The 71,905-nt window shown below is 46.7% G+C and overlaps 1 protein-coding gene and 2 long non-coding RNA genes across 3 annotated transcripts in view; 1 reads left to right on the top strand and 2 right to left on the bottom strand.

The window, feature by feature from the left end:
- Positions 1-38,269: 38,269 nt before the first annotated feature.
- LOC103646714 (U-box domain-containing protein 33) lies at positions 38,270-41,940 on the bottom strand. Its single transcript, XM_020548929.2, has 6 exons — positions 41,659-41,940; positions 41,007-41,101; positions 40,853-40,930; positions 40,651-40,741; positions 39,257-39,571; positions 38,270-39,116 (listed from the first exon to the last, which is right to left on the bottom strand). The coding sequence occupies exons 1-6, from the start codon at positions 41,938-41,940 to the stop codon at positions 38,418-38,420; spliced, it is 1,560 nt and encodes a 519-aa protein (XP_020404518.1). The 3' UTR covers positions 38,270-38,417.
- A 2,068-nt stretch (positions 41,941-44,008) lies between these two features.
- On the top strand, positions 44,009-45,087 carry LOC103646713 (uncharacterized). The gene is made up of 3 exons (XR_562396.3): positions 44,009-44,239; positions 44,320-44,392; positions 44,567-45,087. It is a non-coding gene; the product is annotated as an uncharacterized lncRNA (long non-coding RNA).
- Positions 45,088-71,531: 26,444 nt separating this feature from the next.
- LOC109944525 (uncharacterized) overlaps positions 71,532-71,905 on the bottom strand; it is a 1,199-nt gene continuing 825 nt past the window's right edge. The window contains exon 3 of the long non-coding RNA XR_002267593.1: positions 71,532-71,905. This exon is cut by the window's right edge and continues 11 nt beyond it. This is a non-coding gene — a long non-coding RNA (uncharacterized lncRNA).

Raw genomic sequence — 71,905 nt, 5'->3', positions numbered from 1 at the left:
CTCGCAGCTAATGAGACTGCTTGATCCATTGTACTGCATTGAGTAATAAGTGGAAATGAGGTTACTTACAAAAGATGTTGGTTGACTAAATTTCTTGATACCATGTATGGATAGCTAGGTACTCATCTAGTCTAAATTATTATTCTAGAACTTGAAAATCTAAAACTTGATTTTAGACTCAGCTAGTGCTTTTTGCAAACCAAACCCCTCAGCCAAACAACTTCATGGTCTAGAGGTAGAGGAGTAGACTCCTCACACCGGGTAAGTCTAGATGAGTATTAGTATACTCATCCTTGCTTGTGGCATAATTTTTGCAGGTACTCCTTGGATGATTTGGTTGCTGGTGTGACTTGGCCTTCATTCCCTGCCACCGGGATAGATGGTCGAGAGGGTTACTGCTTCCGCAGAAGAGGACCAGGAGGAGTAGCGTGGCCAGGCTTCGCCATGTTACTCTGTTTTCTCCATTAGTTATTTCCGTTGCACTAAAAACTATTGTTACTTCTTTTGAAACTTCGATAATGTAATCACTACTGATACTTCTTAAATTTGTGGTATTATGCTTTATTGTATTTCTCTGTGCCTCACATTCGTGTGAGCTAGTGGTACTCGATCCTGTTAGTGGCTTTATTGGACTAGATCCGAGGGACTGACGGTTTATTCCGATTTAAGTGTGTCGTTGCCTCTAAGGCGGGACTTGGGCACTTAAGTTGGAATAATTCAGGTGGTTCCGCCACAGCTGGTATTGGAGCGAATACCATTACAGAGAAGTCAATAAGTCATGAATACCAACATTTCAAAAGTAAAACTTGCTTAGAAACCAATGTTGGTTAGATGTCAGGACGATAAGGATAGACCTAGGACGTGAAGCCTTAGGAAATAGATGGGTAGCTAGGTGGCTATTTATATAGGCCATAAAGGCTACTACTACTACTATTAATAAGGATGTTGTAGAAGCATCCGGAAAAAGTAGTTAGGTCTGAGAAGACGACTAGAATGAGCATGCATCATGATTGTCGCATCATTGTCTCTTGTGCACCAACATGCTTCTCTCACGTTTATTCCAATAATAAGAAATTGTGAATAATGTGTTGTATTGCTATGAACTGCAAAAAATGTCTTATCCTGTGTGTCATGATAGTCTTAACTATGTTGTGTTATGTGCTTCTCTTGTCTTGCAATCTAGGAAATGTTTTAGTTGTTCAACCCTTTTTGCCCCCAACCACCTATATATATATATATATATATATATATATATATATATATATATATATATATATATATATATATATATATATATATATATATGTATATATCTAATGTTGTTTGTTTCGCTCATGAAAAGACCCCCCACTTTAAACAACCTAGTGGTTAGCAAGTGTTGGGGGCCTTCATCTTCTGAAGGTCCTCAAAAACACGACTAACATGTTTTCCAGTATAGTATACTGTCACAGGAAGCTTCGGCTTTAAGATGAAGGTGTGCATGGTATGAAAAGCGCGATATGGAAGAACGATGAACCAACTCCGAAGTTGTGGCTAGAGAAGCTTCGGCTTAGCACAAGGACGGTGGTGGAGGATGAAACCGACCTAAAAGGGAAAAGATTGCTTAGTCCTCGACAGCTCACCTTCTGGCTAATAGTAAATATCAGGGACATGAATGTAATTTTGCTCAGGCTATGTCCTATGCCTATATATAGATGAAAAGTAACATCGTCTCTCCTGCTTTTTTACCTTCTGTCGAGCCGAAGGTACAAATGTAGTTCAAATATCATTGATGTTTGTTTACATTTATATAATGAGAATATGAATATTCTAATGATTTGAAATGATTATTCATATTCCCTTCACGTTTCATATGTATTTGTTTATATTCTTTCTTATTGAAATGATGAAGGTATGTCCTTCTTAACCTTTGCCCGAAGATCACTATATCCTAAGAGAGATAATGCTTCGAAGGACAAAGGTCTTTAAGCATTAACACTTGTGTTGCCTTGTTCTTGATTCATAGCATTTGAGAACAAGTGACCAACATTGGCACCCACCTCCGGTGAACTCATCCAACCACCTTCGGCAAGCTTTGATCTTTGTCATGTCACCGAAGAAGATAGCAGGGCCAGGGGCTGCACTGCAGCCACTGGACGTTAATCAGGAGACACTACGCGAAGCTAGGAGCCAGAAGAGGAAGGCTACCAGCCCAACACCTCAGGAGGAGGAGTTGGATCAAGAAATCAGGGACCTCGAAGCTATCCATCAACAGGTTTAAAAGAAGAAGGAAAAAATGCTTCGTCTCGCCGACCTTTAGAGGAAAATTGATGAGGCCGCTGAGGAAATGCGTCACCTCACCCAGGATGATCAAGACCGAAGGCCTCAACACAAAGAGCTTCGTCAAGACAATTCATACAACGATGATGAATGTTATGATGATTTTCATCATGGCAATTTTGCTTTTGATGATGCTTCTCCTTTGGTAGCAGAGTTGCAGGCTACCCCATGGCCCCCATCATACAAGCCACCTCAGCTTCCTATGTATGATGGGCACTCAGACCCAAAGCAGTTCCTAATGAGCTACGAGGCAACCATATCTTCATATGGGGGCAATACTACAGTCATGGCAAAATCCTTCATCATGGCAGTCAAAAGCGTCGCACAAACTTGGTATTCTTCTCTCCGGCCAGGGACAATCACATCATGGCAGAAGCTCAAGGATATGCTAATCACTAGCTTCCAAGGCTTTCAGATGAAGCCAGTCACTGCTCAGGCTTTGTTTCAGTGCATGCAAGACCATGAGGAGTACCTTCAGGCATTTGTCCGAAGGTTCCTGTGTCTAAGAGCACAAGCGCCTACAGTTTCCAATGAAATTGTCACTTAGGCCATGATCAAGGGGCTTCGGCCAGGACCTATGGCTCAATATTTTGCCAAGAAGCCCCCACAAACCTTGGAGAAGCTTCTTCAAAAGATGGATGAGTATATCTGGGTCGACAATGATTTCCGCCAAAGAAGTGAAGAAGCATACATGTTTTCTGAGATGACCAGGGGCTTCGGAGGAAGAATTCACCCCAGGCACGTCAGGTCGATCCACAATTCCAACCCGAGTGATGATAGAGGAAGTCAGCCTCAAAGGCAGCAACACAACTCCCAGTCTTAAGGGCCACAACAAAGCTCCTTCAGGCCACCAGCCTCAAGAGGCAGAGGCGGCAGAGGCTTTAGAGGAAGGTACGGAGATCATCCCAGAAGACTGTTTTGCTTGTTTTGTGGCGAAGATAAAGGCTACACCATAAGAACATGCCAAGTCACAATTCAGAAACAAAAGGAGATTGCCGAAGTTGAGGCACGGCAGAATCAGCCAAAGCAGGTCCTACATACTTCTTCGTTCTATTCTCCCTACATCCCAGAGTACATAGGTAATCAACAGCCTATGGCCTCTGTCGCTTCGGCAAGCCACTCTCAAGCTTCCTAGGCCCAGCTCCCACCACCACCACGGCTACCACCTACTTTGACCCGAAGCGAGCAGCCAGAAGGGCACCACCACACTCAACAACAACACGATTTTCGGGAGGAGTCCGAAGCTCGCACAGTCAATAGTACTATGCCTAAATCCAAGCACATCTACTAAATAATATCCTACCCTTTGTGTATCTTTATCTTTTCTGTCATTCTATTTTTCTTATATGAAAAAGCAAGTCTTGAAGAACTGAATTCTGATTTCATGTAATAATAGTGCTTGTATTATTAAGTGAAATACTTCCTCTTAACAAACTTCTGAAGCCATATGAGACGTTCCTAAGGGAGCGGAGTAAGTTTCGAAGCTACATAAGACGTTCCTAAGGGAGCGCAGAGTAAGTTCCAAAGCTACAAAAGCCATTCCTAAGGGAGCGTAGAGTAAGTTCCGAAGCTCAAAAGTCGTTCCTAAGGGATTGCAGAGCCAAAATACCACCGAAATAGAAGGTGAAGAAGCTCCAAAGTCGTTCCTAAGGGAATGCAGAGCTTAAATACCACTGAAATATAAGGTGAAGAAGCTCCAAAGTCGTTCCTAAGGGGATGCAGAGCTTAAAGACTCCAAAGACGTCCCTAAGGGGATGCAGAGTCTTGAGTGTTTCAGTGTGGGCGTGTGTGTGTTCGACATAAACATCATGTTGCATCATATCATTGCACCATTCCGCATAACATTACATCATACATCATATCGCATCAACAACAAAGATTTGGTACAAAGCAAGTCTTCGGCAATAACTTGAATGAAAATATGCTGAGGCACGAAGAAAACCTTCGGCAAACACGATTTTATCAGAAAGATCTGTTGACAACAGCATCACAATAGATTTGCCATAAAAGGGGCTTCTTTATATACGAAGCATGAAAAGAAGGGAAGGTGTTTTTTCGCCGAAGACTCAAAAATGGTATGAGCGTAAATTTCATGCATCGCAAAGAAATATATTACATTAATTTACATGTCTGTCAATTGTCTCATACACAAATGTTACATTATATCATTACAACAAAAGTCTAATCTTCTTTAAGAATTTTTTCGGTGGCCTCATCAGAAGTCTATCGATGACTTCGTCGACGATGGAATTGGCAACACTCATCACATCCAGTGCCTCTTTCATAACGGGATCGGCCTAGGGGTCGTATGGCTCAGGTAGCGATGAGAGTTCAGCTGTAGTAAACAAACTGTTAGTTAGAAGCCAGAAAATAAACACCGAAGCTAAAATTCAATAATAATACTTATACGCCTTGCACGCTTGGCAACTTCTTCTCGAGCATCATGGGTTTCTTTTTCATTTTTCTTTATAATTTTGTTGGCTATTTCTCGGCCACCGTTCACCCATACATCGGAATAAAACTTTCTGCCCACCAAAGTAGCTTCGGCCGAGGGGTCCTTTGTGTCGCTATGGAGAAGGCGGTTTCGGTCTGGGCTGCAGCTTTAACATGGTCACAACCAGCCTTTTCCAGAATTGCTGCAACCCCTCGAGCGTCGGCGAAGGCACAAATATCACCGCGATCACTAAGGATCTCCTCAAAGGCTTCGACTTCTTCACCTATCCAATCAATGACCCCCTCAGGATCACCTCGAATGAACTTTTCTTCGAAGGAATACGCACCCACCTTGGCAAAGCTGGTTTTCAATTTTCTTACGCAATCCAAGGATTTCTCAAAGCATCTCTCCTTGGATTCATGAAGCTCCTCAACATTCTTTTCCAGTCTAACATTCGACCATTCACTTATTTCTTGCTTTACTTTTGCAAGTTCAAAATTTTCATTAGCTTCAGCAAGTTTCTTCTGAAGATTCTCAACTTCGGCTTTATGGACTTCAGATTGAGCATTGAATTTTGCCTCGTCTTTCTTCACTCTGTCCACTAAGGAAAGCAGAATTTTGTCTTTTTCTGCAGCTTCGTTCCTCAATCTAATAACCTCCGACCGAAGGTTGCTAAGCGCTATCTGACAACTTTCATCTTCAGCATTTTTCTGCGCACTCAAAGCGTTGCTAAGAATTAAGCCCTGCAAAAGAAGGGAGATAAAGGATCAGCACGAGAATAAATGACAAAAGATAATCTATTTAAAAGTCCATAACTTCCGTACTATCGGCGTTTCGAACCCGGGGGGTCCCTGGACCGACGAGTAAATTGTCGCCGCGTGCCCTAGTCCAGATGGGTCGGCGCGAGACGGAGCGCGAAGGGGGGAAGAAGCCGGAGGGAGACAGGCGTAAAAGGGGAAACCCGCGGCCTTCATGTTTGTCCCGCGCCCAGGTCGAGTGCGCTTGCAGTAGGGGGTTACAAGCGTCCACGCGGGAGGGAGCGAGCGGCTTACGCGAGCGCCGTCCCGTCCTTCCCCGCGCGGCCAACCCTCTCTAAGAGGGCCCTAGACCTTCCTTTTATAGGCGTAAGGAGAGGATCTAGGTGTACAATGGGAGGTGTAGCAGTGTGCTAACGTGTCTAGCAGAGAAGAGCTAGTGCCCTAAGTACATGCCATCGTGGCAGCCGGAGAGGTTTTGGCACCCGGTTCGTGTGGTGTCGTGGCCGTCGGAGGAGCGCTGGAGCCTGGCGGAAGGACAGCTATCGGGGCTGTCGAGTCCTTGCTGACGTCTCCTTGCTTCCGTAAGGGGGCTGAGAGCCGCCGTCGTCATGGAGCATGCGGGGCGCCATCATTACTTGTTTTACCGGGGCGAGCCAGATGGGACGCCGGTCTTGTTCCCCGTAGCCTGAGTTAGCTTGGGGTAGGGTAATGATGGCGCCTCCTGTGACGTGGTCGGTCCGAGCCCTGGGGTGGGCGAGGTGGAGGCTCCTCCGAGGTCGAGATCGAGTCTGTCTTCTGAGGCCGAGGTCGAGTCCGAGCCCCTGGGTCGGGCGAGGCGGAGACTGTCGGTTGAGGCCAGGGCTGAGACGGAGCCCTGGGGTCGGGCGATGCGGAGTTCGTCGTCTTCTGGGGCTGAGCCCGATTCCGAGCCCTGGGGTCGGGCGAAGCGGAGTTCGTCGTCTTCCGGGCTGAGCCCGAGTCCGAGCCCTGGGGTCGGGCGATGCAGAGTTCGTCGTCTTCCGGGGCTGAGCCTGAGTCCAAGCCCTAGGGTCGGGCGATGCGGAGTTCGTCGTCTTCCGGGGCTGAGCCCGAGTCCGAGCCCTTCGGGCAGTGCGGAGTTTCCTATGGCGCCTGAGGCCGGACTTGGCTGCTGTCACCCTCACTCTGTCGAGTGGCACAGCAGTCGGAGTGGCGCAGGCGGCGCTGTCCTCTTGTCAGGCCGGTCAGTGGAGCGGCGAAGTGACTGCGGTCATTTCGGCTCTGTCGACTGGAGGGCGCGCGTCAGGATAAGGTGTCATGCCACCTTTGCATTAAATGCTCCTGCGATACGGTCGGTCGGCGTGGCGACCTGGACATGGTTGCTTCTTGGTGAAGACTGGGCCTCGGGCGAGTCGAAGGTGTGTCCGTTGCTGGAGGGGGTCCTCGGGCGAGACGTAAATCCTCCGGGGTCGGCTGCCCTTGCCCGAGGCTGGGCTCGAGCGAGGCGAGATCGTATCCCTTGAGTGGACCGATCCTTGACTTAATCGCACCCATCAGGCCTTTGCAGCTTTGTGCTGATGGGGGTTACCAGCTGAGATTAGGAGTCTTGAGGGTACCCCTAATTATGGTCCCCGACAGTAGCCCCTGAGCCTCGAAGGGAGTGTTAATACTCGCTTGGAGGCTTTTGTCGCACTTTTTTGCAAGGGGTTCGGCCTTTCTCGGTTGCATTTTGTTCCGGTGGGTGCGCGCGAGCACACCCACCGGGTGTAGCCCCGAGGCCTCGGAGGAGTGGTTTGACTCCTTCGAGGTCTTAATGTGTTTCGCAATGCTTCGGCCGATCTGGTTGTTCCCTTATGCGAGCTGGCCGTAGCCCGGGTGCACGGTCGGGTCCCAAGATCTCGGGCTGGTATGTCGACGCTGTCAACGGTTTGGCCGGGGCCGGGTTTGCGAGAGCAGTCCCCGAGCCTCCGCACAGGGCGAGAGGACGGTCAAGGACAGACTTGACTTTTTTACATACGCCCCTGCGTCGCCTTTCCGCAAGGAGGAGGGGGGAAAAGCGCCATGTTGCCCTTGGAGGGCGTCGAACATGGTGTCTCCAGTGAGCTGCTAACGGGTAATCCGAGTGGACGCCCGTGCCCCATTTCTTAGGGGTCGGCTAGAGGCCTGGAGGTGCGCTCCAAAAGTACCTGCGGGTGATTTACCGGACCCGGTCCCCTTTTGACGGGGTCCGAGGGCTCGATGTCTCCCTCTGATGGGATTCTATTACAAGATCGTTCCCGCTGGCCTCGGAAAAGTCCTAGGGTACCTCGGGAGCATAGCTCGAGCCTTGGTTATGTATCGAACGTACCCAGGGTCATCCCTCGCTCTACGTCTGAGGCGGCTGTGAACCCTTCGAGGGCCAGCCTACGAACCCCTGATCAGTAGTGGGCGCGGAGCCCGAGTGGCCTGAGGCGGTCGTTGAACCCTTCCGAGGGGCCGGCCTTTGAACCTCTGACCAGTGGTGGGCGCGGAGCCCGAGCGCTCTGAGGCGGCTATTGAACCCCTCCAAGGGGCCAGCCTTCGAACCTCTGATCAGTAGGGGGCTTGGGGCCCGTTTCCTTCACGGAGAAGGATCCCTTTCGGGGTATCCCCCTTTCCCGGTCCCTGTTGTAAGAGAGAGAAAGAGGAAAAGGAAAAGGATACGAAATCGAATGACGTGGCGCACCTTTTTTGACGCGATCATTATGGCGAAGGCGAAGCGTCGCCCGCTTCTCCTGCCAAAGGTGCCGCCTGTCCTGCCGCAGAGTTAATGCGACGGGACGAGTGGTTCACGGGGCAGCTGTTACGCGCGCGCGAGCCGTTCGAGGAACGGAACATGGGCACGCCGTCTTCACGCCTTGAGAGAGGGTTCCCTTGTTGTCCCTGGATGGGACGTGAGCTTGGCTGACGACGTGGCCGCTGCTTCCGCCCGCCTGCCACCGCCATTACTGTCGGCCCATTTTTGGCCGTATTGACCGTCGCGCCTTTTCCCGCAGCTGACTGACTCGTGACCGATGCGCCTGGCTGGCACTGTTGGGTCATACGCAGGGTTGCCTCGAGTCGCGGTACTGGTTCCGCAGTCGAGGAGGTGTGGTAGTGGCGCGAGTGGCGGTGCAGTTGCTCACACGTAGCAAATGGTGCGCCGGTTGCATGACGTGTGGGCCTGGGCCTCCATGTTGGGCGCGTTGGAGTCGAAGGGGTGCGCCCACTTGGCGCGGTTGCATGCCGCCTGCATGGCTGTCCGCCCTTTCACCCGCTGGTCTAGGCGAAAGTGGAGGAATGCTTATAACCGCTGGGCAGTCGCGCGCACCGCGCGCGGCGGTTTGGCTTCTTCTACCCTGGGCCAGCTTGCATGACGCATGGGACCCAGCATTCGGGTCGTAGGGGGAGGACCTTGGAGCATGTTGGAGAAGACTCAGCCCGCGATGGCTGAGGACGCAAGTGGGGAGAGTTGCCTTTAAAAGGAGGGTGACCCCCTTGAAAAGCGACCATGTCTTCGCGCTCCCTTATGCATCGCGTCTTTCCACCTTTCAAGCCCCCGGATGGGGGACACCCGCAGATCTTCCTCCTTGTCGTTGGAGGAACGCAACTTCACGGAAGTTGGTACCTTTCAGCCATCGTTCGGCTTCAAGGATTTTCATCAGGCAGCCCGGCCGCATCCCCTCGCCGGTGGTCACCCAAGACGGTGACCACCAGCTCCTGGGTGGGGAGAAGCAAGCCGGGCTGCGGCCTCTGCCCCTCCCTCAGCTTCAAGGATGTTCATCATCAGTGCTGGGGAGGGGAGTGCGCCGAGTTAGGGTCGGTCTCCGCGCGGGCAGCGGCCTGCTCCTTCCCTCAGCGATCGGGGGAAGGGCGTTCGCCGTTCGTGGCGCTGGCAGCTGCCGCGTGTCCGGCTCTTCGGTCCGGGCGGCTTCGGCGCCGCTTTCGGTGCCACCTTCCGCCGCGGCAGCCGGAAGAGGTTTCGCCGCCGATGAGATAGTCGGTGCCGCCCGCGGACTGACCTCCAACTCTACGGCCTTCTGCTCGTCCTTGCCTCTTGAGTGAGGGCGTGGGCGAAGGCCTTATGGCAGCAGCATCCGCCAGAAGTCATCGCTGCTTCTGTTCGGCCCCTTGGAGCAGAAGTCGTCGTCATCGCTGTTGAAGCGGGCGGCGGCAAGCCACCCGTCGGCCTTCTGTTGCTCCGCAGGCCCTCCAATCGTGTGGGGTTGTTCGTACCTCCGGAGGTGGAACCGGAGTTCTATTTGTAATGGCACCTTGAGTGCCGGTGTTTTGTTCATTGTGGCTGTCGGGGCCTGAACGTGTATGTATTTTTGGCACGGAGCCGTGTTTTTTCCTCATTTCGAGCACTAAGACTCGCCTGTCGGCTATCTGAACCGCTTTACCAAGTGCGAGTTGCCTCGTGCGAAGGTGACGAGTGAGGAATCCGTATCCCGGAGGCGTAGGAATCCCTCGGCTCAGTCGGCCTTGCCGCCTGAGGCTTCTCTTGCTTAGTTAAAGGAAACCCTCGGCCGCTCTTCGATGAGCCGAAGCCGGAGGCAGCGGTGTCAGCATGGACAGAGGCAGAGTTGGCTCGAAAAGAAGATTTGGTCGGCTGGAGCCTGGCCGGGTCGTCCACTGGCGGGACCAACGTCGGAGTTGAGTCGCCGATGCCACGAGTCGGGCTGATGTCCTCGGGGGACAGCTGGCTGAGGCTTCGGGGTGGCCGGCCGAGCCGTTTGCACGAGCCGGATTCCTGGAGAAGACCCTGGTGGCGATGGCCTGGGCGTGGTGCTGATGTCGTCCTTCGGAGTGGGGATCCTCCGACCGTGTCGCCATCCGAGGCTAGGTCGGACCTCGCCGAAGGTGTAGTTGACGCCGAGGGTCCTGCTGCTCCCTTCAACTGTCAAGGTCCGAGCCTGCAGGATCGGGTTATCTTGTAGTGTGCGTATGTTTTCTGCGGCCGCCGAGGCCCAAACATACTGTCGTCGTGTTGTAAAGCTGCATTTCTTTTCCTCTTGTTTCGAGTATCTGGACTTATTTGTCGGTAACAGAATTGTTTGTCCGAGCGAGAGTTACTTTTCACAGAAGGTGATGAGTGAGGTATTCGTATCCCGGAGGCGTAGGAGTCCCTCGGCTCGGTCGGCCTTGCCGCTTACGTGTACTCTTACTCGTTCGCAGGGTTCTGCCATCGATATAGTCGAGAAGGCCCGAAAAATCGTTTCGGCAGAAGAGTTTTCGAGCGTGAAGACTTGTTCGGTCCGCGGAATCACCTATCCGAGCGTGAGTTACTTATCGCAGAAGGTGATGAGTGAGGTATCCGTATCCCGGAGGCGTAGGAGTCCCTCGGCTCGGTCAGCCTTGGCTGCTTACGTGTACTCCGCCGTTTTTAGGATCCACTTTCAAAGTAGTCGAAAAGCACAAAAGACGTTCTGGCAGAAAAGATCTTTTTTCGAGGAAAATTTCGACGCAGAGGGGGTTCCCCCCTTTTAGCCCCCGAGGGAGGGTCGGGCTTTGCCGAGGCAAGGCTGACCCTTCCTTGATGACTAGACTTCGTGTGTGAACGAGGTGTACGAACAACTTGAAAGCATCTTAAGGATAGAAGCGACGCAGCTGTCGGATGTTCCAAGCGTTGCTGTATACCTCGCCTTGACTGTTGGCCAGCTTGTACGTTCCGGGCTTCAGAACCTTGGCGACGACGAAAGGCCCTTCCCAGGGAGGCGTGAGCTTGTGCCGCCCTTGGGCGTCTTGTCGCAGCCGAAGCACCAGGTCGCCCACCTGGAGGTCTCGGGACCGAACCCCTCGGGCGTGGTAGCGTCGCAGGGACTGCTGGTACCACATCGAGTGTAGTAAGACCATTTCCCGAGCCTCTTCCAGCTGGTCCAGTGAGTCTTCTCGATTAGCTCGATTGCTTTGGTCGGCGTAGGCCCTCGTCCTCGGGGAACCGTATTCTAAGTCTGTGGGCAAGATGGCCTCGGCCCCATAGACTAGAAAGAACGGTGTGAAGCCTGTGGCTCGGCTCGGCGTTGTCCTCAGACTCCAGACCACAGAGGGGAGCTCCTTCATCCATCGCTTGCCAAACTTGTTGAGGTCGTTGTAGATCCGCGGCTTGAGTCCTTGCAGGGTCATGCCGTTGGCACGCTCTACTTGCCCATTCGTCATGGGATGAGCCACGGCGGCCCAGTCCACCCAGATGTGATGATCCTCGCAGAAGTCCAGGAACTTTCTGCCGGTGAACTGGGTGCCGTTGTCGGTGATGATGGAGTTCGGGGCCCCAAAGCGATGGATGATGTTGGTGAAGAACGCCACCGCCTGTTCGGACCTGATGCTGTTTAGGGGTCGGACCTCGATCCACTTGGAGAATTTGTTGATGGTGACCAGCAGGTGCGTGTAGCCCCCGGGTGCCTTCTGCAAGGGGTCGACGAGGTCCAGACCCCACATAGCAAACAGTTAGGTGATGGGTATGGTCTGCAGAGCCTGAGCGGGCAGGTGTGTTTGCCTCGCATAGAACTGACACCCTTCGCAGGTGCGGACAATTCTAGTGGCGTCGGCCACCGCTGTCGGCCAGTAGAAACCTTGTCGGAAAGTGTTTCCAACAAGGGCTCGAGGCGCTGCGTGATGACCGCAAGCCCCCGAGTGTATTTCTTGCCAAAGCTCCTGGCCTTCGGCGATGGATATGCACCGCTGGAGGATGCCTGAGGGGCTACGGTGGTAGAGCTCCTTCCCGTCCCCCAGCAAGACGAACGACTTGGCGCGCCGTGCCAACCGCCGAGCTTCGGCTCGGTCGAGGGGTAGCTCTCCTCGGTGGAGATATTGCAGGTACGGGTTCTGCCAGTTTTGATTGGGCGTGACCCCGCTCCGCTCCTCCTCGACGCGCAGTGCCTCACCCTCGGGGGCCGAGGGTACCTCGGGCTGAGCCGAGGGTGCCTCGAGCCGAGACGAGGGTGCCTCGGGCTGGGCCGAGGGTGCCTCGGGCTCGGGCGCGTCGTCGGCCTTGATAGAGGGTTGATGCAGGTCTCGGGAGAAGACGTCCGGGGGAACCGTTGTTCGCCTCGAAGCTATCTTAGCTAGCTCGTCCGCAGTCTCGTTGTAGCGTCGGGCGATGTGGTGAGCTCGAGCCCGTAGAACTTGTCTTCCAGGCGCCGAACCTCATCGCAGTAGGCTTCCATCTTCGGGTCGCGACAGTGGGAGTTCTTCATGACTTGGTCAATGACGAGCTGCGAGTCACCGCGAGCGTCGAGGCGTCGGACCCCCAGCTTGACGGCGATGCGCAACCCGTTGACCAGAGCCTCGTACTCGGCCACATTGTTGGACGTCGAGAAGTGGAGGCGTAGCACGTAGCGTAGGTGCTTCCCGAGGGGCGAGATGAAGAGCAGGTCCACGCCTGCCCCTGTCTTCATCAGTGACCCGTCGAAAAACATGGTCCAGAGTTCCGGTTGGATCGGAACTGTTGGGAGTTGGGTATCGACCCATTCAGCCACAAAGTCTACCAAGACTTGGGACTTGATGGCCTTCCGAGGGGCGAACGAGATTGTCTCGCCCATGATTTCCACCGCCCACTTTGCAATCCTACCCGAGGCCTCTCGGTACTGGATGATCTCCCCTAGGGGGAAGGATGACACCACAGTTACCGGATGAGACTCGAAGTAGTGTCGCAACTTCCGCCGCGTCAGGATCACCGCGTACAGCAGCTTCTGAATTTGTGGGTAGCGGATCTTGGTCTCGGACAGTACCTCACTGATGAAGTAGACTGGCCGCTGGACGGGCAACGCATGCCCCTCTTCTCGTCTCTCAACCACGATCGTGGCGCTAACCACCTGAGTGGTAGCGGCGACGTAAATCAAGAGGGCTTCTCCGACAGCGGGAGGCACCAAGATGGGCGCGTTTGTGAGGAGCGCTTTCAGGTTCCCGAGGGCTTCCTCGGCCTCAGGGGTCCAAGTGAAGCACTCGGCCTTTCTTAAGAGGCAGTACAGAGGCAGGCCTCTTTCGCTGAGGCGCGAGATGAAACGGCTCAGAGCCGCAAGGCATCCCGTGACCCTCTGTACGCCTTTCAAGTCCTTGATGGGCCCCATGCTGGTGATGGCCGCGATCTTCTCTGGGTTGGCCTCAATGCCCCGCTCGGAGACGATGAACCCCAAGAGCATGCCTCGGGGGACCCCGAAGACACAATTCTCGGGATTGAGTTTTACGCCTTTCGCCTTGAGACATCGGAATGTCGCTCCAAGGTCGGAAAGGAGGTCGGAGGCTTTCCTCGTCTTGACTACGATGTCATCGACGTAGACCTCGACCGTTCGGCCAATGTGTTCGCCGAACACGTGGTTCATGCACCTTTGGTATGTCGCACCCGCATTCCTCAAACCGAACGACATGGTAACATAGCAGTACATGCCGAAAGGTGTGATGAAAGAAGTCGCGAGCTTGTCGGACTCTTTCATCCTGATTTGGTGATACCCTGAGTAGGCATCGAGGAAAGACAGGGTTTCGCACCCAGCAGTGGAATCCACGATTTGATCGATGCGAGGCAGAGGGTAGGGAACTTTCGGACATGCCTTGTTTAGACCAGTGTAGTCTACACACATCCGCCATTTCCCTCCTTTCTTTCTCACAAGCACAGGGTTGGCAAGCCATTCGGGATGGAATACCTCTTTGATGAACCCTGCCGCCATCAGCTTGTGGATCTCCTCGCCTATGGCTCTACGCTTTCCTTCGTCGGATCGGCGCAGAGGCTGCTTCACAGGTCGGGCTCCAGCTCGGATATCCAGTGAGTGCTCGGCGACATCCCTCGGTATGTCGGGCATGTCCGAGGGACTCCACGAGAAAACGTCGGTGTTTGCGCGGAGAAAGTCGACGAGCACTGCTTCCTATTTGGGATCGAGCTTGGAGCCGATCCGGATCTGCTTGGAGGCGTCGTTGCTGGGGTCGAGAGGGACGGACTTAACCGTCTCCGCTGGCTCGAAGTTGCCGGCATGGCGCTTCACGTCTGGCGCCTCCTTGGAGAGGCTCTCCAGGTCGGCGATGAGGGCCTCGGATTCGGCGAGGGCCTCGGCGTACTCCACGCACTCCACGTCGCGTTCGTACACATGTCGGTACGTGGGGCCGACGGTGATGACCCCATTAGGGCCCGACATCTTGAGCTTGAGGTAGGTGTAGTTAGGGACGGCCATGAACTCGGCGTAGCATGGCCTCCCCAGCACTGCGTGGTAGGTTCCTCGAAACCCGACCACTTCGAACGTGAGGGTCTCCCTTCGGAAGTTGGAGGGTGTCCCAAAGCAGACGGGTAGATCGAGTTGTCCGAGGGGCTGGACGCGTTTCCCGGGGATGATCCCGTGAAAAGGCACAGCGCCTGCCCGGACCGAGGACAGATCGATCCGCAGGAGCCCGAGGGTCTCGGCGTAGATGATGTTGAGGCTGCTGCCTCCGTCCATGAGGACCTTGGTGAGCCTGACGTTGCCGATGACGGGATCGACAACGAGCGGGTATTTCCCCGGGCTTGGCACACAGTCGGGATGGTCGCCCTGGTCGAAGGTGATGGGCTTGTCGGACCAATCTAGGTAGCCTGGCGCCGCCACCTTTACCGAGCAGACCTCCCGACGCTCTTGCTTGCGGTGCCGAGCCGAGGCGTTTGCCACTTGCCCACCGTAGATCATGAAGCAGTCGTGGACCTCGGGGAACTCTCCTGCCTTGTGATCCTCCTTCTTATCGTCGTCGCGGTCCCTGCCACCCTCCGCAGGTGGCCCGGCCTTGTGAAAGTGGCGCCGAAGCATGGCGCACTCCTTAAGGGTGTGCTTGAGGGGCCCCTGATGATAGGGGCACGGCTCCTTGAGCATCTTGTCGAAGAGATTGGCGCCCCCGGGAGGTTTCCGAGGGTTCTTGTACTCAGCGGCGGCGACAAGGTCCGCGTCGGCGGCGTCGCGTTTTGCTTGCGACTTCTTCTTGCCTTTCTTCTTGGTGCCGCGCTGAGTTGACGCCTCGGGGACATATTCCGGTGGGCGGCCCTGGGGCTGCTTGTCCTTCCGGAAGATGGCCTCAACCGCCTGCTGGCCAGAGGCGAACTTGGTGGCGATGTCCATCAGCTCGCTCGCCCTGGTGGGGGTCTTGCGACCCAGCTTGCTCACCAGGTCGCGGTAGGTGGTGCCGGCGAGGAACGCGCCGATGACATCCGAGTCGGTGACGTTGGGCAGCTCGGTGCGCTGCTTCGAGAATCGTCGGATGTAGTCCCGGAGAGACTTTCCCGGCTGCTGGCGGCAGCTTCGGAGATCCCAGGAGTTTCCAGGGTGCACGTACGTGCCCTGGAAATTGCCGACGAAAGCTTGGACTAGGTCGTCCCAGTTGGAGATCTGCCCGGAGGCTGGTGCTCCAGCCAAGCTCGAGCGGTGTCGGAGAGGAACAGGGGGAGGTTGCGGATGATGAGGTTGTCATCGTCCGTTCCACCCAGGTGGCAGGCCAGCCGATAGTCCGTGAGCCACAGTTCCGGTCTCGTCTCCCCCGAGTACTTTGTGATAGTAGTCGGGGTTCGGAACCGGGTCGGGAACGGCGCCCGTCGTATGGCCGGGCTGAAAGCCTGCGGTCCGGGTGGTTCGGGCGAGGGGCTCCGATCCTCCCAGCTGTCGTAGCGTCCCCCACGCCTGGGGTGGTAGCCTCGGCGCACCCTCTCATCGAGGTGGGTTCGACGGTTGCGGTGAGGGTGTTCGTTGCTGAGGCGACCCGGGGCCGCAGGCGCTGTATTGCGCGTGCGCCCGGTGTGGACCGAGGCTTCCCGCATGAATTGGGATGTCGCGGCGCGATGTTCCGAGAGGTACCCCTGCCTTCGGGAGGCAGAGCTTTCGGCCCGTCAGACCGCGGCATCCTCTAGGAGATTCTTGAGCTCTCCCTGGATACGCCGCCCCTCGGTGGTAGATGGCTCCGGCATCGCGCGGAGAAGTATTGCCGCTGCAGCTAGGTTCTGGCCGACCCCACTGGAGGCCGGTGGCGGCCTTGCCCTAGCATCGTCGGCGATGCGGTGCTGGATGCCCTGGGGTAGATGACGCGCTTCTCCGGCCGGAGGTTGGCCTACCCCTTCCTGCCCGATGTCCCAGCGGAACGGCTCAAGCGTTCCTGCTCCCTCGTCGAGCCTGGCCTGCATCTCGGATTTGCTCGAGCTGTGGGTCATGACCCCCCGTCGGAACGGGGACCACAGCTAGCTCCCGAAGGATGTCAACGCGAGGCGCAGGCCTAGGGGGATCACCGTTTTCCGGTATACCAAGATGGTTGCCCTCGTCGGGACCCCCTAGATCGACGTGGAAACATTCACGACTTGGGCCGCAGTCCTCGTCGCCGAGGCTGCGGCTACCGTCGGAACAGTCGGAAAGGCAGTAGTCGCATGCGGTCATGAAGTCCCGCATGGCACTGGGGTTACCAAGTCCGGAGAAATCCCAACAGAAGTCGGGCTCGTCATCTTCCTCGGAACCCGAGGGCCCGTAGGTCGAGACGGTCGTCAGCCGGTCCCAGGGTGACCGCATACGATACCCCAGAGGGTTTCGACTCACCTCAATGAGAGTGTCCACCAAAGCGAAGTCGCTTGGTGGGTCGAGGCTGAATCCAAAAGGCACGAGATGGGAATCGGTCGGTACCTCTTGGTCGACGGGCGGTGACGAAGTCACGTCAGGGGCGGACTGCACCGTCTCAAGCACGAGGGTGACGCCCAGCAAGTCTTTTGCGAGCATGCTGGCGTCGTCCGTTTGCTTGGAGTTGGCGTGTTGCGGGGAGACGGCGCTCGTCTTCGTCTCAGACGCGAAGTTGATGCCCGATGTGTCCCCCATTGGGGCGTCGGCGCTGTCGACTCGCTCGACAGCCGACGAGGTGCCGCCTCCTGCTTGGCCTTGGTTGCCCCGCCTCCTCCTCCGTCGGCGGGGGAGGGGACGGGACAAGCCCGAATATTGTTCTTCCGCCACGTGGGGAAGATGTCGTCGATTCTACCACCGGCGGGCGGGTTGTCGACTGCCATTGTCGCTGTCGCGCGGCGGAGGAAGGAGTATCATGTCGTAGCTACCGTCGAGGGACATGAACTCAAGACTCCCGAAACAGAGCACCGTCCCGGGCTGGAAAGGTTACTGGAGACTACCCATCTGGAGCTTGACGGGAAGCTGTTCGTCAACACGCAGCAGGCCCCTACCTGCCGCACCAACTGTCGGTGTTTCGAACCCGGGGGTCCCTGGACCGACGAGTAAATTGTCGCCGCGTGCCCCAGCCCAGATGGGTCGGCGCGAGACGGAGCGCGAAGGGGGGAAGAAGCCAGAGGGAGACAGGCGTAAAAGGGGAAACCCGCGGCCTTCGCGTTTGTCCCGCGCCTAGGTCGGGTGCGCTTGCAGTAGGGGGTTACAAGCGTCCACGCGGGAGGGAGCGAGCGGCTTACGCGAGCGCCGTCCCGTCCTTCCCCGCGCGGCCAACCCTCTCTAAGAGGGCCCTAAACCTTCCTTTTATAGGCGTAAGGAGAGGATCCAGGTGTACAATGGGAGGTGTAGCAGTGTGCTAACGTGTCTAGCAGAGAAGAGCTAGTGCCCTAAGTACATGCCATCGTGGCAGCCGGAGAGGTTTTGGCACCCGGTTCGTGTGGTGTCGTGGCCGTCGGAGGAGCGCTGGAGCCTGGCGGAAGGACAGCTATCGGGGCTGTCGAGTCCTTGCTGACGTCTCCTTGCTTCCGTAAGGGGGCTGAGAGCCGCCGTCGTCATTGAGCATGCGGGGCGCCATCATTACTTGTTTTACCGGTGCGAGCCAGATGGGACGCCGGTCTTGTTCCCTGTAGCCTGAGTTAGCTTGGGGTAGGGTAATGATGGCGCCTCTTGTGACGTGGTCGGTCCGAGCCCTGGGGTGGGCGAGGTGGAGGCTCCTCCGAGGTCGAGGTCGAGTCTGTCTTCCGAGGCGGAGGTCGAGTCTGAGCCCCTGGGTCGGGCGAGGCGGAGACCGTCGGCTGAGGCCAGGGCTGAGACCGAGCCCTAGGGTCGGGCGATGCGGAGTTCGTCGTCTTCTGGGGCTGAGCCCGAGTCCGTGCCCTGGGGTCGGGCGAAGCGGAGTTCGTCGTCTTCCGGGGCTGAGCCCGAGTCCGAGCCCTGGGGTCGGGCGATGCGGAGTTCGTCGTCTTCCGGGGCTGAGCCCGAGTCCGAGCCCTGGGGTCGGGCGATGCGGAGTTCGTCGTCTTCCGGGGTTGAGCCCGAGTCCGAGCCCTTCGGGCGGTGCGGAGTTTCCTATGGCGCCTGAGGCCAGACTTGGCTGCTGTCAGCCTCACTCTGTCGAGTGGCACAGCAGTCGGAGCGGCGTAGGCGGCGCTGTCCTCTTGTCAGGCCGGTCAGTGGAGCGGCGAAGTGACTGCGGTCACTTCGGCTCTATCGACTGGAGGGTGTGCGTCAGGATAAGGTGTCAGGCCACCTTTGCATTAAATGCTCCTGCGATACGGTCGGTCGGCGTGGCGACTTGGCCAAGGTTGCTTCTTGGCGAAGACTGGGCCTCGGGCGAGCTGAAGGTGTGTCCGTTGCTGGAGGGGGTCCTCGGGCGAGACGTAAATCCTCCGGGGTCGGCTGCCCTTGCCCGAGGCTGGGCTCGGGCGAGGCGAGATCGTATCCCTTGAGTGGACAGATCCTTGACTTAATCGCACCCATCAGGCCTTTACAGCTTTGTGCTGATGGGGGTTACCAGCTGAGATTAGGAGTCTTGAGGGTACCCCTAATTATGGTCCCCGACACGTACCTTCAGACTATTGTACGCAAGGCTGTCGGCGAGGTCATCCTTCGACATGGTAGAGAGGTCAGCTTCAAGCTTCGGAAATCCCATATTTTTGGTCATCTCCCGGCAAACAGATATTTCCTTGTTGTCTAGGAGACAGTACAGGAAATCTTCTTCGTCGGTACCATTGTACACTAGGGCCCCCTTCGGGTATTTCAGTTCCCGGGTGTAGTGTTTGGCTTCCACAATTTCTTCTTCAGACAACCGTTTACCCAAAGCATGTCGTATAATAAAGTCAAGATCTTCGGAGGGTGCTTCAGGGGTAGGAGATTTAACTCTTTTGGACACGTCTTTTTTCATCAGAACCAAACCAATGTCCGAAGGTCCTTCAGTTCTTTCCTCAGTTCCAGTAGGCTCTGCCTCATGGGGCATTGAGGGTCCAACTTCGGGTTCGGCGCGAGCTGTAACAGACTCGGCAACCTTCTTCACAGGAGTAGGAGTTAATGCCCTTGTTGTCTCCATGACAGCGCCCAGCACACTTGCCATCCTCCTCCTCTTGGGAGTTATTGTAGGAGTTTTTGCCACCTTCGGCAATTCTGGCTCTGGTGTTCCTGCCGTTTCCTCTCGGTCTGGCTTCTCGGCTGCCTTTCCTTTAGCTTCGGTAGTATGTTTCGGCACTTCAACCGATCCGGTTGCAGAAACCTTTGGCACTACAGCCGATTCTTCGGCACTTCGTCCGGAAGGAGCAGCTTGTTCTGCCTCGGCAGTGGAAGATGTCCCTTCACCAAGCTTCGGCACGGTGGCCGTTTCAATGTATCTTGGCCGGTGGGTCAAGATCTTGATCTTTTTGCCCTTCGGCACAATAGAGGTGGCCGAGGCGGCAGTTTTCCTTTTCTTTCCCTGCTTTCGCGAGGGGTAAATGTAGTCCGGGTACACGAAGCCGATAACGTCAAAAATTCTGTTCAACCTTTTCTTGCCTCGTCCTCCGAAGGCTAAGGTCATGGCATCATCTTCGGCTCTTGTGTATGCTCCAAGTAACTCATCGTTAGTCGCCTCAACACATGTCAGACAGCCATCATTTGGTTCGTCAAACTGGTCTCTATACCTGAAGGTGTATTTCAAGTAAACCAAACTACCTTGACTAGACCCGGCAGCAGTCTCCTTCGGCATCTCCCAGTCATTCACAAATGGCCATACCCTATTGGCGATGTGCTCCTGAACTAGGTCTCTTGTGCCAATGAAGGCACAAACATTGTTGAAAGCCTTATGGCATGCTTTGGTATCATTCCCAAGCACAGTAGCCGGCCTTCTGAGGCCAAAGCGAGACCAGATAGGGCGTTGGATAATCCCCTTTATGTCTTCCCTTTCAATTAGATTATTCTTAACATAAAACCATTCCTCCATCGAGGCCCCGGGCCACCTTTTTCGAAATGTTGGAACTGGGTAACTTACATCAGAACAAGGAATGAAGCCATAACAACTGAAATTGTTGTGATATTGCTCTTTACCAGTGGCCTTCGTCTCATACAATAGTTCATGCATATTACAGAAGCACTTTGCGCTTGGTTCTAACCCTTGGCTTTGCACGGCCCAAACAAAAATACCCATTCTGATTATAGCTTCGGGAGTAATTTGATGAAGAAAGATCTCAAATGTCTTCCAAACTTCAACCAAAAATTTGCTCAATGGGAACCGAAGACCTGCTTTCATAAAGCTTCTGTAAACAACAACTTCATCTTCCTCGGGTGCAGGGGCGGTGCTGTCCCCCCCAACTCTCACAATAGACATGTCACAAAAATATCTTCCCTTCGTGGCATCAATCTGACTCTGTTTGATGGACAACTTTCCGAAGATGGATGACTTGGCCGCCAGGGCCGATCTTTGGCATCTTCATTTCCGCTTTCCACATCAAAGTTATCGCTATCATTAGAATCCTCAGACAACCTAGCTAATATTTCATTCGTAATCTTTTCTGTGTTTGTTTTTTCCATAGCTTCGTTAAACCCAGCTAGAGCAGGGTCCACAATCTTCTTCTCCTCAGACATCTAACGAGCAAATGACGAAGCTCACAAATCAAGCGAGATCTGACAGCAAGAAATTTCAAGCTTCAAACAATAGCACAAGCAATTGAAAGGCGCAACAAATGCTATCGCTGTAGGTTCCTATTTATATGCCTAGCGCATTGCAACTTGGCGGGCCCCATTTGTCAGTGACTTTTGCTATTCTAGTGAAGGGAAGGTGTTTTTTCGGACCTTCGGCTAAAGGCCTTCGTTCACGTTGCAGTCTGAATTTGTTAGACGCAAAAACAAATTAATACTGCGAGGGGCTACTGTTGGGGGCCTTCATCTTCTAAAGGTCCTCAAAAACATGACTAACATGTTTTCCAGTATAGTATATTGTCACAGGAAGGTTCGGCTTTAAGATGAAGGTGTGCATGGTATGAAAAGCGCGATCTGGAAGAAGGATGAACCAACTCTGAAGTTGTGGCTGGAGAAGCTTCGGCTTAGCACAAGGACGGTGTTGGAGGATGAAACCGACCTAAAAGGGAAAAGACTGCTTAGTCCTCGACAGCACGCCTTCTAGCTAAGTAAATATCAGGGACATGGATGTAATTTCGCTCGGGCTGCGTCCTATGCCTATAAATAGATGAACAGTAACATCGTACTGTTTACGTTGACTTGTAATCACTCACGCGTCACTCCTGCTTTTTACCTTCTGTCAAGCCGAAGGTACAAATGTAGTTCAAATATCGTTGATGTTTGTTTATATTTATATAATGAGAATATGAATAGTCTAATGATTTGAAATGATTATTCATATTCCCTTCACGTTTCATATGTCTTTGTTTATATTCTTGCTTATTGAAATGATGAAGGTATGTCCTTCTTAACCTTCGTTCGAAGATCATTATATCCTAAGAGAGATAATGCTTCAAAGGACAAAGGTCTTTAACCATTAACACTTGTGTTGCCTTGTTCTTGATTCATAGCATTTGAGAACAAGTGACCAACAGCAAGTGAAACCATTATTAAAAATCACTTGCTTATGTCAGTGTTTTTCTAGCCCTCGTGTGTTTACCCTCAAAATTACACCACACATCTTGTAGATCTCTATAGCTTGACCGCCAGACCAACCCAAGCTTCCTTGTGCACGTGTTTATGTTAAAACAATTGTTGGTGTCTAGTTGCGCAAACCATGTCCAAGCCATGTTTCTTTCCACAGATCCTGTCCCGAATCTTCATAGCATTTCTACTGCTCATCCTAGCAGATCTTGTTTTCCTACCTCTCCTTCGTCCGAATCTGGTAATCATTTTCCTGGTGAAACATGTGGTGACCTTATCCATCAAATATCTAGATCATTCATCGAAATCTACCACATCATCTTGTTGTCTGGTATAAGCCGTTCTCATGTATCAGATGTGGATCAGCCTAATATCTTATTTCTAGTCAATCTCATGCTCTTCCTCCAAGAATCATGACGTTGTTTTATCTATTCTTATCTATAAATGGTGTATCCATTGGGTTCAATGGTTTCATTGTTGTCCTTGGTTCTCTCATGTCTCTAAAAGCTCATCAATCTTGATCTCATGGTTGGTTCCTCCTCATATCAAATAGCGTATCAATCTTTGACTTGATAATCCATGGGGTGATCATGACAAGTTCACGGAGTTGAAGAGTTCTCATGTGATGCTCTTTTTGCCAACAATCTCTGCTTCAACTCCGGTCACATTCTTGTTTTCTGAGCCATACTCTCATGGGCTCCATCTATCTATGCCCCGTGCATTCTCGTTGATTGTGTTTAGTAATGGTGTTGTGACTAAACGACTGATGGTCCCACGACGAAACCGAGAGCGTCCTATGGGTGCACACATAAGGTTGAGCTGCTCGGCACGCGCTGGTATCGCGATTAATAGTCGTGATCCATTATGAAACTATACTGATGTGCTATCTTTTGTCGACATTCTCTCAAAGTGATCGCCGCATTTTGTCTCAATATGTCGCGATATTCTGTCCAAATCTATCTTCAGTATCTTGTTAGATAACATCTCATGAATTGGAATCTACATCTATCATGGGAGTTACATGCTTCTCCACCCTTGAAGATCCTTGTTCGAATCTCGAGACGAGATTCTTTTAAGGGGGAAGGCTGTGACACCCCAGGTGTCTACTTCGTGTTATGTCGGGAGATTTATCCTAATCTCAGATGCTCAGTAAGAATTTCTATCTCTTTATCACATCTATCTCCTATTATCAAGTTACTTGGGAAGGTTTCACCGATCTTTGATTTTATTCGATCTCGAGAGAGGCCGAATTTGGAGCCTGTTAAAAATTTTGTTTCTTGAAGCAAATGCAAACTCGAAAGTCAATCTCGCAACTCCTGTCCAGACTCATTTATTCGGACTCTCGACTTTTGTGATGTTATGTGATCTATGTTCGAATCCGCTTTCTCGATAGTGGGTCTACGTCCAAATACATAATCTAAATCCGCAATATCCCGCAGAATCTCTTTGTGTCAACCTCTAATTAATTCTTATGCAAATCGACTTGTTTTCAGTATATCATAATTCATCTCTATCTATCAAGTGTATTCTAAAGAATTCTAGAAGTTTAAGGCAAATACTCACATGAAAAGATAAATCCTATACATGCTTGAAACTGCTCGTCTGAAAAAATGCAAATTTTGAAATTTAACCAAGCCTTGTTATCTTGCTCAAACAACTCTATGTCAACTCTACAACAAAAGTTATTAAGGGTTCATGTAGAGAAAATGACAAGAAAATGTCGAGAAAATACCTCGATTGCCTTAAAAATATAATTTGAAGCTTTATAATGATGCTACCTTGACCAAAGTAAAAATTTAAATTATATTCAAGATATAAGGTTTGACCTTTAATAAACATTGTAGAAATTGTGTTATACAACAAATTTTATATTTAAACCAAGCCTTGATTCAATCTCTAAGTATCTCAAACAATGCCATCAAGACAGAATAAAAATCTGATTTCAGGATTCGAATTCTTCTAAGTCTGAAATCAGTGTCGTTCGGGTTGACGTCTCGCGTTCCTAAATTTTTGTTGAACAACTCAAGTTTCCCCAAATATAAAAGTTGTTAATAACTAATAGCCACAACATATTAAAAGATGGCATTCATCCGATTCCCTTTGACATGCTTTGACACTTAGTTTTTGCGAGTTTCCACTAATTTCTAACCCACTAACAAACCAATTTTCGTGGGTCTTTATCTCTCTAACCAGTGCCCGAATCATCTCAAGTGTTGTACAAGATTTGCAGAATATACATCAAGGAAGATATTTCGTGCGGACTAGGGTCCGATTTCAAAAGGAAAACGCCAAAAATGGCCGCCCAATGTCGACATTTTTCCACCTGCCACTGCTCACTGCCACCTGACATATCCAGAGCTTTGCTCTATAAATGGCAGCCCACCCTCTCCCTTCTCCCACACACCACTCCCTTCCCTTCTCTGTTCGGCTGAGCAGGGAGCTCCTCCTCCCTCTCCATGGCGCCCTCTCCCTCCTCTCTCCCTCTCTAGTGCAGGGAGCTCTCTCCCATGGCTGCAGCGCCCCTCCCCAGCAGCTTCCTGCTGTTCACGTGAAGAAGAAGACCCCCCTTGAGACTATGATAGGTGGGCCCAAGGCGAGATGTGAGTACACAAAGTTGCAGATTTTTGTGTTGTGTTCTAAAATTCATATCTCGAGTTTTAGAGCTCTGAATTAATCATTATTACAGACTCCGACTCTGTCAATCTATGGATCCAAATCTATCCAGGTCCTGTAGCCAGGGGGTACCATAGTCGAAGCGACCATGGGGCGATGAACGGTAAGGGTGCTAAATCCCGACATGGGCGAGAGAACCACCATCCAGATAGTGGTGTGTTGTGCACTCAGCACGCAATTCCGCAACCTCTGCCCGAACCTTGCCCAACTCGTCAAGGGCGTGGTCCAGCTCAGTGTTGAGCACGGCGGCCAGGTTGACCATGCTGTTATGACTGGGATTGCCCTCGCCAATTGGCGAGACAATCAGACCATCGAACTGCAGGTCAAGGCCATCAGCTACCTCGCTAAACAACGAGCAATACTGAAAAAGTGCACGTCGTGCTGCATCTTGCATGGCTTCCTCGGCAGTATCCCTCTCAGTGATAGTGTAGTGCTCTAAGAAGGCCTCTGCACCCTGGAGATCATCGTCCGGATGGCGCACCAAGCAAGTAGCCTCTCACTGGTCCGGGTATAGCCCGCAACGATGCTGGTAGACTACACAACGGTACTCGATGGACCAAGTGTGTCGGTCGAAGGCCCAATGCAGCAAGGTGTCGAGAGCGTCGTTGAAGTGACACCCATGAGCCGCGTCATGAGTGATGGGTTTAGCGATCCATCCCTCCGGCTCCTGCTTCTCCGAGAGCTCCGGGTCGTGGCTCGAACTGCCACCGGTGTCGTCGTCGTCTCTGTCTCTGTTAGGGTCTCCTCCAGCAGCCGGGGATGCCCTGTGGTGGCTCAGGGGCATCTTTAGCTGAGGTGCAGGGGAAGGCGGCCTCCTAGACTCCACCTCCTGCTGAGGCGAGGGGGAAGAGTCCTGCTGCTCCTGCTCCTGGCATCAGTGCTCTTGCTCCTCGTGCAGGTGACGATGCAGTCTCTCTAAGTGACTGGACTGACCTGGCACCGTGCGACGTAGTGGACGCTCCGCCATGCGAGAAAGCAAAAAGGGGATCACAGACTTACGTGTAGTGCATTTAATACGAGTCATCTACAAAAGACATCGTAAGCACAAGAGTGAGAGTAGAACTATATGACCAGAAAGTAAATAAAAAGAAAAGTGAGAGAAAATTTTTTGTGAGGTAAGTAGATAACATAGAATTGGTCAAGATGACCAAGTTTTGAAAGGACTCTAAGGTCAAGGTAAAGGTCTATAGTCCTTAGGGCGACCATTCTAGTCTAGGTTAGCGGTCCTACAGTCAGCATGGGCTTTGATACCACTTATGTCACACCCAGTTTTGGAAGGCAAACCGAATGCCAACCATGTACGTGCCAAGATCAGAACTCACATACACAACAATTACATAATTGGACATCATTACACAATGCTCAAAGTAAATAGCAGGAAGGTACTTTATTTACATCAAGATGTCCAAGACATCGACAGAGTCTAATACATAGCCATAGTCTTCAACATTAATATCAAAGTGCGGAAATACGAAACATAGAAGATAAGCCTACATAGGCAGCTGACTAGGGGTTTGCCACTAAGATAAACTAGAACTCATCGTAGTCCTAAAACTCCTCAAAGTCCTCCATGTTGCCAGCATCTCCTCCTGAGCACTGAGTGCAGTGGGGACAACCTGGGGTGGGATGGTTTGTAAAGCAAGGGTGAGTACACATCAATGTACTCAGCAAATGTCCCGTTTGGCTAAAGTGGACTAGTTATATGTGGAGTTAAGGTTAAGCGGTTGCTCTTAGTTGGTCAAGTTTTTATTACTATAAGTAGAGCCAAATTTTAGTAATAAACCAGTTATTACTAGAAGCACTCCTTCCAAGAGGAAATACCAGAGATCGAAATTATAACCATCATCATTAAACATCATCATAAATGTAACCAAAGTTCTTCTAATCAAAGAGGATCCCAAGACCGCTCTTAACCATGAGCACGACTGATATACCAGTTTCTAACACTCTGCAGAGGTCGCACACTTTACCCACAAGTCGTGATTCCCATTCTGCCCGGGGTTCTAGCCTCCCCATTGATCACTACCAAGGTGACCTAGCAGGGTCTCACTACGTAGCCTTTACAAAGATTTCCTAGAGGTCATAGCCGCCCATTAGGTTTCTCTAGTTTGATAAACATAGTACATCTCCCCAAAGGAAGGGTGACTAACAAAACCAAATCGAGAATCTCTACAACAAGCCTCGGCAGAGCAAGTACTATGCCCAGACCCCATTGACGGCCCTACGGCAAAGCCAACTACTTCTCTGATTCCTCTAATTAATCAGCTAAGGGTGTCCCATTCCACCCTCATTGTTGCACTGTTATCCCGGGTTGTCACTCCCCAAATAGGTCCTTATGGAGAGGTACTCAGGAAAATGGCCTAAGTAACCTAAAGTGCCACAAGAACATAATCGGGATAACATCGTCGTATCATAAGTATTCACATCATATTCATTGATTAAAGTAAAGCAATAGCATAATGCTAACTATGATAACCCAAAAGGTAAATAAGGATAAGATAAATAGAATGGTAGTCAATCCTTAGGTTTCAATTAAGTAATGCGGGACAGTGAATTATAAATAGATAGGACATAATAGGTCGGAGGACACTTGCCTTCACCAGGTTGTTGCTAAGGAAGATCTTCGGCAACACACTCAAGAACCACGGGCTACTCGTTGTCTAAATAAAGCGATCATACATTCAATCCATTTGGAAAGTACAAATGAACAACACATCAAACATGTACCATCAACTGAACACAAGTTGATAACAACACCTAGAATATGTAGGGTAGACATAAATGCTAGGGTTTAACATAATTAGAAATCTGTGGTTCCCTAGACATTATGGATTACATGGTTTAGTTCTACTAACTTTAGTGAGACACACAATTATACTAGGGATCAATTCTTACGTGGCACATTATTAATCTCACAACATTAAATATTCATTTGCAACTAGTGTTCTCCTTTTTATTTATTTAATAAACAAATGAATTAGCACATACACTAACCTATAGTCAAGGTATAAAATTAGAGTGTACAGACTGTGTATGGACATAATTTATTTGAACAAGAATATTCCTATGAACATTTTGCAATTTGAATCACTAAATTTGGAGTTCATATGAAAAAGATATGAAATAAACTAGTTTTGAAGTTTGAAATATGAAAATAGTAAAAATTCTGTAATTATTTAAAAGTACAGGGGGTTGTTTAAAAGAACACAGGGGCCTGCACGTAAAGTCTAAGGACGGTGGGTTCTATTACCCGAAAACTCAGGGTCTCTTTAGCAAAAATTACACACGAAGGGGTATGGGGTGTTCTCGGTCATCGGATCAGCGAGCAACAGTTAGGATTAGATCTGACAGAACGAACGCGCACATGAATGCGGGTGTGACTGACTAGCGGGCCACGGGCATCAGCGACCTGGGGCGAGACGGTCTGACCGGCCGGTCCCAGTCGCAGCGCGTGGGTGAGGGAGAGAGTGGAGAACGGTCAGATCCAGATTGCGCGGTCGGGATTAGATCTGGCCTAATTGAAATCGGACCATCTGATTGGATTTGGGCGGACTGGATGCACGCCAGGGGTTTTTGTCTCCACGGGGAAGCGAGGGGCGGCGCTCCCCGTGGGCACGGCGGCAACATCATCGGAGGCGAGGCAGACTGGGTCTCCTAGGGCGCGAGGGGTCTGTCCGGGTAGCTAGAGAGGTTGGGGAGGGTCGTGCGAACTCTATGGCGTGGTCGGTTTTGTGTGAACAGGGGTGGGCGGCCAGACGACAGAGGGGAGTTCTCGGCGGGCTGGAGGATACTCCGGTGAGCAATCGCGGGCAGGTAAACGCGAGACAGGGGAAATAAGGGCAGGGCTAGAATTGTTACCTTGAGGGGAGTCCTAGGAACTCACGAACGGAAGCTGGGGCGCGGCGAGGACGCGGGTTGATGGCGGCGGCTCTCCGGCTACACAAGAAGTGCTTCGGTGAGCGCGGACCGGGCACACTAGAGGAGAAAAGGGCGAATCAAAGGGCGTCCCAAGCTACGGGTGATGTGGCAGAGCTTACTGAGAGAATGGACGCGACACGGGCTCAACGATGGTCGCGGAACGACGGCAGTCCTTGGTGAGCGGCGGCGGAGCTTGGCTGGTCGCGTGTGCATGGAGAGAGAGGGGGTGAGAGAGCTCGCCTGAGGGCGCAAATGAGCGGGGGGAGTGGGCGAGCGGTGTGCGGGCTTCTAAAGGGGCGAGGGCGTGAGAAGGTGGCCGGAGAACATGTGGTCGTGGGCACGTCCACGGCGGGGAACGTGAGCGAGAGGTTAGGGAAGCGGAGGGGGCTGACGGGTGGGGTCCGTGAGGCAGAGAGAGAGAGCGCTCGCGAGAAAAGAAACGGCGCCGACAGGTTGTCGTTTTTTTGAATCATTTACTAATTTCTATGGTCCAAATGCCTTTTCAAACAAAAATATAAAAAATAGAATATGGTAAAAATAGTGAAACTTGACATGGAGTCATAATTTGGTCCTAGTTGGTTGAGATAAAAAATCAAATGGTTATACAAAAGTATGATGCAAAAAATCTGCTTTTTTACACATTGTAACTCACAAAAAAATTCTGAAAATAAGGTGTCACACCTCATGGAAGCCCAATACGAGTACTAAGCACTACGCTACGAGAAGGATAGAGTCATAGAGTTATGGAGGTGAAGTGAGTTATATTTGTCAATAGTATGCTTCTATTGAAATGGATCACACTCTGCACCTTCCCGATTCCCAGTCAAGTATCCAGCTTCTATCGATACAATTGCAGCAAGCACATTCAAGCAGCTATCCAGCAAGCAGCTATGCAGATAAAATTGCAAAAACAAGTATTCATCAGCAAATGCACAAGTATTCAGCAAGCACATTCACACTCTGCACCTTCCCGCTCCCTGATGTGGAGTCATAGCAATGGCATGGGCTGGGGGAGGCTGAGCTACGACAGTAGACAGTTGCTGCTGCGGCTACGCGGCGGTAGACAGTTGCTGCTACGGCTACACTGCTGGTGGATGAAGGGCGCTGGGGGATGGTGAGCTGCGATGGGGGTGGGAGTGGGGGCAGGCGGCAGGGAGCGTGTTGGCTGGGAGAGCGTGAGCTCGATGACGGCCATGTGCGCCGTAGCGCCGGAGCACCACCAGATGGCTGCGGGGGTGAGAGCCGCGCAGGCGGCGGGGCAAGCACTGGCTGGGAATGATGAGCTTGGCAAAGGCGGTGAACGCCGGAGATCTGCAAGGGAGAACAACCAGCCAGCAGCATACAGTTGCGTCCGGCAAAGTTCCAGCAGCTGGACGTCACAATGCTGATGTCGAGCTTAGCCGATTCAATTTGGGTGGAGAAGGGAAGGGAAAAAGAGAACAGGGTCCCACATGTAAGAGCTTCGGGTCCCCATGTAAGAACAATGACGGACGGAAAGTTGCTCTGATGTCAATTCTGGGTTGAAGTGGATGTAGGAGAGGAAAACTGAGCAATCAATTTGGACAAGGTTAGAACTGAGCAATCAATTTGGGCAAGGTTAGAACTGAGCAAAGTGACCGTACTAAGGGTACGCTTGCAAAAAACATGTAACAGATTTTTATAGTGGTGCCCTTAAATTTAGTTCATACTCAGTTTTGTCCATCACGTTATTTGTTTTGCTCAGCAATACGCTTGTATGTCGTTTCTATCCACTTTACCGTGATTGACAAGACGGACCCATTGATCCATCAACACTTACAGGTGGGCCCAACATCAAACTTTCCTAACTTCTTCCTGAGATCCCCAGTTCACACCACGGCGGCGGTTTGCTCCGCCATCTCCGTGATCTCCATTGTCCACACCTTTTTCCTCCCGATCCCCCACCCAGTTTCACACCACTATGGTCGGCGGCGGATTGCTCCCCCTTCTTGTTAGTCACGGTACACTTTTGGAAAGGAATTTTAAGCATATAAATTAGTAAATAACACCAAAAAATGGACACCTTCACATGAAATAAGTTTGTACAAGTATGATGAACAAATGGTATACTTTTGAAAAAAAACAAGGAAAAGTAGAAAGATAGCATAAACTATGAAGTACTAGTTGAGTTCTCTGAAACTCCATGAGAGAGATGCATGTTTGTGATCTATCTAAGAACCAACTTTTGCATATTCCATTGAAAAGTTTATCTCAAGCATCTAGGACCAAATTATGACTCCACACCAAGTTTTCATATTTCTTTTACCATATTTGGTATTTATTTTGTTTGCTTGAAAAGATATTTGAATCATATAAATTAGTAAATAATACCAAAAAGGAAAACGGTCACATGAAGTAAGTTTGTAACAATATGATGAACAAATGGTCTACTTTTGAAAAAAACAAGGAAAAGTAAGAAAGATTGCTCAAACTATGAAGTGCTAGTATAGTGGTATGAAACTCCATGAGGAGATGGCTTGTTTGTGAAGAATCTACGAACCAACTTTTGCATATTCCGCTGAAAAGTTTTTTAAAGCATCTAGGACCAAATGTTTACTCCATGCAAAGTTTTGATATTTTTTTACCATATTTAGTATTTATTTATTTCGGCTTGGATAGGCATTTTAAGAACATAAATTAGTAAATAATAACAAAAAGTTACACCTTCATATGAAGTTTGTAACAATATGATGAGCAAATGCTATGAGTTAAGAAAAAGGCAACACAAATGTTAATGGTTAAAGACCTTCGTCTTTTGGAGCATTATCTCCCTTAGGATATAATGATCTTCAGACGAAGGTTATGAAAGGCATGCCTTCATCATTTCAGTATGTAATAATGGATGTGGGAACATATGAAACATAGAGAAGAACATGAATAATCACATTAAATCATCAGATTATTTGTGTTCTCATTATATAATCGTGAACAAGCATTAACGATATTAATTACATTTATACCTTCGGCTTGACAGAAGGTGAGAATCCAAGAGCGACGTGCAAGTGATTACAAGTCAGTGTGAATAGTACAGTGTTACTGTTCATCTATTTATGGGCACATGACACAGCCTGTGTAAAATTACATCCATGCCCTTGACATTTACCATTGACTAAGGGGTAATCTATCGAGGACTAGACAACCTTTTCCCCTTTAGGTTAGTTTTATTTTCCACCGCTAAGCCGAAGCTTCTCCATCCACAGCTTCGGAACTGGTTCATCCTTCTCCCAGACCGTGCCTTTCATACCATGCACACATTCATATCAAGGCTGAATGTTCTGTAACAATATATTATACTTGGAAAGCATGTTAGTCATTTTTTTGAGGACCTTCGGAAGACGAAGGCCCCCAACAGTAGCCCCTCGCAGTATTAATTTGTTCTTGTAACAACGAATTCAGACTGCGATATGAACGAAGGCCTTAAGCCGAAGGTCCGAAAAAACACCTTCCCTTCGCTAGAATAGCGAAAGTCAATGACAAATGGGGCCCGCCAAGTTGCAATGCACTAGGTGTATAAATAGAAACCCACAGCAACGACATTTGCTACACCATTTCTGTTGCTTGCGTTGTTTTCTCAAATTTTTAACTCTTGCTTATCAGCTCTCGTCTGATTTTGGAGCTTCGTCTTAAAGTCAAGTGCTTGTTCCATGTCTGAAGAGAAGAAGATGTCTGGAGAGAAGAAGATATCCGAGGAGGAGAAGCTGTATGAGGAGAAGAAAGTTGCGGACCCTTCTCTTACTGGGTTTTACGAATCTATGGCAAAGACAAATACAGAAAAGATCACGAAGGAAATAATGGCGGATTTGTCTGAGGATTCCGATGATAGCGATGACTATGATGTGGAAAGTGGGGATGAAGATTCTGAGGACCGACCCTGGCGACCAAGCCATACCATCTTCGAAAAGTCGACTATTAAGCAAAGTCATGTTGACGCCATAAAGGAAAGATACTTTCGTGACATGTCTATTGTGAGGGTTGGAGGAGATAGCACCGCCCCTGCTCCTGAAGAAAATGAGGTGGTTGTTTACAAAAGCTTTTTGAAGGCGAGTCTTCGGTTCCCATTAAGTAGATTTTTGGTTGAAGTGCTAAAGATATTTCAGATCTTTCTTCATCAATTTACTACCGAAGCTATAATTAAAATGGGCTTGTTTGTTTGGGCTGTGAGAAGCCAAGGGCTGGAACTAAGCGCGAAGTGTTTTTACAGTATGCATGAACTGTTGTACGACACGAAGGCCATTGGCAAAGAGCAGTATCACAACAACTTCGGTTGTTACAGATTCATTGCTCGCTCTAATGCAAGCTACCCGGTTCCAACATACCGAAAAGATGGCCTAGGCTTGGATGGAGGAACAGTTTTATGTCAAGAATGATCTGATTGAGAGAGAGGACATTAAGGAGATTATCCAACGTCCCATCTGGTCTCGCTTTGGCCTTCGAAGGCCGAGGGTAACAATTGAAAATGATGTCGAAGCGTGTCAGAAGGCTTTCAGCAATGTTTGTGCTTTTATTGGCACAAGAGACATACTTCAAGAGCACATAGCCTACAGAGTGTGGCCATTTGTTGATAGTTGGGAGATGCCGAAGGAGACTGCTACTGGGTCCAGTGAAATATACCTTTAGATTCAGAGAAAGGTTCGATGAACCGAATGACGACTGGTTGAAATGCATTGAGGTTACTAGTGACGAGTTGCTTGGGGCATATACCAGGGCCAAAGATGATGCTTTATCCTCAGCCTTCGGGGGTCGGGGCAAGAAAAGATTGAACAGGGTTTTTGATGCAATTGACTTTATATACCCTGATTACTGCTACCCCTTACGAAGGCAAGGAAAAAAGAGAAAAGCTATCGCTTCAGCCACTACTACTGTGCCGAAGGGCAAGAAAATAAAGGTTTTGACCCATCTGACATGGTATATTGAAACAGACGTAGTGCCTGAATTTGGTGAAGGGACCTCCTCCGCTGCCGAAGCGAAACAAGCTGATCCCGCTGTTCGGAGCGCTGAAGGATTGATTGTAGTGTCGAAGGTGCCTATAGTCAGGTCAGCCGAAGCCAAAGATGATGCGACCAGAGAGCCAGAGTTGGAAAAACAGTGATGCTACCAAAAATTCTGAGTCCTCCGGCAGAGGCAGAACTACCGAAGGTCACAAAGGCTCCCTCCAGAACTCCCAAGAGGAGGAGAATGGCCAGCGTGCTAGATGTTGTTGTGGAGACAACAAGAGCGCTGACTCCTGCTCCTTTGAAGAAAGTTGCCGAAGCTAGGCCTTCAGTGTCTGCTGAGACGAAGCTTGTTGCAACTGAGTAGAAGGCCGAAGAAGAATCTCCAGACATTAGCGTAGCTCTAGAGAAAAATATGGCCAAAGAAGCCAAGTCCCCTGCTCCCGAAGCACTGTCCGAAGATCTTGACTATATTATTCGACATGCTTCGGGAAAAAGATTATCCGAAGAAGAAGTTTATGAAGCCAAACACTATGCCTGGGAACTGAAATACCCGAAGGGGGCCTTAGTGTTTAACGGCACGGACGAAGATGATTTTTTGTACTGCCTCCCGGACAACAAAGAGTTATCCGTCTACCAGGAGATGACAAAAAGTATGGGATTCTCGAAGCTGGCCTCTGCGCCATGATGAAGGTACAGAAGTTGTGAATTTTGAGGCTTATGGGCTTGGGAATGAAGTCTTTTATTCTCATGCTAATTCTTTATTCGTTCTTGCAGGGCTTAATCCTTAGCAACGCCCTGAGGGCGCAAAAGAACGCCAAAGACGAGAGCTGCACTATAGCTCTCAGCAACCTTGGATCAGAGGTCATCAGGCTGAGAAACGAAGCCATGGAGAAAGACAAAATTCTACTTTCATTGGTGGATAAAGCAAAAGAAGATGAAGCAGAATTTAATACTCAATCCGAAGCTTATAAAGCCAAAATTGAAGATCTTTGTAGAAAACTTGCTAAAGCCAATGAAAATTGTGCGCTCACAAAGACTAGCTAAGAAATTAGTGAATGGTGGAAGACTAAGCTAGAGAAAAAAGTTGAAGAGCTTCGCGAATCCAAGGAAAGATGTTTTGAAAAATCGTTAGATTGCGTGAAGAAATTGAAAACTAGCTTTTCAAAAGTGGATGCTTATTCTTTTGAGGAGAATTTTATCCGAGGCGACCCCGAGGGCGTTATTGAGTGGATAAGCGGGGAAGCCGAAGTTTTCGAAGAAATCCTGAGCGATCGTGGGGATATTTGTGCTTTCTCTAGCGCTCGGGGAATTGTGGCTATTCTGGAGAAGGCTGGATGCGATCATGTTAAAGCTACAGCCCAAACCGAATCCACCTTCTCTATATACACCATGACTGCTGTGTTGCCCCCATATGAAGATATGGTTGCTTCGTAGCTCATTAGAAACTGCTTTGGGTCTGAGTGCCCATCATACATGGGGAGCTGGGGGGGCTTGTATGATGGGGGCGATAGGCTAGCCTGCAGTTCTGCTGACAGAGGAGAAGCATCATCAAAAGCAAAATTTTCGTCATAGAAATCATCATACCATTCATCATCGTCATAGGAATTGTCCTGACGAAGCTCTCTGCGTTGAGGTCTTCGGTCCTAATCATCTTGAGTGAGATGACTCATTTCCTCAGCGGCCTCATCGATCTTCTTCTGAAGATCGGCAAGACAAAGCATCTTCTCTTTCTTCCTCTTGACCTATTGATGGATGGCTTCGAGGTCCCTCATTTCTTGGTCCAACTCCTCCTCCTGAGGCGTTGGACTTGTAGCCTTCCTTTTTTGGCTTCTAGCTTCGCGTAGTGTTTCTTGGTTGACGTCCAGTGGCTGCAATGCAGCCCCCAGCGCTGAAGATTTCTTCGGCAGCATGGCGAAGGTCATAGCTTGCCGAAGGTGGTCGAATGAGTTCACTAGAGGTGGGCGCCAATGAGTTAAGAATAAGGCAACACAAATGTTAATGGTTAAAGACCTTCGTCTTTTGGAGCATTATCTTTCTTAGGATATAATGATCTTCAGACGAAGGTTATGAAAGACATACCTTCATCATTTCAGTATGTAATAATGGAAGTGGGAACATATGAAACGTATAGAAGGACATGAATAATCACATTAAATCATCAGATTATTTGTGTTCTCATTATATAATCGTGAACAAACATTAACGATATTAATTACATTTATACCTTCGGCTTGACAGAAGGTGAGAATCCAAGAGCGACGTGCAAGTGATTACAAGTCAGCGTGAACAGTACGATGTTACTGTTCATCTATTTATAGGCACAGGACAGAGCCTGTGTAAAATTACATCCATGCCCTTGACATTTACCATTGACTAAGGGGTAATCTATCGAGGACTAGACAACATTTTCCCCTTTATGTCGGTTTCATTTTCCAACGCTAAGCCGAAGCTTCTCCATCCATAGCTTCGGAACTGGTTCATCCTTTTTCCAGACCGTGCCTTTCATATCGTGCACACCTTCATCTCAAGGCCGAAAGTTCACGTAACAATATATTATACTTGAAAAGTATGTTAGTCGTGTTTTTAAGAACCTTCGTAAGACGAAGGCCCCCAATAGTATACTTTTAAAATGTTTGAACAATATCGTATAACTATAGATTACGCATGTACCGTTTCTTTTAGTAACTTGTTTGTATTGTAGTGGTTTATGTCCACTGCCAGCTGATTGAGGTCCGCATGGTCGATTTTTTTTTTTTTTTTTTTTTTTGCCGAACACAGTTTTTGCACTACTATTGCTCGTGGCCCCACCTGTATTGGTTGCAGCAAACGCGGAAGCTGCCAGGAACGTCAAAAGGACGGAGACGACGTGCTTGGGCCGAGCTGTCAGGAACGGCAAAGGGACGCAGACGACATGCGCACATTTTTCTCACTGATTGTGGGTAAAACCGAGTTAGATGAAAAATTAAGATTAGAGTTTAGTACTATGGTAGAACTAAGGGTACAAATATAAAAAACCTTATTATTTATGTTTACATCTCTACTATATTTAAAGCACCAGTTTCAACGGTCGTCTTGCGTCATTTTTTTATAAAAATCTCTATATTTCTTCTAAATTAACTCAGCGTAAAATATTAAAAGACGCTGCAGGACGTGGAGTTTGATCCCACACCCATGGAAGAGGTCTTGGGTTTGTAGCCTGATGATAATCCAGACTCCTAATCTTTACTATACTTAAAGCACCGGTTTCAACGGTCGTCCTGCATTATTTTTTTACAAAAAAGTTCCTATATTTCTTGCAAATTAACTCAGCGTAAAATATTAAAATACGGTGCAGGACGTGGAGTTTGAACCTGATGGAAGAAAATGTGAAAGACACTAGGCGAAGTTGTATAACCAATAGAACATTATGCTCATTTGTTTATAATATTAAATATAAATTGTACATATGTATATATAATTTTTTGTAAAATAAAAAAATTTCATGTCGGGTCGGGCCAGCACTACGGGCCGAGGCTACGGCCCAATCACCGCACGGCGCTCGTGCCGGGTTGGCCCAGACAATATTAAATGGGTCGTGTCTCGGGCCGGCTCGCCACACACGGCCCATTTAGCCATCTATACCTACACATATGGTCCTCACCTCAGTTGCCACAAACTCGTTCGTCATTATACTTTTTTTCTCTCTCCCCTCATGACTCCACCTACTTGCCACCCCATTCTGAGTAGAGGGCATAGAAGCAGGCGCCTCCTCCCCGTATTCGTCTGGCACCAGCCCTGACACTAACTCGCACAGTGGCTGACTGGCTGTTGCACGTCCACGAGAACGTTTCACATTATGCGCGCACCATCGTTTTCACCATCGTCGGAGTCCCATTCGTCTTTCAGGTCTTCGCTTCTTCCTCCCAACTTGCTGCCCCGCCCACGGTCGCAGCCGCGAGCCGACCGACGCGGGTACGGGGCGAGTCGGGCATGCTCCTGGCCTTTCTCCGTGCGTGCCGTCGAGGAAGACATGGTGGCACCTACCACGCTTAGGTTATCTTAGCGATGAGGAGTACAAGTTTGAGATATTGAACAACTAAGGCCCGTACCATGGCAGCAGTCGAAATATGCTATGGAGTTGGTGGTGGTCTTGTGTCGCTTCGACGGGTCCAAGGCTGTGAAGAGACTCGCATTCTCTCGCCTTTCTCGGACTGACGCCTGGTGCGGGTGCCTCTCGGTTTGGAGCTGCTCCGTATGGACTTCTTTCTCCGCTTGCATGCTCTCTCCTTATATATCTAGCGGTATATTACCTATGTCGCCTCCAGATGTCAAGATCTTCGTCGTATTCTTCTCCGACAATAAACATGTATGTCCGTCTCTTTCCTTCTCCTCCTGCTCTATTAAACCTTGGAAGTGGGGGATACGAGAGATGTGGGTCTCTGATTTGCTGCCTATAGTATTCGTGCGTTCATAAAAAAATATTATGCGAAGATCGGAGACAATCAATAAAAATCTTGAAATCTTTTTTTAGATAATTTACATGGGTATTATTGTGAGCCGTCGCAATTCACGGTTATTACATAATACACATCTAGGCGTAGTTTTACATCGAGTGGTGCGTCTGGTAAAATACAGCTTGAAAGAGAAGCAAATTCTATTTTTGGGTTTTGTTAGCTGATGTTGACATGGCCCTTAAGGTGTGCAGCGATCTCCATTTGGTCTTGGATGTTATCGCCGGCCGCCGCTTCCTCTCCCAGCTGCAGCATCTGAGAGCCAGCTTGAGCAATTGCCCAGTTGGTTTCTTTGGCCAGGTCCCTGCAGACGGGTCCAGTACGGTGTTCACGGCATGCATCTTCACCGCCACTCGCACCTGCTCGACGATGTTGAGGTCGTCAAGCCCCGTGAGGAGCTGCAGGATGACCACGCCGAACGCGTACACGTCTGACGCCGTGGTGAGCTTGCCTGTCATCAAGAACACGGGGTCTATGTATCCCATGGTGCCCATCGGAACCGTGCGCCGGATGATGGTCTCCTCTTCCAGCGGCTTCACTGGCACTACCCGTGCTGTCCCGAAATCTCCCAACCGACTCACGTCGCCGGCGTCGAGTAGGATGTTGTTCAGCTTCAGATCGGCATGGATGATGGCGTTAGGGCGGCTGGAGTGGAGGTACACCAGCGCAGACCTCTGCTCGGTGAGGATCCTGATACGGTCCTCCCATTGGAGCCCCCCCTGCTTGAGCCTGTCCAGGAGGGTGCCATTGCAGAGGTGCTCGTACACAAGGCTGCATGACTCCGGGCAAACACCAATCAGTTTTACAATGTGTGGGTGCTCCAGTCTGCTCAGCACCACCATCTGCGACATGGAAATTCAAACACAATTAATTTTGTATAGTTGCAAACTTTGGCAATATATGGCATCTGAGTTTGAACACCATTGGCTTATTATTAATTTCAATTCATTACTAGAAATAGAATTGTTAAATTAAGCGCTACCTCTTGCAGGAACTCTGGGAAACCTTGTGAACCACGAGGCTTCAATATCTTGATAGCCACCGGCATGCCACCTAGGTTTCCTTTATACACTGGGCCGTACCCTCCTTGTCCTATGAGATTTTTTGAGCTGAGCCTCCTGGTCGCTTTCCTGATCTGCGACATCGAGAACTGGTCAACATGCTCTGGAATACAGAAATTGTTCTCCTTCAATGAAGCAGAAAGTTTCCTTTGTGATAACTTGTCTTCTCCATGGCTACCACAGCCCTCTTGTTGCCGAAGTTTTAGTTTGCTCAGTAGTTTGTCTCTTATTTGCTCCTAACGAATACAGTATGCAGTCTGTAGTTAGCGTCCATTAAAAAGTGACACAGTTATCACAAACTAGCTGAGTTATGTCATTTTTTTTGTATTTTTGTCAATTACTAGAATAAAGTACAATTTTATGACCTTGTATCACCTAACTATATATTTATCTTGTTATATAGTATGTTGAACTATTATATTATATCTAAGAAACTGTGCCCCAATTCACAATACTGCAAAATTGATTTTACGAAACAGAGGTTTTTTTAATTTTGTTTAGGAAGCGATACATTGATTTTAGGAAACAGTCAAACAGAGGGTTTTTTTGTTAGGAAGCGACACATTTACCTAACCATCTCTACAAATAACTTTAGGGGATAAAACATTTTAGAAACCACATAAAAAATATGCCTGCATCCAAAAATGGGACTACAAAGATGGGAATCCAAAGGACCTATCTTAGCCATCGATGTAGAAAAGGTGGTTGGCTCAGGACTACATAAATTGATGCAGTTTGTAACATTGTAGTTGAGATGTTTTTTATTTGAAACATTTTAGAGTCCCAATATATAGTTTTAAGTTCATTGTTTTTGAAATTTTCAAAAAACATAGACGCTGACATCTATGCCAATATTGTAATTCTTAATATGATATATATAACTTTGAAATTGAAAAGCTTTTTATTCGAAGTTATTAAAAGTCACAAATATATGTTTTAAGTTCACATATTTTGAAATTCTAAATTTAGAATTTATAAACGACCTTAAACTTTTACTTATTTAATTCGAAGTTGTAGTGGCTGACATGATCTACACCCTATTTTCTATTGATAAGTTTTTATTTGAAATTACTAAGTATCTCAAACATTTATTTCAATTTCACATATTATGAGATTGGAATTTTTTATATTTTTTTAAACAATCATGGAACGACACACATCCGAGTTGGCTGTGGGTTTGAATCCACAAAGATACTAATATTTTAGTGAAAATTGATTTTGACTAACTCTGAAAATCCTCTGTACAAACAGATTAATGAGCAGTTTTTTTCTATTTCCTCCTATCGGAAGTAAACATGGAGTACTGAGCACATACTTTGCATTTTAGAGCTCTTTCTTGTATAGTTCCAAAATAACTTGAGCTTCCTTCCTCTCCCAAAATTCTATTATGCTCCACAGGATCTTTGCTGTATTTCAAATGATTTTATGCAACAAGTCGTTATCAGATTTGATTCAGATGTTATTGAAAGTACATCATTATCACTTGATAGTGATTTGGTGTAATATCTCAATTATACCTAGTGGAGATGTGTTTGCCACTGAGCACCACCCAAACCTGACACATTCGGCTAAGCACATCTTGCATTGTCATGTTCCTGCATCTCTTAACTAGTTCAGTTTTTACATGCTAGGAAGGGATATTCTGAATATGTACGTATGTCATGTACTAACCTTGAACCGATGATAATTCTCTTAATCTTGAGATTTTTAACAAGGTTCACAACACCAGCGATAGTGTTATGGTGTGTAAGGTAATATGCACGAACCTGCAACAACAGATACCAATTTAGGAACCATGTATTATGTTGAATTGATGTAATACCTTAGCTCTGTTTACCATTCCATAGCCTATTGTAATACTAATAACTTAGAGCTTGTAATACTAATACCTTGTTCTGTTTACCTTTCAATTGAAAAGGAAGGTAATCAAACCCCTCCAATCCCTAAAGGCTTGTTATGTTAGGGGTGTATTGAGAAAGATTGGAGTGGATTAAATCCTCTTTTAGGGCTCCTTTGGATGACCCAATCCCTGCAGGGATCCTAGCCCAATCCGCTTGAGAAATAAGGTCCGCGTATTCTCTTCCCCACATATCTCGGGCTCCTGTTTGGATGAGGCATGGGCTGAAACGTCACGGGCATTTTTATTCCTAACCCTGTCGATCCATGGGGAAGTAAAAAAACTAGTCCCCACTCGTGTTTCTCGTTCCATTCCCGTGGTGGCTCTCGGTCTCTCATCTTGTCCGTCACTCCCACAGTCCAGCAGCACCTATGGCGGCTAGGGTTTGAGTCGGCGGCTGAGATCCATTGCTGCTCACGTGCCCACGCTCCATCGCCTCCATCCCCACTCGCTCATAGCTCTGCATCGCCGGGACTTATCGGCAGTTGACCCAGAGCCGGTGACGTGGTCTGCAGCTACGAAGGAGAGAGGTAAGAGGAAGAGGGGACGTCTGCATCGTCTGCTTCGACACGGTGCCGCGGACGTGGCAGCCGCGAGTGGCTTGAGCGCGCGGGAGCGGGAGAGGGCGACGAGCAGGCGCACCCCGAAGGCTACCCCGAGCGCGGAGGTGGTAGCCGCAGACGCGAGCTCGTGCTCGGCGAGTGGCATGCCGGCGGGCCATGTGTGGAGGCAAATTCATTGTTGGGCCTGGTGTCATTTGTGCTGTTCTTTTGTGGCTCAATTAATATGCAGTTATCAACAGACTGATAATATGGAGTGATCATATTATTCTTTTGTGTTGGGCCGCGTGGGGAGGCAAATTCTTTTATTATTTTGTGTTGTTCGACCACGACCGATAATATGTTATTGTAAACTCACTACTCAATTAATATGCAGTGATCAGCAGACGATAGTGCTCCCTGACGCTGGGTTCTTGCTCAGAACAGAAGCTACCACGGTAACTCACTTCTCAATATGGTCATCAGTTTATCTGTTTATCTGTTTATTAGTTTATCTATTTATCTGTTTATCTATTTATCACTTACTATTTTTTAATACTATCACTAAGTTATGTACTATTTGCAACTCTTAGATAATGGGCTCTAGCGACAAGATTATGGAATATTGAAAGGAAAAAATTAGGAAATTCATGCAATTACAACAAAAAGAAGACGATGAATTGTTTTTTGTAATAGTTCATGCCATACTTCAGTGCCTTAATGATGAGAAAAGGCCAGTTCATACTTCTGAATATACTGGTGCTAAAAAGATGAATGAAATTCTAGAGGTGCATGAGAGTTGGTGTAAGTCAGAGTTTCGTATGGAGCCAGAGATTTTTAAGGCAACATGCAACTATCTTAGGCGGGAGTGGTTGTTGCGTGACACACAGAGAGTTATCATTGAGGAGCCACTAGGAATGTTTCTATTCATGATTTCACACAATGCTAGCAATGAAAGACTGAAGAAAACATTTCAACATAGTGGGGAAACAGTCCATAAGCACATAAAGGCGGTTTTCAATATGATTCCAACTCTCACCCACAAATTTTTGAAGCTTCCTAGTTCCAACCAAACTCACCCCAAGATTGCAACAGATCCTCGATTCTGGCCTTTTTAAGGTGAGATATAGACACTTGAGTCAATGGTTTCCTAATCTTTGTTGCATCTTAAATCTGACTTATTCATCTACAGAACTGTATTGGTGCCATTGATGGTACACATGTTCCCATCACAATTTCAGAAGAGAAAGCCCCTCCATATAGAAATAGAAAAGGCACACTTTCTCAGAATGTGATGGTAGCATGTGACTTTAATCTGAACTTCACATTTATATCCTATGGATGGGAAGGGTCTGCTTCAGACGATGGAGTTCTTCGATTAGCTATTAGTAAGGGTTTCCATGTGCCAGAAGGAAAATTCTACCTTGTGGATGGCGGATATGCAAACACACCAGAATTCCTTGCACTATATCGTGGAGTTCGGTACCATTTGAGTGAATTTAGGATGCGACGCTCATCTCGTGCAAGTGAATATGCTAATCACAAGGAAATATTCAATCATCGCCATGCAATCCTTAGAAACCATATTGAGAGGGCTATTGGGGCTCTAAAAAAGAGATTTCAAATCCTGAACGTGGGTACACATCATCCCATAGAATCTTAGATAAAAATTCCAGCAGCTGCAACTGTCTTTAAAACATAATTAGAGGCTTAAGTGGAGATGAGGGGTGGCTAGATGAGTAACCTACTTATACCAACCAAGTGATCATATCGACCTACCTGAAGGAGATGGGAAGTATTAAAATGATGTGGAGTCTCTTAACTTACAAGATCATGCTGGAAGCATACTTCAAGATCAGATTGCCATACAAATGTGGGAATGCTACAATCAAAACCAATCCTAAGTTATAATTGTTGATGCTATATTAAGTTATGTATAATTGTTGCTGCTATATTAATATAATGTATGTGCAAATGTTGCTGTTGTATTGAACTTCTTGAAACTTAATAAATGTATTATTGTTGACGCTATATGTGCTCTAGCTTGTTTGTGAATGAGATGATACATTTGTAGTCAAGTTTTCTTATTTATCTCCATTGTATAACTTGTGAGTTGTCCTGTTCATCGGGTGTTTTTCTTAGTATAGCTATGAGTAAAGAAGAAAACTCTAGGGCTCATTGGAACTTCAATAAAGAAAAAGGCCTAGTTGATATATTGAATGAGCACAATCATCAAAGGTTCCGGGGAAAAATGGCTGGGCGGCCGAAGGTTGGAAGAGCATTGTGAAGAGTTTTAATGAAAAGTTTCCATCTGATCGGTTTACAAAGGGCCAAATACAAGAAAAGAGAAAGAGCTTAAAGCAAACTACAAGGCAATCCGTGATGGAAAAAAGAAAAGTGGTGCAGGATGGAATGAATCTTTGTGCATGATTAATGCTGAGCCAGTAATATGGGAAAAGCTTATCCATGTAAGGTCATTTTATCCATGAAAAGTTTCATTTTATGCCTTGTTTATATATTAATAAATGTTTTATTTTGTACTCGATAGGATATTCCAAGGCTGAAGAAATTCCAAGCAAAATCATTCCCTTTGTTTTATGAACTGGAAAAACTGCATGAAGGTATTGTAATATTTGTATCACATACCTTTTAGTTAATTAAGTTAGATAAAACTAGGCTAACTCATTGATTTCCTAAAGACCAATCCGTTAGTGGAGTGGCAACTAGCTATCTTTGTTTAGAATACAGTAGTAAAGCAAAATCTTTTTTGTCTCTCTATTTGCTATGTGAAACAGGAAGCATTGCTACAGGTGATTTAAACTTCACATCAGCTGAACTAGCACCCCAACCAATTGAACATGTTAGCACTATTGATATTGATGCTCATGATTCTCACCTTAACCCTTTCCTTGCAAATGTGGATGATCACATGCCATCTAGTGGACCCATAGACATAGATGAGATAGAAACACCATCTTCATCTTGCTCTAAAATCTTGAAAATAGGATTGGGAAGAAAAGAAAGCTCAGTATTGCTGGAGTTTTACAAAACTATGTGGACATTAGGGCAAATGAAACAAAAATATTTATGAATGAACTCAATGAGACAACTAAGGAAGCAGGTGACTATTCTATTAAGCGGTGTATAGATCTTTTAGAAACAATTGAAGAACTTTCAGATGAGGAAATGGCACAAGCAACAAATGTGCTGAAGTGTGAGGTAAACAGATAAATTTTCATGAACTTCAAGATTACAAAGGTTCGTTTGTTATGGGTCAAAATTGAAATCGCTCCTAAGGTAACTTTCATATGTTTGTACTTCAAGATTCCAAAGGTTCGTTTGTTATGGATACCAAAATGATTGCATCTAACTATTTCGCTTTTATGTAATTGTAGGTCTAATCTACATTGTATCGTGGTTGCTGGTGGTGTTTACAAGCTGATGGATGCAGATGGTGCTTACATTTTTGGCTTCTTTGTATCTGGTTTTGGGACATTGTAGTGAAGGTTGACATGAGAAACTCTTGTATGAACTTTGGAATGCTCATCTTTGGAGTGCCTTGTGACAATTTACCTTTTTATGTACTTCGAATTTGTATGGAATATTTTTGTTTGATGCATGTACTTCGGATTTGTATGAATATTTTTATCCTTGCTGATAATTTTGTGTATTGCAGCAACAATTTACATTTCTATGTTTTTCTGATTTTTCTAATTTTTTATTGGTCGGGATTTTAATCCCTCTCTCTCCCAAATAGATATTGGGTAAAATCACCTCTAGAGGGTTCTAATCACGTAGTGGGGCAGGGATGTCTGGTGTAGGGTGGAAATTCTCTTCGGGGTGTAAACCCATGTGTATTTTCTTTCCAAGCATCCAAAGGAGCCCTTAGGGTTGATTTGGTGACAAGGTGATCACGGGGATTGGAGGGTATTGAGGGGGAAATGAACTAATTCCCCCCTAATCCCTCCAATCCCCCCGTAATCCCTGGTCACCAAATCAACCCTTATACAAATTTGAATAGAAGGGGATTTCATCCCCGTCAAATCGAACAGACCCTAACTGGACAAGCTCGTGGTAGAACCTCCAATAGAGAGGTTGTCCACTAAAGTTCGAAACTCAGTGCTTGCATTGCTAGTCATAGAAGTGCTCAATCGTCTGAAAGCAAAGCCAAGGGTACATCCATTTGGCTTGTTTGCATAATATGAGTATTAGTTGAATAAAATATTCACTTGAGTATCTATATACTCTGACCATTAAAATTACGTATGGCGGTCTAAATGTACATGTTGATGCGGATTAGATCTCAGACCACACACCAATAAAGGCTAGCAAGCCCAGAGTGTCAGTTTTTACTATCTTGATGCTGAAAAACCTCGTGGTGGAGTCCTTTACACATGCAGTACACTTTTTTTTGCTGTCAGCAATATATCAAATCTTGAATTGTTTACTATGCACTACCATAGAATTGATCCTTAGTTTTGGCATCTCGTATTCGCTCCAACATTGTTCTTGTCCTTCTTATCGTTACCTTGATCATGATTATCTTCATCTTGATCCTTGTTTTGCCTGGGCAAGGTGTCTCTATGTGGTGTGCTTATGTCAGGGAATAAAAGGACAATGTATCGTGAAGCATATCTTCTATTATCTATATCAGATGCTTGCTATCATAGTCTTTGGAATCTATCATGTTGTCCCCTCTTCATTCGTTGTTCCAGCTCTATCTGTGTTGGTCAAATTGCTGGGGATCGTCCCATCCACTAAGTTCTCTCCTCTTGTCTTTACTAGTTGAAGAAGACTTTTCCTCTTTTCCATTATGCTAAAGAATGTCTTTTACCTCTTCTAAAGCTCTAGCATGGTCATTTGTCGTACTGAAAAGATACTCTACTATCGTTGGTGGTGTCAAGCCGAGGTGTTCAAGCAAGTGCTCATCTAGGACTCCTTCAATGTGTTGATGTCATAGTTCTCATTGATGATGGGATTCTAATTGCTTATGTGAGTATATCCTTTGATATACTCCTTGAGTGACTCGTTGGGTCGTTGTCAGACTTAGCTTAGATATTGTTCCATAATCGGTTGGTCATACATGCTACAAAAGTTTGCTATGATCCAGTCACATAAGTTATCTCATGAATTGCTTGCATCGTAAGGAAGATTTTGAAACCACCTTAGGGTCTATGTCCTAGGCTCAATCAGGACATAAGTTGCCATTATGTCATAGTCACCTCCTACCGCCTTTAATGCTAATGCATAGACTTGGATCTAGGTGTTTGAGTCCTCCTTAGGGTCATATTTATCCATATTAGCTAACATGAATGTGATTGTCCAACTGAAGGAGCAAAGTATACTCGTTAATGCTAGAAGACCACCATATGCTAGATAATCACTTGAACGATTTTGAGCTTTGGTTGTTCTACCTAGCTAGTGAGGATCATAATGAAAACACCCTAAGAAGACTACCATTGACCTATTTTGACCCTCTATTTAACTAATAGGGCCATGTTCTCTCTCCCATTCCTCTTGCCTTTCCATTCTACTTCTTCCCATTGCCTTTGAGTGTGTCATTGAAGCGTGTATGAGAATCATACCAATCACTGATTTGATGGCAAAGATCTATTGGAGTTGACCCTATGCATAGAACATGCACTAGATGAGCATCAAAAATTTGTTGTAAGATGGTCTTGGTGGTTACGTCCATGCATTTGTTGACAATGTCTTGGTGTAGTTTCCATTCGGATGACATTGGAAGTCAATCTATCTCCACTACTTTGGGATCGAGTATAGAACTCAATTTCTTTCAACACATCATTAAGCTGTAATAAGAGATTTCTTCGTTCCACCAACTGACCCCATCATCCATTATCTTTAGCTTGATCTTGTTGTATTTTAACCCTATCGTGATTGCAATCTAAGCATTAATTTGTACGCCAAGCAGTTCCATTAGAGACCATTTGATCATCTTGTGAGACAGGTTAATGGAGTCATGCCCTTACTGCTTATTGGTGCTGCTCCTCTAACCTTGCTGTGTGGTAGAGACACGATCTGATTTTGCTACTGAAGTTTCACCTTCAAAAGATGTAGAATCCTGAAAGGGAATTAGGCTTACACCTATTTCCTAATTGATTTTGGTGGTTGAATTGCCCAACACAAATAATTGGACTAACTAGTTTGCTCTAGTCTATAAGTTTTACAGGTGCCAAAGGTTCACAATAAGCCAATAAAAAGACCAAGAAAGGGTTCAAACAAAGAGAGCAAAAGACAACCCAAAGGCACCCTGGTCTGGCGCACCGGACTGTCCGGTGCACCAGGGAACTCGAAGCTGAACTTGCCACCTTCGGGAAAATGGGAGGCCGCTCCGCTATAATTCACTGGACTGTCTGGTGTCACACCAGACTGTCCGGTGTGCCAGCGGAGCAACGACTACTTCGCGCGCAACGGTCGACTGCAACGCATTTAATGCGCGCCTGTGCGTGCAGAGGACAGAGCACGCGTAGTTGGCGCACCGGACAGTCCACAGGACCTGTCCGGTGCACCACCGGACAGCCGAGAGGCCCCACCAGTCAGAGCTCCAACGGTCAGAACCCAACAGCCGGCTGATGTGGCTGGCGCACCGGACTGTCCGGTACGCCATGCGACAGCAGCCTTCCAACTGCCACTTTTTGGTGGTTGGGGCTATAAATACCCCAACCACCCCACATTCAATTGCATCCAAGTTTTCCACCTTCAACACATTACAAGAGCTATAGCATTCAATTCTAGACACAACCAAAGAGATCAAATCCTCTCCCAAGTCCGGAATCACTCAAAATCAAATAATGACTAGAGAGAGCGACATTTGTGTTCATTTGAGCTCTTGCGCTTGGATTGCCTCTTTTCTTTCTCATTCTTCTTGTGATCAAACTCAATTGTAACCAAGGCAAGAGACACCAATTGTGTGGTGGTCCTTGCGGGAACTTTGTGTTCCGTTTGATTGAGAAGAGAAGCTCACTCGGTCTAAGTGACCGTTTGAGAGAGGGAAAGGGTTGAAAGAGACCCGGTCTTTGTGACCACCTCAACGGGGAGTAGGTTTGCAAGAACCGAACCTTGGTAAAACAAATCATCATGTCTCACTCTTTACTCGCTCACGATTTGTTTTTCGTCCTCTCTCTCGAACTCGTTCATATTCCTAACGCTAACCTGGCTTGTAGTTGTGCTTAAGTTTATAAATTTCAGATTCGCCCTATTCACCCCCCTCTAGGCGACTTTCAATTGATATCAGAGACGGTGCTTCATTAGAGCCTAACCGCTCGAAGTGATGTCGGGAGCATCCGCCAAGAGGGAGATCGGGACCGGCGAGAAGCCCACCACAAGCCATGGGAAGGCTCCATCCGGGGAGTCTGCCAACAAAGTGAAGGGATCCCCTTCACACAACAAGTCGCGTCGAAGCGGTGACAAGAAGAAGAAGATGAGGAAGGTGGTCTACTACGAGACCGACTCTTCGTCGCCATCCACCTCCGGCTCCGACACGCCGTCCGTAACTTCTAAGCGCCATGAGCACAAGAAGTTTAGTAAGATTCCCCTATGCTACCCTCGCATTTCCAAACGTACTCCATTACTTTCCGTCCCATTAGGCAAACCACCTATTTTTGATGGTGAAGATTATAATATGTGGAGTGATAAAATGAGACATCATCTAACCTCACTCCACACTAGCATTTGGGATGTTGTTGAGATTGGAGTACAGGTACCATCACCGGGGGATGAAGACTATGATTCAGACGAGGTCGCCCAAATCCGACACTTCAACTCTCAAGCCACCACTATACTCCTCGCCTCTCTAAGTCGAGAGGAGTATAACAAGGTGCAAGGATTAAAGAGCGCCAAGGAGATTTGGGACGTACTCAAGACCGCGCACAAAGGAGACGAGGTGACCAAAATCACCAAGCGGGAAACGATCGAGGGGGAGCTCGGTCGCTTTCGGCTTCGTCAAGGGGAGGAGCCACAAGAAATGTACAACCGACTCAAGACCTTAGTGAACCAAGTGCGCAACCTCAGAGCACAAAATTGGATGACCATGAAATGGTCAAGGTTATTCTAAGATCCCTCGTTTTTCTTAATCCTACGCAAGTTCAATTAATTCGTGGTAATCCTAGATATACACTAATGTCTCCCGAGGAAGTAATAGGAAACTTTGTGAGCTTTGAGTTGATGATCAAAGGCTCAAAGAAAATCATCGAGCTAGATGGCCCCTCCACGCCCGAAGCACAACCGGTCGCATTCAAGGCAACGGAGGAGAAAAAGGAGGAGTCTACATCAAGTAGACAACCCATAGACGCCTCTATGCTCGACAATGAGGAGATGGCGCTCATCATCAAGAGCTTCCGCCAAATCCTCAAGCAAAGGAGGGGGAAGGATTACAAGCCCCGCTCCAAGAAAGTTTGCTACAAGTGTGGTAAGCCCGGTCATTTTATTGCAAAATGTCCATTATCTAGTGACAGTGACAGGGGCGACGACAAGAAGGGCAAGAGGAGAGAAAAGAAGAGGTACCACAAGAAGAGGGGCGGCGATGCCCATGTGTGCCGCGAGTGGGACTCCGACGAGAGCTCCTCCGACTCCTCCTCCGACGAGGACGCCACCAACATCGCCGTCACCAAGGGACTCCTCTTCCCCAACGTCAGCCACAAGTGCCTCATGGCAAAGGACGATAAAAGGAAGAAGGTAAAATCAAAATCCTCCACTAAATATGAAACCTCTAGTGATGAGGATAATTCTTGTGATGAGGAGGATAATTTGCGCACCCTTTTTGCCAACCTAAACATGCAACAAAAGGAAAAATTAAATGAATTAATTAGTGCTATTCATGAGAAGGATGAACTCTTGGACTCTCAAGAGGACTTCCTTATTAAAGAAAACAAGAAGCATGTTAAGGTTAAGAATGCTTATGCTCTAGAAGTAGAAAAATGTGAAAAATTATCTAGTGAGCTAAGCACTTGTAATGATATTATTGCCAACCTTAGAAATGAAAATGCTAAATTAATTGCTGAGGTTGATTCTAATGTTAGTGATGTTTCAATTCCCAATCTTAGAGATGATAATGTTAGTTTACTTACTAAGATTGAAGAATTGAATATCTCTCTTGCTAGCCTTAGAAATGATAATGAAAAATTAATTGCTAAGGCTAAAGATTTAGATGTTTGCAATGTTACAATTTCCAATCTTAGAAGTGAAAATGACATTTTACATGCTAAGATTGTTGAACTAAAATCTTGCAAACCCTCTACATCTACTGTCGAGCATATTTCCATTTGTACTAGATGTAGAGATATTAATGTTGATGCTATTTATGATCACCTAGCATTAATTAAGAAACAAAATGATCACATAGCTCAACTTAATGATAAGATTAATGAGCATGACTTAGAAAATGAAAAATTTAAATTTGCTAGAAGCATGCTATATAGTGGGAGACGCCCTGGCATCAAAGACGGCATTGGCTTCTAAAAGGGGGACAATGTCAAACTTAATGCCCCTCCTAAAAGATTGTCTAACTTTATTAAGGGCAAGGCTCCCATGTCTCAGGATAACGAGGGTTACATTTTGTATCCTGCCGGTTATCCCGAGAGCAAAATTAGGAGAATTCATTCTAGGAAGTCTCACTCTGGCCCTAATCATGCTTTTATGTATAAGGGTGAGACATCTAGCTCTAGGCAATCAACCCGTGCAAAATTGCCTAAGAAGAAAACTCCTACTGCATCAAATGATCATAACATTTCATTTAAAACTTTTGATGCATCTTATGTGCTAACCAACAAATTAGGCAAGGTAGTTTCCAAGTATGTTGGGGACAAACACAAGGGCACCAAGACTTGTGTTTGGGTACCCAAAGTTCTTGTATCTAATGCCAAAGGACCCAAAACCGTTTGGGTACCTAAAATCAAGAACTAAACTTGTTTTATAGGTTTATGCATCCGGGGCTCAAGTTGGATCATCGATAGCGGGTGCACAAACCATATGACAGGGGAGAAGAAGATGTTCTCCTCCTATGAGAAAAACCAAGATCCCCAATGAGCTATCACATTCGGGGATGGGAATCAAGGCTTGGTCAAAGGATTGGGTAAAATTGCTATATCTCCTGACCACTCCATTTCCAATGTTTTTCTTGTAGATTCTTTAGATTATAACTTGCTTTCAGTTTCGCAATTATGTAAAATGGGCTACAACTGTCTTTTTACAGATATAGGTGTTACTGTCTTTAGAAGAAGTAATGATTCAATAGCATTTAAGGGAGTGTTAGAGGGTCAGCTATACTTAGTAGATTTTGATAGAGCTGAACTCGACACTTGCTTAATTGCTAAGACTAACATGGGCTGGCTCTGGCATCGCCGACTAGCACATGTTGGAATGAAGAATCTTCACAAGCTTCTAAAGGGAGAACACATTTTGGGACTAGCAAATGTTCATTTTGAGAAAGACAGGGTTTGTAGCGCATGTCAGGCAGGGAAGCAAGTTGGTGTTCATCATCCACATAAGAACATCATGACGACTGACAAGCCACTCGAGCTCCTACACATGGACCTATTCGACCCAATAGCTTACATAAGCATCGGCGGGAGTAAGTACTGTCTAGTTATTGTGGATGATTATTCTCGCTTCACTTGGGTGTTCTTCTTGCAGGAAAAATCTCATACCCAAGAGACCTTAAAGGGATTCTTGAGACGGGCTCAAAATGAGTTCGGCTTAAGGATCAAAAAGATTAGAAGCGACAACGGGACGGAGTTCAAGAACTCTCAAATTGAAGGCTTCCTTGAGGAGGAGGGCATCAAGCATGAGTTCTCTTCTCCCTACACCACACAACAAAATGTTGTAGTGGAGAGGAAGAATAGAACTCTATTGGACATGGCAAGGACCATGCTTGATGAATACAAGGCTTCGGATCGGTTTTGGGCCGAGGCGGTCAACACCGCCTGCTACGCCATCAACCGGTTATATCTACACCGAATCCTCAAGAAGACATCGTATGAACTCCTAACCGGTAAAAAGCCCAATGTTTCATATTTTAGAGTCTTTGGTAGCAAATGCTTTATTCTTGTTAAAAGAGGTAGAAAATCCAAATTTGCTCCTAAGACTGTAGAAGGATTTTTACTAGGACATGATTCAAAACAAGGGCATATAGAGTCTTTAACAAGTCCTCTTGGCTAGTTGAAGTTTCTTGTGACATTGTGTTTGATGAAACTAACGGCTCTCAAGTAGAGCAAGTTGATCTTGATGAGATAGGTGATGAAGAGGCTCCATACGTCGCACTAAGGAACATGTCCATTGGGGATGTGTGTCCTAAGGAATCCGAAGAGCCACCACATGCACAAGATCAACCGTCTTCCTCCACACAAGCATCTCCACCAACTCAAGATGAGGATAAGGCTCAAAATGATGAAGGAGAAGATCAAGAAGTTGAGCCACCTCAAGAGGAGAGCAATGATCAAGATGAGGAAGGTGAACAAGTTCCAAGGCCACCACACCCAAGAGTCCACCAAGAAATCCAACGAGATCACCCCGTGAACACCATCCTCGGCGATATTCAAAAGGGCGTAACTACTTGATCTCGTGTTGCTCATTTCTGTGAACATTACTCTTTTGTTTCCTCTATTGAGCCACATAGGATAGAAGAAGCACTTCAAGATTCGGATTGGGTGGTGGTGATGCAAGAGGAGCTCAACAACTTCACTAGGAATGAGGTATGGCATTTGGTTCCACGTCCTAATCAAAATGTTGTAGGAACCAAGTGGGTCTTCCGCAACAGGCAAGATGAGCATGGTGTGGTGACAAGGAACAAAGCCCGACTTGTGGCCAAGGGATATTCACAAGTCGAAGGTTTGGATTTTGGTGAAACCTATGCACCCGTAGCTAGGCTAGAATCAATTCGCATTTTACTTGCCTATGCTACTTACCATGGCTTTAAGCTTTACCTAATGGACGTGAAAAGTGCCTTCCTCAATGGACCAATCAAGGAAGAGGTTTATGTTGAGCAACCTCCCGACTTTGAAGATAGTGAATACCCTAACCATGTTTACAAACTCTCTAAGGCGCTTTATGGGCTCAAGCAAGCCCTAAGAGCATGGTATGAATGCCTAAGAGATTTTCTTATCACTAATGGCTTCAAAGTCGGAAAAGCCGATCCTACCTTATTTACTAAAACTCTTGACAATGATTTGTTTGTATGCCAAATTTATGTTGATGATATCATATTTGGGTCTACTAACGAATCTACATGTGAAGAATTTAGTAGGATCATGACACAAAAATTCGAGATGTCCATGATGGGGGAGTTGAAGTACTTCTTAGGATTTCAAGTGAAGCAACTCCAAGAGGGCACCTTCATTAGCCAAACGAAGTATATTCAAGACATTCTAAACAAGTTTGGGATGAAGGAAGCCAAGCCCATCAAGACACCCATGGGAACCAACAGGCATCTCGACCTCGACACGGGAGGTAAATCCATCGATCAAAAGGTATACCGGTCGATGATAGGCTCCTTACTCTATTTATGTGCTTCACGACCGGACATTATGCTTTCTGTATGCATGTGTGCAAGATTCCAAGCCAACCCTAAGGAAGCTCACCTTACGGCCGTAAAACGAATCTTGAGATATTTAGTTCATACTCCTAAGTTTGGGCTTTGGTATCCTAGGGGATCCACATTTGATTTAATTAGTTATTCGGATGCCGATTGGGCGGGGTGCAAAATTAATAGAAAGAGCACATCGGGGACTTGCCAGTTCTTGGGAAGGTCTCTGGTGTCTTGGGCTTCAAAGAAGCAAAATTCCGTAGCTCTTTCTACCACCGAAGCCGAGTATATTGCCGCAGGCCATTGTTGCGTGCAATTACTTTGGATGAGGCAAACCCTTAGGGACTATGGTTACAAATTAACCAAAGTTCCTCTTCTATGTGATAATGAGAGTGCAATCCGCATGGCGGATAATCCCGTTGAACATAGCCGCACTAAACACATAGCCATTCGGTATCATTTTCTAAGGGATCACCAACAAAAGGGGGATATCGAGATTGCTTATATCAACAGTAAAGAACAATTAGCCGATATCTTTACCAAGCCACTAGATGAACAAACCTTTAACAAACCTAGGCATGAGCTAAATATCCTTGATTCTAGGAATTTCTTTTGATGTTTTGCACACATAGCTCTTTACTATACCTTTGATCATACCTCTTTCATGTGCTATGACTAATGTGTTTTCAAGTGTATTTCAAACCAAGTCATCGATTGAAAGGGAATAGGAGTCTTCGGCGAAGAAAAAGGCTTCCACTCCACTCCATCGAAATTACTCATCCTTCGTCGTCACTCCGAGCCACTCTCCAACTTTGGTATAATCTTCACTCATATTTTGTTCGCCAAAGGGGGAGAAAGTAGTTAATACGGGCTTATATTTCACTCAAGTATTCGTTTTTGGCGATTCATGCCAAAGGGGGAGAAAGTATTAGCCCAAAGCAAAAGGACCGCACCACCACCAATTTTCAAAAATTTAAATTAAGAAAAGGCTTTTCAAAATGGTGATTTTTCAAATTGGTATCTTAAAACCCTCTTGAATACTAAGATGAGGATTTTATTAAGAGGGAGTTTTGTTTAGTCAAAGGAAAAGCATTTGAAACAGGGGGAGAAAATTTCAAATCTTGAAAATGGTTCTCAAAATCTTATTCATTTACCTTTGACTATTTGCAAAAGGACTTTGAAAAGAATTTACAAAAGAACTTGCAAAAACAAAACATGTGGTGCAAGCGTGGTCCAAAAATGTTAAAAATAAAGAAACAATCCATGCATATCTTATGAAAATATTTATTGGTTCAATTCTAAGTAACCTTTGCACTTACATTATGCAAACTAGTTCAATTATGCACTTCTATACTTGCTTTGGTTTATTTTGGCATCAATCACCAAAAAGGGGGAGATTGAAAGGGAATTAGGCTTACACCTATTTCCTAATTGATTTTGGTGGTTGAATTGCCCAACACAAATAATTGGACTAACTAGTTTGCTCTAGTCTATAAGTTTTACAGGTGCCAAAGGTTCACAATAAGCCAATAAAAAGACCAAGAAAGGGTTCAAACAAAGAGAGCAAAAGACAACCCAAAGGCACCCTGGTCTGGCGCACCGGACTGTCCGGTGCACCAGGGAACTCGAAGCTGAACTTGCCACCTTCGGGAAAATGGGAGGCGGACAGTGTCCGGTGTCACACCGGACTGTCCGGTGTGCCAGCGGAGCAACGGCTACTTCACGCGCAACGGTCGACTGCAACGCAATTAATGCGCGCCTGTGCGCGCAGAGGACAGAGCACGCGCAGTTGGCGCACCGGACAGTCTACAGGACCTGTCCGGTGCACCACCGGACAGCCCAGAGGCCCCACCAGTCAAAGCTCCAACGGTCAGAACCCAACGACCGGCTGACGTGGCTAGCGCACCGAACAGTGTCCGGTGGCGCACCAGACTGTTCGGTGCGCCATGCGACAGCAGCCTTCCAACGACCACTTTTTGGTGGTTGGGGCTATAAATACGCCAACCACACCACATTCAATTGCATCCAAGTTTTCCACCTTCAACACATTACAAGAGCTATAACATTCAATTCTAGACACAACCAAAGAGATCAAATCCTCTCCTAAGTCCGGAATCACTCCAAATCAAATAGTGACTAGAGAGAGCGACATTTGTGTTCATTTGAGCTCTTGCGCTTGGATTGCCTCTTTTCTTTCTCATTCTTCTTGTGATCAAACTCAATTGTAACCAAGGCAAGAGACACCAATTGTGTGGTGGTCCTTGCGGGAACTTTGCGTTCCGTTTGATTGAGAAGAGAAGCTCACTCGGTCTAAGTGACCGTTTGAGAGAGGGAAAGGGTTGAAAGAGACCTGGTCTTTGTGACCACCTCAACGGGGAGTAGGTTTGCAAGAACCGAACCTCGATAAAACAAATCATCGTGTCTCACTCTTTACTCGCTCACGATTTGTTTTTCGCCCTCTCTCTCGGACTCGTTCATATTCCTAACGCTAACCCGACTTGTAGTTGTGCTTAAGTTTATAAATTTCAGATTCGCCCTATTCACCCCCTCTAGGCGACTTTCAAATCCTCATTGATAGGGTTATTTTACGCATGACCCTCTAAGATACCTACCATAAATACCTCCCTTGAGGGACCAAAAGTGATGGAGTAGAATGTCCCCCATGAAGGTTGTTGTCTGAGTGATATCCTACGATGGGCTAACCATTTTGTTCCAAAGTGTTTTGACATCTAGCCAATTGCCTAGTGATGATGATCCGTATTTGGATACAGCTAGTGGCATTGAGTCTTCATCATTGTCTGAGTCATTTCATGTCAAGACATGGGTTTCTAGTTTTGATATGGATTCATGTTGTCTTTCCTTGATGTGGTGGAGTTCTTGTATGTAGATAGTTGATTGTGATTGAAGTCAGTTGTCATATCAGATTTGTATCTAAATAAGCATGTTCTTCATGCAAAAGATGATATTACATCTGATTGGTTAGCAGATTTGGTCTAGAGTGCAATGGACTTGCTTATACATGGTGCAAAAGTCTATTTCCACATGAGATTCAATAGTAGACACAATTTGTTGCATGGTGTACTTGCTTGAGGTTCATGAGGGTGGTTCTCAAATTGGCAATGTAGACAAGTCTCTCTCCACATAGACTGTGTTGTCGATATTGCAGCAATAACGAAATTTGTTCACCACCAAGGTGTTTGACATAAAGGTGAAGATCTACTATTGTCTACTACTGAATCTCAAGCTGAACAAAGATCTATCCTAGTGAGAACAAAGATCTATTCTAGTGAGAACATAACGATGTTAACACAGATCACCATTAGAACTTATTTTCCCTTATGATCCCTTACATGGCACACGACTATCATTGTTATTACCACATGGGGTGACCCACGTGGTGAGTTTATTCATAAGAAATTCGAAGGGTGAATTGCATTATATCAAAAAGCTCCTAAAAATTACTTAGTAATCAAATAATTACGATGTTGGAGCGAATACGAAACTAGCCCTCGATGACCCTTTGTTTGCTAATCAATTGTTGAAGTGTCCAATGCAAAGCAAGGAGCTAGGGAAGAAGTGAAGGCACACATGGGGGCTAAGCCCTCGTGTTGCCCCGGGAGATCGAAGACTCTACTCCCCGTACGGTGTCAGAGGATGAGGACCGTCACACAGCGAAGGCCCTGCCAACCCTTGCTTTGTCTAGGCAAGGGTTGCGAAGGTGTCATCCAGCAAAGGGCCCCCAAGCAAAGACCTCACGAAAGTCTTCTATGTGTGGGACGTGTTGACCTCACCCCCTAATCAGCGATAGTGGGGACATTGGAGCAATGTCTACAAACAAGCCAAAATGGGCCCACTCAAAGGTATTGCAAAGAGGACCCATCCATCGACCGTTTGCAGGGTAGAAAATCTAGCGCAACTAGGGTAGAAGGCATGTCGTCTGTAATTACCCCATTGTACAACATATTTAGGGAATATAGTAGGTAACCAGGGGCATTGATATACTTAGGCAACCCACCCTTGGTTTCCCTATAAATACCCCCATCCTTTAGCTAGACGGGACACGCTTGACATGACATTTGTTCTCCTAGCCATCCGTTTTGTCATGCTACTAGCTTGCCACCTATCACACTGCTCCTGAGTGCTTGGGCCCACTATTTTAATTCCCATGGATGGCATCCACCGTGTCGAGCTCAAATACCAACCCTCGATGGCTCCTAATAAAGCAACCGTTAGGCCAACTCCTCCCTTCAGGATGCGACCACGAAGGCAGCCCTCACCGCCAAAAAAGGCAAAGTCACCTTGTTGATGACATCCCATCTCACGCAACCAATACCAGCACCACGAACGGGTCAGAGGCAGGATACAGTCAACTACCTCAGAATGAAGACCCACCCACCCTAGAAGGCAGTATCCACACTTGCAGCTTCGAGAGCTCACATCAAGGCCCCCAAACTTGAAGAGTCACTATTAGTAGGCCAAAGTGTGGCCAAACCTAACAAGAAGCATGATATCCCCTGCCCCACCCAGGTTTGCACCCCTCAAGCCCCCACCAATAGCTCCCAACACACAAAGAAGACGACATTCAGCAAGACAATGAAGACACTGGTATTAATGCAGAGGACCAACTATTGATATTTAGCCTCCGCATGAAACACCCATCTCTAGAAGCAAAGTGAAATCCTCACAACCAAGAGGCATGGAACTAGCATGCAGGACAAAATCAGATAACTGATCCAGGAAGAGGAAAAATCAAGGGCACTGCAACAAGAAATTGAAGACTTGGACCATGAAGACCTCCGATTAGTAGCCAACTTGAACAACTTACCATCAAAATGCTAATTAGTCCTTCGGGCCAGTCCAAATGCTAGCTGCTTTCCAAGGTATCAACTTTCTTGATGAGCGAAGTCCCCTCTCTACGCAACTCCATGCCACACCATGGCCACACAATTATAGGGCAGACACCTATCCCAAGTTAAATAGCAGTACAAAACCATCTCATTACATAATGAGTTATCAGGTTGTCATCGCATCCTTAGAGGGGGAGATCACACCATGGCCAAGTCATTCATCATTGCCCTTGAGGTCTGGTCTTACATGGTACTCAAGACTATCTCCGCTCTCAATTGACTCCTAGAAGATCCTTCGCGACAAATGTTTGCTGAATTTCCAAGGCTGCATGCCAAAACGGATGCACTCGCTAAGTTGTCCCTCTTTAGACAGTTGGAGAAAGAGAGCCTTCGGAACTACTATAAAAGATTTCTCCTGTTGAAATCAGGGCTACCATCAGTCGAAGACAAGTTTGCAATCCACTACATAATTAGCAGACTCCGCGCCGGTCAACTCTATAGCCATTGTACAAGAGACCCCCCATCAACCCTCCAAGCATTGTACCAATTGTTCGAGAAGTTTGCCTGATCGAGGGAACTCCATTTCAGGAAGCTTGAGACCTACGCAAACCTAAAAGATTTTGAACTTTAGTAAGCCAGAATTTGAAAATAAAAAATAGAAAAAGATCATTATCGAAGGGTGCCAAAACTTGCATTTAGATCCCAACGGAAATAGGAAATTGGGAGACAAAAATAGAAAATTGGGGGAGAAGATGTTACAATTTAGATCATTATCGAAGGGAGACAAAAATTCTGGCTCCTAACCAATGTCTTGTTGGGTCCTACAAGGTTAGTCACAATTTCCTAGTTTTGTCTCCCTTGCATTTAGATCCCAACGGTCGCCAGTGCAACGGTCGGCGGCGCAATCCGCGTGCGACGCGTGGCCCGCGCCAACGGTCGGCAGGGGGCACCGGACTGTTCGGTGTGCACCGGACAGTGTCTGGTGCGCCAACTGCCACAAATCGGCAACGGTCGTCTGCGCCATGAACAGTGGTTGTCCGGTGGTGCACCGGACTGTCCGGTGCACCACCCGACAAAAGGCAACTTTGGCCTTCCTTGTTGGCCTCCAATGGCTCCTAGCTGCCTTGGGGCTATAAAAGGGACCCCTAGGCGCATGGAGGAGGCACCCAAGCATTCAAGAAATGTTCTAAGCCTCCAAGACTCCAACTTCGCGCATTTGATTCTTTGAGATAGTGACTTGAGCTCCATTTGAGTTGTGAACTCCGAGAGTTGTGTTTTGAGCTCAAGTTGTGACTTGTGTGCGTGATTGTGCTATGTTTTGAGTCTTGTGTGTGTTGCTCTCCCCTCCCTTACTTTCGTACATCTTTTGTGATCTTCATTGTAAGGGCGAGAGACTCCAAGTTATGGAGATTCCTTGCAAGCGGGAGAAAGACAAAGAAAGGAAAAACCATTGTATTCAAGTTGATCATCGGATCACTTGAAAGGGGTTGAGTGCAACCCTCGTCCATTGGGACGCCACAACGTGGAAGTAGGCAAGTGTTACTTGTTCGAACCACGAGATAAAAATCGCGTGTCTCTTGTGTGCTTTACCTTGATTATCTGTGTTCACAAGAACTCATTTCAAGCTACTTAGCCGTTCTAACTTGCATAACAAAGTTTTGTGGTTATTAGTGTTGAATTTTACAGGATCACCTATTCACCCCCCCTCTAGGTGCTCTCAATTGGTATCAGAGCCGTTCTCTTCACGTAAGGGACTAATCGCCTGAAGAGATGGATCCTAAGGGAAAGGGGATGGTGGTCAACGACAAGGAGAAGGAGTCCCTCTTCAACGAGCCAAGGGACGACAAGCCCAATGACTCAGGATCGAGTCACAAGAAGAGGGATGGGAAGAAGAAGAGGCGGATCAAGAAGATCATTTACTACGATAGCGACGCCTCCTCTTCTTCACCAAGAGACGACGATGACGAGGACTCATCTAAGAAGAAACCGGTTAATCAAAACTATTCCTTTGATTATTCCCGCATTCCATTCAATTCCAATGCTCATTTGCTTTCAATTCCACTTGGTAAACCTCCACACTTTGATAGAGAAGACTACTCTTTTTGGAGTCACAAAATGCGTAGTCACTTATTTTCTCTCCATCCTAGTATTTGGGAGATAGTTGACAATGGAATGCATTTTGACAGTACCGATAACCCTGTGTTTATTAATGAGCAAATTCATAAGAATGCACAAGCTACTACGGTTTTGCTAGCATCCTTATGCAGGGATGAATACAACAAGGTGAGCGGCTAGGACAACGCCAAGCAAATTTGGGATACCCTCAAGATATCACATGAGGGAAATGATGCCACTATGATCACCAAGATGGAACTGGTGGAAGGCGAGCTGGGGAGGTTTGCCATGATCAGGGGAGAGGAGCCAACTCAAACATACAACAGGCTCAAGACCCTGGTCAACAAGAATAGGAGCTATGGAAGCACAAGATGGACGGACCACGACGTCGTCCGACTTATGCTAAGGTCATTCACGGTAATTAACCCCCATCTTGTTAACCTTATTCGTGAGAATCCTAGGTACACCAAGATGACGCTCGAGGAGATTCTTGGGAAGTTTGTGAGCGGGCGCATGATGGTGAAGGAGGCCCGATATGTGGACGACGCTCTAAACGGTCCACTCCTTGTCCACGAGCCTCAAACTGTTGCTCTCAAGGCAACCAACAGCCGGGAGACGCTACCAAGCAAGGTGGCACAAGTGGAGGCCGCTGGCCTCAACGAAGAGGAGATGGCGCTTACCATCAAGTGCTTCAAGACCGCACTAAAAGGACGCAAGGAGTACCCCAACAAGAATAAGACAAAGGGAAAGCGCTCCTGCTTCAAATGTGGTAAGACAGGTCATTTTATTGCTCAATGTCCCGATAATGAAAATGACCAGGGGGGAAGAAAGACATGGGAAGAAGGAGAAAAAGAAAAGCTATAGGAAGGCAAAAGGCGAGGCTCATCTTGGCAAAGAGTGGGATTCAGACTGCTCTTCATCCGACTCCGACGATGAAGGACTGGCAGCCTCGGCCTTCAACAAATCTTCGCTCTTCACCAACGAACGACACACTTGCCTCATGGCCAAGGAAAAGAAGGTAAGTGTTCGTGATACCCCCAAATACACTACTTCTAGCGATGATGATTCTAGTGATGATGAAGTAGATTACTCTAGCTTATTTAAAGGATTAGATAGAGCTAAAGTAGAGAAGATTAATGAACTAATTGATGCTTTAAATGAAAAGGATAGACTTTTAGAAAAGCAAGAGGATATTTTGTATGAAGAGCATGATAAGTTTATTAGTGTTCAAAAATCTCTTGCTCTAGAAATTAAGAGAAATGAAATGCTATCTTCTGAATTATCTGCTTGCCATGAAACTGTGTCTAGTTTAAAGAGTATTAATGATGATTTAAATTCTAAGCTAGAAGAAGCAAACAAATCTAGTTCATGTGTAGAACATGTTAGTATTTGTAATAGATGTAAGGATTTTGATGTTGATGCTTGTGATGAACACCTTATGTCTATTACCAAATTAAATGATGAGGTGGCAAGTCTTAATGCTCAACTTAAGACTTGCAAAATTAATTTTGATCAATTAAAATTTTCTATGGATGACTACACCGTGGGTAGACACCCCTCTATTAAGGATGGACTTGGTTTTCAAAAGGAAACCAAGAACTTAACAAGCCAAAAGGCTCCCGTTCTCAACAAGGAGAAATGGAAGGCTCCTATGGCTAGTAGTACTCAAAGGAATCATGCTTTCATTTATAATGATCGAAAATATTCTAGGAATGCTCATGAGAGTTATGATCGTGATTCACATGCTATGTTTGCCTCTAGCTCTACTTTTGTGCATGGTAGGCCTAGGAAAAGTAATGTTGTGCATCATGTGCCTAGGAGAGTATGTAATGAACCTTCTACTATTTACCATGCTTGCAATACTTCATTTGCACTTTTGTGTAAGAATGCAAAAGTAGTGGCTAGGAAATTGGGATCTAAATGCAAGGGAGACAAAACTTGCATTTGGGTTCCAAAGGCTATTGTGACTAACCTTGTAGGACCCAACAAGAGTTGGGTACCTAAAACCCAAGTTTAAATTGCCTTGCAGGTTTATGCATCCGGGGGCTCAAGCTGGATTATCGACAGCGGATGCACAAACCACATGACGGGGGAGAAGATGTTCACCTCCTATGTCAAGAACAAGGATTCCCAGGATACGATTGTTTTTGGAGATGGGAACTAAGGCAAGGTTAAAGGTTTGGGAAAGATAGCCATCACAAGCGAGCACTCTATTTTAAATGTATTCTTAGTAGAGTGATTAGGATATAATCTCCTGTCTGTAAGTCAATTGTGCCACATGGGCTACAATTGTTTGTTTACAAATGTTGATGTTTCTGTCTTTAAAAGGAGTGATGGTTCATTAGCTTTTAAGGGTGCATTAGACGACAAACTCTACTTAGTTGATTTTTCAAAAGAGGAGGCCGATCTAGATGCATGCTTAATAACTAAGACTAGCATGGGCTGGCTGTGGCATCGCCGTCTAGCACATGTTGGGATGAAGAACCTTCATAAACTTCTAAAGGGAGAACATGTGTTAGGACTAACCAATGTCTGCTTCGAAAAAGATAGACCTTGTGCAGCTTGTCAGGCAGGGAAATAGGTGGGAAGCACTCATCACAGCAAGAATGTGATGACAACATCAAGACCTCTGGAGCTTCTTCACATGGACCTCTTCGGACCCATCGCCTACCTTAGCATCGGGGGAAGTAAGTATGGTCTTGTAAATGTAGATGACTTTTCCCGCTTCACTTGGGTATTCTTTTTGCAGGATAAATCAGAAACCCAAGGGACCCTAAAGCGCTTTCTAAGGAGGGCTCAAAACGAATTTGAGCTCAAGGTGAAAAAGATAAGGAGGGACAACGGGTCCGAGTTCAAGAACTTACAAGTCGAGGAGTATCTTGAGGAGGAAGGTGTCAAGCATGAGTTCTCCGCTCCCTACACACCACAACAAAATGGTGTGGTAAAGAGGAAGAACATGACGCTTATCGACATGGCGAGGACGATGCTTGGAGAGTTCAAGACGCCCGAGCGGTTTTGGTCGGAAGCTATGAACACAGCTTGCCATGCCATAAACTGGCTCTATCTACATCGTCTCCTCAAGAAGACCTCCTACAAACTCCTAACCGGTAACAAACCCAATGTATCTTACTTTCTGGTATTTGGGAGCAAATGCTACATTTTGGTGAAGAAAGGTAGACATTCCAAGTTTGCTCCCAAAGTTGTAGAAGGGTTTTTACTAGGGTATGACTCAAATACAAAGGCGTATAGAGTCTTCAACAAATCATCGGGTTTGGTTGAAGTCTCTAGCGACGTTGTATTTGATGAGACTAACGGCTCTCCAAGAGAGCAAGTTGATGATATAGATGAAGATGATGTTCCAACGGCCGCAATACGCACCATGGCAATTGGAGATGTGTGACCACAGGAACAACAAGAGCAAGATCAACCTTCTTCCTCAATGATGGTGCATCCCCCAACTCAAGATGATGAACAGGTTCATCAAGAAGAGGCATGTGATCAAGGGGGAGCACAAGAAGAACAAGTTATGGAGGAAGAAGCACCACTGGCTCCTCCAACTCACGTCCGAGCGACAATTCAAAGCAATCACCTCGTCGATCAGATTCTGGGTGACATAAGCAAGGGAGTAACTACTCACTCAAGATTAGCTAATTTTTGTGAGCATTACTCGTTTGTCTCTTCTATTGAGCCTTTCAGGGTAGAAGAGGCCTTGCAAGATCCGGACTGGGTGTTGGCCATGCAGGAAGAGCTCAACAACTTCAAGAGGAATGAAGTTTGGAGCCTGGTGCCACGTCCAAAGCAAAACATTGTGGGAACCAAGTGGGTGTTCCGCAACAAGCAAGACGAGCACGGGGTGGTGACAAGAAATAAGGCTCGACTTGTGGCAAAAGGTTATGCCCAAATCGCAGGTTTGGATTTCGAGGAGACTTTTGCTTCTGTGGCTAGGCTAGAGTCTATTAGAATATTATTAGCCTATGTCGCTCACCACTCTTTCAGGTTGTTTCAAATGGATGTGAAGAGCGCTTTCCTCAATGGGCCAATAAAGGAGGAGGTGTACATGGAACAACCCCCTGGCTTTGAGGATGACAGGTACCCCGACCATGTGTGTAAGCTCTCTAAGGTGCTCTATGGACTTAAGCAAGCCCCAGGAGCATGGTATGAATGTCTTAGAGATTTCTTAATTGCTAATTCTTTCAAGGTTGGGAAACCGATCCCACTCTTTTCACTAAGACTTGTGATGGTGACCTTTTTGTGTGCCAAATTTATGTCGATGACATAATATTTGGTTCTACTAATCAAAAGTCTTGTGAGGAGTTTAGCAAGGTGATGACTTAGAAATTTGAGATGTCAATGATGGGCGAGTTGAACTACTTCCTTGGGTTCCAAGTAAAGCAACTCAAGGACGGCACCTTCATCTCCCAAACGAAGTATACTCAAGCGGTTTGGGATGAAGGACGCCAAGCCCGCGAAGACACCTATGGGAACCGACGGACATGTCGACCTCAACAAAGGAGGTAAGTCCGTTGATCAAAAGGCATACCGGTCTATGATAGGGTCATTACTTTATTTATGTGCTAGTAGACCGGATATTATGCTTAGCGTATGCACGTGTGCTAGATTTCAATCCAACCCAATGGAGTGTCACCTTGTGGCCGTTAAGCGGATTCTTAGATATTTAGTTGCTACGCCTTGCTTCGGGATCTGGTATCCAAAGGGGTCTACCTTTGACTTGATTGGATACTCAGACTCCGATTATGCTGGATGCAAGGTTGATAGGAAGAGTACATCAGGGACGTGCCAATTTCTAGGAAGGTCCCTGATGTCTTGGAGTTCAAAGAAACAAACCTCCGTTGCCCTATCCACCGCTGAGGCTGAGTATGTTGCCGTAGGACAGTGTTGCGCGCAACTACTTTAGATGAGGCAAACCCTCCGGGACTTTGGCTACAATCTGAGCAAAGTCCCACTCCTATGTGACAATGAGAGTGCAATCCGCATGGCGGATAATCCTATTGAACACAGCCGCACTAAGCACATAGACATTCGGCATCACTTTTTGAGAGACCACCAGCAAAAGGGAGATATCGAGGTGTTCCATATTAGCATCGAGAACCAGCTAGCCGATATCTTTACCAAGCCATTAGATGAGAAAACCTTTTGCAGGCTGCGTAGTGAGCTAAATGTCTTAGATTTGCGTAACTTGGATTGATTTATAGCATACATGTGTTTTATGCCTTTGATCATGTTACATTTATGCAATTTGTTGTTTAGTTTTGGTGCTCAAGTTGTGCAAGGGATCCCCGGACCTCACAAGTCCATGTGTGAATGATGCACATATTTAGGGGGAGAAGTGCTACAACTTGGCCCTTTGAGACTAACCTTTGTGTTTAAGTGTACTTGATATAGTCTCAAAGGTGGATTGAAAGGGAAAGGTGAACTTGGACCATACAAAGACTTCCACTGCACTCCGGTATTAGTGTACTCACCTCCAAGTTCATTCTTATGCTCTTATTGCCTTTTTCTCTTAATTGACATTTCTGGTGAGGCAATGGGGTTAAAGGGCCGAAAATGATCCCGTTTTGGTGCTTGATGCCAAAGGGGGAGAAATTAAGGCCAAAGCAAATAGATCAGCTACCACTTGAGAATTTTTGAAAATAATAAAGTTAGAACTTTTGATTTGTCAAAATACTCCTATTGCAAAATTTGGTCTCTTGTGGGGAAATTTTATGATTATGGGAAAAGGGGGAGTTTTTGGCACTTTATCAATTTTTCCATTAGAATATCTCTCCTTGTGCCCAAACAAGTGAGTTTGACTTAGAGATAGGAAAATGAATTTGATTTGCAAAAACAAACCAAGTGGTAGCAAGGAATGATCCAAATATGCCAAATTAGAGTAAAAAACAATTTGGTCTTCAATTTGAATCGATGTTGCATGTTTTGCATTGCTTTTTGATGTGTTGGCATAAATCACCAAAAAGGGGGAGATTGAAAGGGAAATGTGCCCTTGGGCCATTTCTATAACGTTTTGGTGATTAAGTGTCCAACACATAGTGAGTGAAATATTATGGGCCAAACAAGCAAAAGATGCAAATCATGTAACAAGGTACGTTTCTAGACTTAGTACATTGTTTTGAGTACTAACATATTTTGTCTAAGTGCTAGAAACAGAGAAAAGAAAAGAAACCAAAAGACTTGGCTCGGTGCAGCCGAATCTCTGCTCAGTCTGGCACACCGGACTGTCCGGTGGTGCACCGGACAGTGTCCGGTGCGCCAGGCTGGACTCCGGTGAACAGGCCACTCTCGGGAGAATTTGGTGGCGTACGACTATAATTCACCAGACTGTCTGGTGAGCCAATGGTCGCCAGCGCAACGGTCGGCCACGCAATCCGCGGGCAACACGTGGCCCGCGCCAACGGTCGGCAGGGGGCACCGGACAGTGTCCGGTGCGCCAACTGCCACAAATCTGCAATGGTTGTGTGCGCCAGAATAGGAAGGAGATCGCACACCGGACATGAACAGTGGCTGTCTGGTGGTGCACCGGACTGTCCGGTGCACCACCCGTAAGAAGTCAACTTTGGCCTTCCTTGTTGGCCTCCAACGGCTCCTAGCTGCCTTGGGGCTATAAACGGGACCCCTAGGTGCATGGAGTAGGCACCCAAGCATTCAAGAAACATTCTAAGCCTCCAAGACTCCAACTTCGCGCATTTGATTCTTTGAGATAGTGACTTGAGCTCCATTTGAGTTGTGAACTCCGATAGTTGTGTTTTGAGCTCAAGTTGTGACTTGTGTGTGTGATTGTGCTGTGTTTTGAGTCTTGTGTGTGTTGCTCTCCCCTCCCTTACTTCCGTACATCTTTTGTGATCTTCATTGTAAGGGCAAGAGGCTCCAAGTTGTGGAGATTCCTCGCAAACGGGAGAATGACAAAGAAAGGAAAAATCGTGGTATTCAAGTTGATCATCGGATCAATTGAAAGGGGTTGAGTTCAACCCTCGTCCATTGGGATGCCACAACGTGGAAGTAGGCAAGTGTTACTTGGCCGAACCACGGGATAAAAATCGTGTGTCTCTTGTGTGCTTTACCTTGATTATCTGTGTTCACAAGAACTCATTTCAAGCTACTTAGCCGTTCTAACTTACATAACAAAGTTTTGTGGTTATTAGTGTTGAATTTTACAGGATCACCTATTCACCCCCTCTCTAGGTGCTTTCAGTCATAAACAACAATGTGGCAGGATGGGATTACACAAGTTGCTTATCGATGACGAGAGACAAGCTGACATCATCTTTCTTCATGCCATCGATCGTATAGGCATAAACCACAACCTGTTACAACTAGCTAATTGACAAATTCGTGTATGGTTTTGGAGGGAAGGGTGCTGTTCCTCTTGGTAAGGTCGAGTTGCCCTTCTCATTTGGCACAACCTCCAATGCAAAGACAACATATAACCTTCGACATAGTAGAAATGGTCTACCCTAACAATGCCTTCATGGGAAGGGGTTCAAAGTCACAGATTATACCTCTGCATGAAAAGTCCAAGTCCTCAGGGAGTAATAATAGTCTATGGAGATCAGAAACAACTTGGAACATAGAAAGGGACTTCGTCCCTAGGCAGTGTAATGTATATTGCCTCTCCGCGGAGGGAGAAGGCCCTAGTCGCCCTCACCTGGCAAAAACAAAAGCAATAAAGGCTTCGATCTAGAGCAATAAGGAGGCTAAAAAGTCACCTTGGACCCTTTAGTACCGAATCAAACGGTACTAATCAGTAAGGACCTCAATAGGCAGAGGAAGATAAGATGTTATCTTGTCTAAACTGGAATAAAGACGTCTTTGCATGGTTGGCTTTAGACCTCGTAGGCGTCAGTCGTGCCATCATCGAGCACATTTTGAGCATAGACCCTTCAATTTTGCCGAAAAACAAAAAAAGCTCCATAAAATGTTAGATAAAAAGACCGAGGCTGCAAAGGCCGAAGTCCATTGGCTCCTCAAGGCACAATTCATCAAGCCATTCTATTATTCGACATGGCTTGCTAGTGTTGTCGTGGTTAAAAAGAAGAATGGTAGGTGAAGGATGTGCATAGATTACACAAGCCTAAATAAAGTTTGTCCTAAGGATGAGTTCCCCCTGCCAAGGATAGATAAGATTGTTGACTCTGTTGCAAGTTGTGAAGTCATGTCGCTTCTCGATTGTTTTTCATGGTATCACCAGATATATGAGAGAGAGGATAAGGCCAAGAATAGCTTTATCACCCCCTTCGCCACATACTGCTTCATACGTATGCCTAAAGGCCTCAAGAACGTAGACTCCAATTTTTCCAGGCTCACAAAAGAAATACTGGAAAAGCCAATTGGCCGCAATGTGTTCACCTATGTCTACCTTGTGTTCCACAAAGAAAATGAAGCCTACCTAGACAAAATAAAACCAATAACTGAAATGCAACCACCACAATGAATAAGAGATGTGTAGAGGCTAATAGGCAGATTAGCGACATTAAACAGATTCATTTTGTGGTCTACAGAGTCAAGCCTTCCCTTCCTTCAAACTCGAAGAGGGTCAAAGGACTTTGTCTAGGGAACTGAACAAGTAGCTGCCTTTGAATCACTAAGCACGTACCTATCAAAGCTCAACACGCTAGTCAGCCTAGACTCATCCTCAACACTCTTGTTGTACGTCACAACATTGCATGAGAAGTCAGTGCAGCCCTTGTTCAGGAGAAAATCAAACATGAAAAACTACAACAATATCCACTCTAGCTACTTCGTCCTTGAGGTCCTCACTAAATCTATGTCCAAGATGATAGAAATGGAGAAAATAGCATATGCAATCATTATGGCATCCCGCAAGCTACGTCACTATTTTGAATCCCATAAAATAAGAGTTCTAATAGATCGAAGTCTGGGCGACCTATTCAACAACCTAAAGGCCTCCACAAGGATAGGCAAGCAGTCAACGGAACTATCAGATATAACATCACCTTCGAGTCCAGAAGCACAATAAAGTTCCAAGTCCTCGAAGACTTCATTGTAGATTGGACATGGCCCTTAACACCTTCACAACAACCAACAGAAGTAGTATGGACTATCCATTTCAATGGCACATGGTGTCATGTAGGGGCAAGGGTTGCAGCAATAATCGCCACCCCATTCAGAGCCAAGTACAAGTATGCTGCCAGTTTGAGTTTTGCTCTAGAAACAGACAAGTGCACAAATAACATAATGGAGTACAAAGCCAAAATCCTAGGACTTTGCAAGATCAGGGCCCTCGGTGTCAAGACATGTATAGTAAAGCTCGTGAACAAGTTCTTTTCCAATATTTATCGGTATTGCAAAGTCTAGAGAAGCGGTATCACGGTTTCATGCTTGAACACATTGATAGGGGCAAAAATGAAGAGGTAGATGCATTAGCAAATGGTACAGCTAGAGGCAACCGTTTGCCTTATGACGTGTTCTATCAAAAAATAGAAGCGCTCATGGTCAAGCAATTAGATGACGGCCCAAGAATAATCAGTCTCATCACAACCGAAGACTAGAGGGCCACAATAATACTATACCTACAAGGTCATTACCACCACACAAACAAATCCGAAGCCCCAAGGCTAAAATATCAATTTTGTGGGTTCACAATAATAGAGGGCCAACTATACAAGAAAGGAATCTGCTAGCCTCTCCTCAAGTACGTGATACAAATTGAGGGTAGAGAACTCATCGAGGTCCACAAGAGAGTCTGCGGCTACCATTCAGGCCCTAAGGCCCTTGTAGCAAAAGTCACGCGTTAGGGTTTCTACTAGCCAACTGTCATCATAACAGCCAACCATGTAGTACAATCAAGCAACGCCTACCAGAAATTCTCACCATGAAGTCGTGCCCCGTCATAGTTGACCAAGCTGATCGCACACACGTGGCCTCTCTAGCGATGGGGTTTGGACATCGTTGGCTCACTCCCCATAGTACAAGGCAACCTTAAATACACCTTCCTCGCTGTGGAGTACTTCACAAAATGGATTGAGGCGAGGGTAGTCTCTACCATAACATCTAAGACACCGTAGAAATTCTTCTGGCAAAACATTGTATGTCATTTTAGGGTCCCCACCGAGGTCACACTAGACATATGATGGTCACTTGTTTTCAATTGCTACATGGAATCGAAAACAAGGCAACAAAATTAAGAGACAAGAAGCTTCGTCCTCAAGGTAATACACCTTCGGTGTAGCTGCTTGAGGGCGATGGTTTTAATGTATAACAAAAGACGAAGTTGTTGTATACTTGATTTCAATCCTCTCAAGGTATTGAAAACCAGGACAATACGTGTGTTTGATGGAAAAAGGGAAATATAAAGGGAAATATAAAACTGTCAGGCGGTGGTTTATATTGTCCTATTTTTTATATAAGTACATGTCTTAAGGAGCTCTTGGAGATACTTTAAGAAACGACGTCTTTTATGAAATTTATAAAAAAATTTGGTAGACATTTTTTTAAAAAATAAACTCGAGAATCCCTGCAATATGGATATAAGGCTAATCTAGCCTTACCTTTCTTGTACCGCATAGACTTTTGTACTTAGATAACATATTGACCATTGCTGCCATTTCTGTGTTTCTATGCTTCTCTTTCTCCATTTCATCCGCGAATTTGTATAACAG

This window comes from Zea mays, chromosome 2 (assembly GCF_902167145.1).
Source record: "Zea mays cultivar B73 chromosome 2, Zm-B73-REFERENCE-NAM-5.0, whole genome shotgun sequence".
NCBI lineage: Eukaryota > Viridiplantae > Streptophyta > Magnoliopsida > Poales > Poaceae > Zea > Zea mays.
The sequence above is the reverse complement of the archived record's forward strand: the minus strand, read 5'-3'. Positions and strand labels throughout refer to the sequence as shown.

What these genes read in the sequence shown, in the direction of transcription:
- LOC103646714 (XM_020548929.2), bottom strand. Translation starts at nt 41,940, where the DNA reads ATGCCACTCGCCGAGCACGAGCTCGCGTCTGCGGCTACCACCTCCGCG. An exon ending in GGCAAACACATCTCCACTAG is followed by an intron (nt 40,742 to 40,852) that starts GTATAATTGAGA and finishes TTTGAAATACAG; the next exon opens with CAAAGATCCTGTGGAGCATA. An exon ending in TCCCAGAGTTCCTGCAAGAG is followed by an intron (nt 39,117 to 39,256) that starts GTAGCGCTTAAT and finishes TCCATGTCGCAG; the next exon opens with ATGGTGGTGCTGAGCAGACT.